Genomic DNA, 72,089 nt, shown 5'->3' with positions numbered 1-72,089 from the left:
TCTTCCTGGGTCCCCTCCTCCATCCCCTTCTCCCATAGTCCACTCTCCTCTCCTATTAGATTCCTTCTTCTCCAGCCCTTGACTTTTCCCACCCACCTGGCTTCACCTATCACTTTGCAGCTAGCCTCCTTCCCCTCCCCTACCTTCTTATTCTGGCATCTTTCCTCTTCCATGCATGGCAGATGCATTTTAATGTGGATAAATGTGAGGTTATCCACTTTGGTGGTAAGAACAGGAGGGCAGATTATTATCTAAATGGAGTCAAGTTAGGAAAAGGGGAAGCACAACGAGATCTAGGTGTTCTTGTACATCAATCACTGAAAGCAAGCATGCAGGTACATCAGGCAGTGAAGAACGCTAATGGCATGCTGGCCTTCATAACAAGGGGAGTTGAGTATAGGAGCAAAGAGGTCCTTCTGCAGCTGTACAGGGCCCTGGTGAGACCACACCTGGAGTACTGTGTGCAGTTTTGGTCTGAGGAAGGACATTCTTGCTATTAAGGGAATGCAGCGTAGGTTCACGAGGTTAATTCCTGGGATGGCGGGACTGTCATATGTTGAAAGATTGGAGCGAATGGGCTTGCATACTCTGGAATTGAGAAGGATGAGAAGGGATCTGATTGAAACATATAAGATCATTAAGGGATTGGACATGCTGGAGGCAGGAAGCATGTTCCCGCTGATGGGTGAGTCCAGAACCAGAGGCCACAGTTTAAGAATAAGGGGTAGACCATTTAGATCATAAGACCATAAGACCATAAGACAAAGGAGCAGAAGTAGGCCATTCGGCCCATCGAGTCTGCTCTGCCATTTTATCATGAGCTGATCCATTTTATCCTATTTAGTCCCACTGCCCTGCCTTCTCACCATAACCTTTGATGCCCTGGCTACTCAGATACCTATCAATCTCTGCCTTAAATACATCCAATGACTTGGCCTCCACTGCTGCCCGTGGCAACAAATTCCATAGATTCACCACCCTCTGACTAAAAAAATTTTTTCGCATTTCTGTTCTGAAAGGGCGTCCTTCAATCCTGAAGTCATGCCCTCTCGTACTAGACTCCCCCATCATGGGAAACAACTTTGCCACATCCATTCTGTCCATGCCTTTTAACATTCAAAATGTTTCTATGAGGTCTCCCCTCATTCTTCTAAACTCCAAGGAATACAGTCCAAGAGCGGACAAACGTTCCTCATATGTTAACCCTCTCATTCACGGAATCATTCTAGTGAATCTTCTCTGTACCCTCTCCAACGTCAGCACATCCTTTCTTAAATAAGGAGACCAAAACTGCCCACAGTACTCCAAGTGAGGTCTCACCAGCGCCTTATAGAGCCTCAACATCACATCCCTGCTCCTGTACTCTATTCCTCTGGAAATGAACGCCAACATTGCATTCGCCTTCTTCACTACCAACTCAACCTGGAGGTTAACTTTAAGGGAATCCTGTACGAGGACTCCCAAGTCCCGTTGCATCTCAGAACTTTGAATTCTTTCCCCATTTAAATAATAGTCTGCCCGTTTACTTTTCCTGCCAAAGTGCATAACCATACACTTTCCAACATTGTACTTCATTTGCCATTTCTCTGCCCATTCTTCCAATCTATCCAAGTCTCTCTGCAGACTCTCCGTTTCCTCAGCACTACCGGCCCCTCCACCTATCTTTGTATCGTCAGCAAACTTAGCCACAAAGCCATATATTCCATAATCCAAATCGTTGATGTACAATGTAAAAAGAAGCGGCCTCAACACAGCCCCCTGTGGAACACCACTGGTAACCGGCAGCCAACCAGAATAGGATCCCTTTATTCCCACTCTCTGTTTCCTGCCAATCAGCCAACGCTCTATCCACGTATGTAACTTTCCCGTAATTCCATGGGCTCTTATCTTGTTAAGTAGCCTCATGTGTGGCACCTTGTCAAAGGCCTTCTGAAAATCCAAATATACAACATCCACTGCATCTCCCTTGTCTAGCCTACTGGTAATTTCCTCAAAAAATTGTAATAGGTTTGTCAGGCAGGATTTTCCTTTAAGGAATCCATGCTGAGTTCTGCCTATCTTGTCATATGCCTCCAGGTACTCTGTAACCTCATCCTTGACAATCGACTCCAACAACTTCCCAACCACCGACGTCAAGCTAACAGGTCTATAATTTCCTTTTTGCTTCCTTGCCCCCTTCTTAAATAGCGGAGTGACATTTGCAATCTTCCAGTCTTCCGGAACCATGCCAGAATCTATCGACTTTTGAAAGGTCATCGCTAATGCCTCCGCAATCTCCACAGCTACTTCCTTCAGAACACGAGGGTGCATTCCGTCCAGGAGATTTATCGACCTTGAGCCTATTCAGCTTCCTGAGTACTTTCTCTGTTGTAATTGTGACTGCACACACTTCTCCTCCCTGCCACCCTTGGGTGTCCGGTATCCTGCTATCTTCCTCAGTGAAGACTGATGCAAAATACTTGTTCAATTCCTCTGCCATCTCCTCATCTCCCATTACAATTTCTCCAGTATCATTTTCTATCGGTCCTATATCTACTCTCACCTGTCTTTTACTCTTTATATACTTGAAAAAGCTTTTAGTATCCTCTTTGATATTATTTGCTAGTTTCCTTTCATAGTTAATCTTTTCTCTCTTAATGACCTTCTTGTTTTCCTTTTGTAAGGTTTTAAAAATTTCCCAATCCTCTGTCTTCCCACTAATTTAGAATGAAGTTGAGGAAAAACTTTTTCACCCAGAGAGTGGTGGATATGTGAAATGCTCTGCCCCAGAAGGCAGTGGAGGCCAAGTCTCTGGATGTTTTCAAGAAAGGGATGGATAGTGCTCTTAAAGATAGCGGAATCAAAGGTTATGGGGATAAGGCAGGAACTGGATACTGATTGTGGATGATCAGCCATGATCACAGTGAATGGGGGTGCTGGCTTGAAGGGCCAAATGGCCTACTCCTGCACCTATTGTCTATTGTCTGTTGTCCATCTCAGTCCTGATGAAGGATCTCAGCCCAAAACGTCGACTGTTTACTCTTTCCCACAGATGCCGCCTGACCTGCTGAGTTCCTCCAGCACTTTGTGTGTGTTGCTTTGGATTTCCAGCATCTGCAGACTTCCTTGTGTTTGAATATTAGGAGAAGCTGATTTCCTCATTTCCATCTGCTTTTAAATCTCATACCCTGTATCCAAAAAGCAAATACACCAGGGCCAGAAATGCACGTAAGAGTTGAGATTTGACCATACCAGCTCAGTTCATTCTGAAATCTCCAATTGTTAGACTGGCCTCCATTGAAAACAATTAGCTGACAGAATGATAAAGGATTATTGGGCAATGGCCAGGAGCTACATAAACAACTGGCCAGCATCATATTCTAGGCAATATACCAAAGAGATCCTACTTAGGAAATATCAGTCATATTTACGTTACAAGTTTCCAACTCTGCCTTTTCTTTCTGGGTTGGAAGCTTAGGTCACTGGCACTTATCCTGCAGAGGAGTGATCTGATCCTGTTTTTTAAAAAACAAGAACTCCAACATCCAAACTGGAAGAGCATTTTCAAATTCCAACATATCCAATTTGGATGACGATCACAACAGACATAAGCAAGTTTATTACAATTTTATTATAAAGCTTTGCATTCAATGTGAAACTCTTCAAGTATTTTGAAAAACTAGGATGTTATAGAAATAAGTGCCGAGCCAATAAACCAAATCTTACATAAACTTTAAGGATCCTTTTCTCACTGTACGTTGATGCTTCGCAAGTCAGCACAGGTACTCAGACCTAGAACAGTCACTTTTGGAGGTGATCTCTGAATCAATGCTGGATCTTGAGCATAGCAATAGTCTTTGCGATTCAGTATCACGATGAGTCCACAGTTTATGCCCTCTCATTTTTGGCTCTGGTTTGAGGGATAGTGTTTCAAACTGTATGTAAGAATCTTTAATTAGCTCATGTTCTGCTGGTTCTTTCTTTTTGCAGTGACTTTTCATGATGACTGAGCACAACGCAAATATTATTCCCACTCCAGAAACACACGCCACGCTAATACCGATAATGATCAGCAAGGATTGATGGCTGTCTATGCTGATTTCTCCTTCTGTTGAGAAAATGGCACATTGTTCTCTCTTAGGCTGGATTCCCTTTGGGCAGACACAAACGGTATATTTTGTATTGGGTGTCAAACCACCTATAGAGATCTTGCTTTTGTTAGGATCCACATGGATTTTCTGCACATCTTTATCACCATACTTTGAGTAGAGTACATTTAATGGTGTACCACTTTCGTAATCGGTAGCTTTCCAGGTGACCAGGACTTTCTGATCCGTCTCACTGATAACACGGAGATTTTTAATCATAAAATTCCGGTTTAATGTTGCTGTTGTATTCATGGATACACTTTCTTTCTTGTTTTCATTGACTTGCTGAGTTTCTTTTTTAGAATTTCCCTCTACTTGCACCTCATTAAGCTTCTTTTCATCCGCCATCGCCTTAGCTTTGTCAACGGGAGTGGCCTTTTTCTTAGCTCCAGTTGTGGTGGGCATGGGTGATAACGTTTCTGTTGACAAGCTTCCCGTTTGTTCTTCCACATTCACTTGAACTGAATTATTTTTCTCTGCCGTCGGTTTGTTTAGAAAACTCCTCCTTAGTGGGCGAGCTGTGGTGACGGTTCCTACAACTGTGAGGGTGATGGATGCTTCTGAAGTTCCTGCCAAATTTTTCGCTCTACATCTGTATTCACCAGCATCCTTAAAGGAAATTCCCATTAAACTTATTATCGACCATCGGATCCCATCTGCCGGTGATTCTTGAATGACTAAAGGAAAAAATGTTTTAAATATAATGAGCAAATTAATTAATACACTGTAATATTACCCAGTACAATAGATTTTAATTGGAAATTTTTCTTCTGCCAATCTTGGTATTTCAGTCATAATTAAATTCAAATGGATCAAAGCGGAAAATAATTCATTAATAAGCCAACATTTAGATTTTCCTGCACCAGAATCATATGATTTCATCTAATTAATTTCCAACTTAAAAACAACTCTAAGCCAATGGTGATAAAACTAAATAATAAAATAAATCAAGGGAGTCTGGTCAAAAATGTTATTTCCTTAACTGGATAAAAGATTAGAAAGGAGCAAGGAGTGAGCAACATATTATTGCTGTGATATTAAATGATTCTCAAAACTTGACCGTTTTGAGAATCACTTAATACCACAGTAAAGATAACTTCAGCCTTGCCGATCAAATCTAGCCTTCTTTCCACTTTTATCCATCCATGGAGCAGTCTCTTCACAAGAATGGTCATCTGACTAAATGTACCCCAATCCTGTACACTAAACTTAGCTGTGGAGAAGTGAATCAGTAATGAGGGCACATTACAGGCATTTTATTCCAGTCTCATTCACCAGATCTGTCTTTGAAGTCTCTCTGCATCTACCTCACAACACACCATTCTTCCTAGCTTTATAAGCTTTGGAACTTCCTCTCAAAACTATTGCTTTCTCTTCTTAAGCACTCTTCCCCTTATGTGGATTGATGTCACATTGCTGTGGAGTACTTTGGAATTGTTACCAAGTGTTCGACACAACAACAAGCAGAAAGTATTACCTTTATTATTAACTGGTAAGCCATCTTCCCTAAACCAGATAAGTAATGGGGTGGGATATCCCGTTGAGTCACACCGGAGTAAAACGTTGCTTCCAAGTGGTGATGTAATTTTGGTTGCTGAAGTCATGACTGATGGTTTGACACACTGGTCCAGCTCAACGCGCTGGAATAGGACACCAGCAATATCACCCGGCCCGCTGCAGGTCACCAGAGGATCCATGAGGATGACTGGCGTTTCTTCCGACTTAGGGAGTTCAATTAACTTCGATATTCTACAATCACAGAACCATGGATTGTCTTGGAAACCTGAAAAAAAAGATATCTTAGGCCATTATGTTAAAGAAATGATTATGCAGATTTTCTCAAATGTACCAAAGGACTTCATTCAAACCAAATCCTGCAAGTTCACACATAAAAATCCTTCAGTAGGGTTGCTTAATCTTTGGCATTACAGATTTATTATTTCCCTTTCCAGAAATTCCATTCTACTAGTTAACCCTTTATTTTCTGTTGCCAAGGCATTACTTACACTTCTGGACGAACTTCAAAAAATTGTGACTGCATTTTGAACATACGGGTGTACCCTGCTTTTTGAACGTTCGCTTTACAAAACCTCACTGTTATGAAAGACCTACATTAGTTCCCTGTTTTCGCTAACAGAAGGTGTTTTCACTGTTACAAAAAAATCAGTGCGCGCCCCGAGCAGCCACTCTCCCCCAGATTTGGAATTGCATTCTCGCCGGCATTGCTTAAACACATGCCTGTGAGCAGCTGTTAGCAAGATGAGTTCTAAGGTATCGGAAAAGCCTAAAAGAGCTCATAAGGGTGTTACACTTAGCATAAAACTAGACAATTAAGCGTTTCGATCGTGGTGAACGAAGTAAGGACAAAGTGAGTTTGGCTTGTGGAAGTTGACGAACATGATGTTGAAGAGGTTTTGGCATCCCATGACCAAGAACTGATAGATGAAGAGCTGATGCAATTGGAAGAGGAAAGGATAACAATCAAAACCTCAGTGTCCCAATACCCTAAACCCCAGGCCGCGGACAGATTGCCAATTGCGTCGCCTCTGATCTGGGCCGACATTTACGTGCCGAGCGGCACCTAATTAATTAGCTTGTTTATTTCGGCTTTTTTCTTAAAGATGTGCTGTGTGCCTCCTGGCTACCACTGTACCCCTGCATGCTTCGCGGATTGGTATCGGTTCGCTGCCCAGAGGGTGGGGACCACTGCACCACCCCAACCTCCGACTCAGCCTAACACACCATCATCAGTGTGCTCAGCGCTGTCCCAATTCCGGTAAGTGATACTACACTGTACATACATTATTTCTACCTTATATAGGCTGTGTATTTTTATGTGTTATTTGGTATGACTTGACAGCTTTATAGCTTAAAGGTTACTGGAGAGAGTGTTTCTGCCGAGAGCGCTTGCGTGAGATTTTCTGCCGACGACGCTTACGTGAGATTTTTGCTACGGAGAACTGTGCAGACAATCGTTGTGGAGAAGTATTTCTAATTTATACAGGCCGTGTATTTATCATATCATTCCTGCTTTTACTATATGTTAATGTTATTTTAGGTTTTATGTGTTATTTGGCATGATTTGGTAGGTTATTTTTGGGTCTGGGAACGCTCACAAATTTTTCCTATATAAATAAATAGTTATTGCTTCTTCGCTTTACGACATTCCGGCTTACGAACTGTTTCATATGAACGCTCTACCTTTGGATGGTGGGGGAAAACTGTATAAGATTGAAGAAAACTAATATTTACTTTTATTACTTTCAAAGTTTTGCAAAAGTCAGCTTGTCACGGCTTGGTTTTTTTGTGGCTGGAAAATAGCTGAAACTACATGATCACTATATTTTTTTAGAAACAAATAAATCATGGTATTAATCATGTCTGTGAGTGTTCTAACTCAGTAACTTTTCACCAAATGTCCCTTGCTGCTATAGATTTCCTTGGTCTAGTCAGGGGGACATGATTGTTCAAGTTCTCAGGGTCTGCTGCAGAAAGAATTAAGTCTGGGATCTGATGCTCAGTGTACAGATAACAAACTTCAAGGTCTGTAGCAGCCAAGATAGAGAACTGGGATCCAAGAAGTGGGAATAGATAGGGGATACAGCCCAAGGAGATAAAAGACAGATATTCAGGAAAATTATGCAATTTTTTTAGCACTGCTTCAGTTTCTATTATTACTTTTTATGGTTTTACCATAAAACCAGGGCGAACCAAAAGGGTCAGACCAGTTACGCTCACAGATCTCCATTTTGCAGATGACATAGTCCTGCTCTCTGACCAGATGGAGGAAGCACAGCAGCTACTGACACAAGTGGAAATTGAGTGTAATAAAGCTGGACTTCACCTAAACACTAAAAAGACAGAGTACATGGCGTTTAACTGCGACGAAGGTACTCTCAAGACAGTAGAGAATGATACCATTAAGAAAGTCTTTGACTACAAGTACCTCGGGTCAAGAATGATGAGTTCGGAGAAGAATATAAAGATACGGAAGATGCTGGCATGGAGGGCTATGAAGGACATGAAGGAAATCTGGAAGTCGAACCTGACCAGAGGGCTTAAAAAAGAGGATTTTCAGAGCAGTCATAGAGTCCATTCTCACATACGGATGCGAGACATGGACACTCACCAAGACTATGTGAAAGTCTCTGGATGGTTGCTATACACGAATACTCCGGTTGGCTCTTGACGTGAGTTGGCATCAGCACATGACGAACGTCGAGCTCTATAACAACCTACCGATGCTCACCACTAGAATCGAGGCGAGAAGACTGCAACTAGCGGGGCACTGTCTATGCCACCCCGAGCTACCTGCCAGCCTAGACATCATATGGGAGCCCAAGCACGGGAGGATGAACCCTGGGCGCCCTCCCAAGACTATGGTCAACATGCTCTTAGAAGACAGTGGCGCGGCTAATGTAGATGAACTGAACACACTGATGAGGGAGAGGGAGAAGTGGAGAGTCCGTCATCGTGCCTGACGCCGGCCCCCTAGGCCTGAGTCGACGTGGTAGTAGTAGTACCTTCAGTTACTGCGTTTAATAAATCTCAAAAGCTTTGTACAGGGCTTCCAATAAAGTCATTCAGAAATTAAATGCTTTATTTATTCCACAGCAGTTACTCAACAACTGGGCACTAAATGGAATTTAATTGGTTTATTATGTAGGTATTTCAAGTAAAACCAAATACAATGGAGATGAAAACTTCCTTTTCAGGGCATTTCAATGCAAATGGTGGAGGCTGCAAATTAGATAAGGACTCACACAGCTCTGCTCTTTGAACTGAATATAATAGATAAGGAGTTAAATTTCTGCATGTGGTCAAGGAGTGTGCAGGATGGGGTCAGAGCCTCCCAATAATTTGAATGCCCACATTCCCAGTCCTTCACTGGTTTTGAGAGGCTTTTGTAGTTGGGGAAACCAGATGGTACATGAAGGAGTATCAGAACAGCAGCAATAAAATCCGTTGCTAATTACTTGTCTTATCTTTTTATGGAACAATGAAATATGGTAGTCAAGGAAAGCCACTTAGCCTCCAATAATTCATCCAACCAAAGGAACCCTCAATTGTTCCAACATTAGATTGGTTTGATTCAACGCTCCATTCAAGATTTTTACCTTCATGATTTGTCCGGAAATCCATTCCAATTACTGATCACACTCTCCATGAAGAAAATCTTCATAACTTTAGAAATGACAAGTCATAAAATGCAGAACAGAACACCATTCACTGCTAAGACGACATTTCATAATGGAATAAAGCTAACAACTTTGCTCACATTTCCCAATGAGTATAACAATATGGTGTCAGAGCAGAGCGAAACATTCAAAACTTAATCAATGAGCTGGGGTTTTGGACAAGATTATTTTTAAATAGATCCCAGGTGAGTTTTAATATTTATGGAAGTCCAAGACATTGACTACGTTCAATAACAGTAGCAATGAGTTTGGGGACAGAAAGCATTGGCAGTCAAAGCCATTCACTTCTGCTGAGAGTGGCACTGAACATCAGACAGACATCCCTGGTAGAAAGCTAAGGGCTGGATGGGAACTGTATCCAGACACTTTCACTGGGATATGACCACTAAATTCTACAGTGGATCCAATAAGCAGCAGATAGGGAGATGCACCAACATTTGACCCCCTTAATGGATATCAGGCTGCAATAATCAGTAATCATACCTAGAATAACTCTCCGGAGTGGAACTTTGTCGAACACTTGGCGTGTTGAAAAAGCTGGCCAGAGATCCAGCAGGTCAGAAGGCAGGGTGGTCAGATTGTTGCTGGAAATGTCAATGTTGGTTATATTTTTGAGATATTGAGCTGCTTTTGCAGGAATACTTGACAGCCTGTTATTGTGCAGGTCAAGGGTTCGAAGGTTTGGCATTTCTTGTAGCGAATCCCAGGGAAAAGTCGATAATACATTTCCATCGAGGCGCAATTCATGGAGTTCTTTTAAATTATAAAAGCTACGAGGATCTATAGTATTAATGGCATTATATGTTAACCAAAGATATCTTAAATCCACAAGGTAATAAAATGCTTCACGTGGAAGTCGGCGGACAATAGTCTTCTCCACTCGAAGTTTAACAGTGTCCACTGGCACATTGACGGGGATTTCAGACATATCTGGGTCGTTGCATAATGTGGACCTGTAAAAACAAAGTTATTTGCTTTACTCCTCTTTATCTGGATATCGTTCATGTTGTTTCACTTTAAAACCCACATAAGCTATTAAAAGGAAAGATTTTAATGTGATGCTGATGTATTTGTCAGCTTCTGCTGTTTTTAACCACAGAATTTTGCCTTCTATTTAATAACAAAGACTTACTGCCTATCTTTTGCCTCCATTTTCTTTAATAATATTTTACTACTACCTTGTATCTTTAAAATATTCTGTTTTTCTATTGTATAACCCTTTAATAGAATTAGTTCATGCAATGTTGAGACTTTATAAAGCACTGATGAGGCCTCACTTGGAGTATTGTGAGCAGTTTTGGGCCCTTTATCTTAGAAAGGATGTGCTGGAACTGGAGAAGGTTCAAAGGAGGTTCACGAAAATGATTCCAGGATAGAATGGCTTGTCGCATGAAGAGTGTTTGATGGCTCTGGTCCTGTATTCACCAGAATTCAGATGAATGAGGGGTGACCTCATTGAAACCTATCAAAAGGTGAAAGGACTCGACAGAGTGGATGTGGAGAGGATGTTTCCTATGTTGGGAGAATCTAAGACCAAAGGACACAGGATCAGAATAGAGGGGTGTCCTTTTAGAACAGAGATGGGGAGGAAGTTCTTTAGCCAGAGATTGGTGAATCGGTGGAATTCCTTGCCACAGGCAGCTGTGGAGGCCAGGTATTTATGTATATTTAAGGCAAAGGTTGATAGATTCTTGATTGGACAAGGCATGAAGTGATACGGGGAGAAGGCAGGAGACTGGGGCTGAAAAATTGGATCAGTCATGGTGAAATGGTGGAGCAGACTTGTTGGGCCAAATAGCCTAATTCTGCTCCTATATCTTATGCTCTTAAGTGCTTCTTTAAGAGCATAAAGCTTTCTTCAGAAATTAAGAAAACTATTTCAAGTGCTATTTACAATAACATAAACAACTTCTTCATTCTATTTCTCCCTTTCTGATGACATGGCCCAGAAAATTGTTTCCTCTCATTTAATATTCTCATTAAAGATCTTTTTGCATAGGCATGTTGGAGTACTGTCTCGTTAGTTACCCTATCTCTATATGATATTTTCAGCATTCTTCTAAGAAACCACATTTCTGTTGCTTCTAAGTTTCTTTGGAGTTCTGGTGTTATAGTCCATGTTTCGGAAGCATACAGCAAGATTGACCAGATGTAACATTTTAATAGCCTAAGCTTTGTTGTCATAGAAAAGTGTCTGTTGGTACAAATGGGTTTCATTTCAGTTAGTCCTGATGAAGGGTCTCGGCCTGAAACACCGACTGTACCTCTTCCTATAGATGCTGCCTGACCTGCTGCGTTCCACCAACATTTTGTGTGTGTTGCTTCATTTTTTGGAAGTTGGTTTTGGCAATGGCAATTCTTCTTTTTATTTCTACTTTACTTCTAGCATTTTGTGATATAATGCTATCAAGGTAATTAAAGCTGGTCTTTTGTTCAATCACTTGGTTACCGATGTACAATTGGCAGTTGGGAGTATCCTGCTGTTTTGATATTACCATACATTTGGTTTTTTTGCAGTTGATGGTTAGACCAAAATCTGCACTTGTTTGTACTACTTTGTCTAGAGGAATTTGTAGGTCTTCTGCAGCACTTGCTATTAGGGTGGTATCGTCTGCATACCTTATATTGTTGATGTTAACACCTCCAATTTTTATCCCATCTAGGTCTTCTATTTCCCTGAGAATCATTTCACTATAGATATTAAATAATTCCAGTGAGGCAACGTATCCCTATCTAACTCCTCTTTGAATTTTAGTCCAACTGCTTATATTATCATCAATTTTTATCGCTGCCATTTGGTTCCAATATAAATTTTGAAGCAGTTGTTGGTCCCTTCCATCAATGTTTAGTTTAGCGAGAATTTGAAATAACTTCTCATGTTGCATTTTGTTGAATGCTTTGGTGAAATCAATAAAACGTAAAAAGACATCATTTTGATATTCAATTGCCCTTTCTGAAAGCATTTGTAGTATGAATATTGCGTTCCTAGTTCCTCTATCCTCAATAAACCCATATTGCAGTTTAGAAGTTTCTAGTCTTAACTTGTTTTTAATTCAGCTCAGAACAATTCTCAACAAAATTGTTACTATGTGACTCATAAAACTGATAGTTGTATAATTTTTGCAGTCAATAGTTCCAGGAATTTTTGGCAGAGTTATAAATACTGATTTCAAAAGGTTGTCAGGCAATACACCAGACTTACATATGCCATTAAACAGTTCAAAAAGAGTATCTATGCCCAGATCTTCTAGGGCTTGTATCATTTCCACTGAAATTTCATCAGGTCCAGTGGCTTTATCATGTTTCATGCTTTTCATTGCTTTAGTTTTTTTTTTCTTTGGTAATAGGTGGGCCAGAATTAGGGTGTTTAATATCTTGGGGTTCCCCTCTATTATCTTCAAAAAGCTGCTCATATACTGAATCCACCTCTCACATACTTTATCTGGATCTGTTAGTATGGATCTGTCTGCTGATCTATTAACTATTTTTTCTACTAACGTGTAAAACAAAATACAAAAATAGTGGCAGGTGAGATTTCTGCACGATTTGGAATCAATTTTATGCTTTAGTTTACAGCATAGACATTTGTTTTACGATTATAAAAATGAGGGTACTCAAATAAATGCACAAACTTCTACCCTTGAACTGTCTGGTCACCCTCCCAACACATAACCCACATTGCCACCAAACATCAGCACACTGGGATACATTTCAATTGACCTTGTCATCCAAATCATTGACTTGCATTATGAACAGCTGAGGCCTCAGCACCAATCTACTTGGCAGGCCACTGATCAGAGTTTCACACTGTGAAAATAATACATTTATTCCTATTCCTTATTTTCTGTCCATTGAACAGACTTCGACCCATACATTATGTCACCCCTGTACCAACTGGGTTTAATAATCTCTTGCACATCACGTATTGAAGACATTCTGAAAGCCCAGAGTACCCATCGAGCGATTTCCCCCTTTATCTATTGTGTGAGTTGCAACCTCAAAAGAAAGAAACATTAAATATGATTTAGTTTTTATTCATCCAAACTGACTCTGCCTAATCCTATTATTTTCCAACTAGCTGTAGCCATTTTCTTAATAACTGATTGCAACAGTTTCCCCAATACTGCTAGTGGGCTGGCTGATGTTTTCACAAATTTCTTTCTCCCTTCTTTCTGAAATAGTAGCTTTTAGCTACACATTTGACTCTTTTAAGAGCTCTCGTAGAATATACAGGATTTCAGCAGATGACAACTATGCATAGGCTGTCTCCATAGTCATTTCCTTGTTTGGACATCATTTCCTAGGAATTAATTATCTTTCAGTCTCATTAATTTCTTCAATACCAGTTTTATTTATTTATTTGTTTATTAACTGGTTTATTTATCTATTTATCATTTATAGGTTTATCTAATTTGTTTGTTTGCTTATTCTAATTTCCCCAAGCTCTAATTTCCACGAGTTTGTTCTGTATCTTCTTCTGTGAAGACTTAAAATATTTGTTTATTTTCTCTTGCCTTACTCTGTGAGAGAGCATCATTAACTTTTATTTTTACTTTCCTTTTTTTCTATCTTTAATACCTCTATTTTTCTTTTGAAGACCCTGACCTGGAGTTACACGCTGACTACAGTTCTTTGCGGGAATGGGACTCGCTCTCGGGGTTCCATAACTGGCCATTGTTCAGCACTCCAAAGGCTAGGCCTAAGAGCCCAACTCGAATACAAAGGCCTAGAATCTCAGGACTCTGGAGACAGTTGGAACAAGAGTCAGTGTCATGACAGGAGACCTGTGTGTTGTCGGGATATCTGCTGTGTGCCTGGAGACCCGGGATCTTCGCGGTCTTCAGGCACAGAGCTCGAAAAAAGTGACGTAACGGGCTTTTAACATCATAAATTAGCGAGTTGTTTGTTATGTCTCCCCGCTTGCAGGAAAAATGGAGACACCTCTTTCTCCCTTATTAGGGAGAGAGAGAACCTGCGATATGTCGAATACCGGGTGAAACGTGAAGTTTTTGGAGTACTGCAAGTCTGTGTCTTTGCTTTTGCTTTGCTCATGCTTGAGTGCTTGGTGGCGGGTGCCGATGCTTTTTTTTGCTGGTGGGGGGAGGGGGGATTGTTGTTCGCTGCCACTTACGCACAGAAGCTGGGGGGACTTTGGGGTTCTAACATTCAACTGTCGTTCATTCTTTGGGGCACTCCTCTGTTTTTGTGGATGGTTGTGAAGAAAAAGAATTTTAGGATGTATATTGTATACATTTCCCTGACATTAAATTGTACCTTTGAACCTTTTTATGTTCAGCAGAATCTCTCACAATTATTTTGTTTTTTTTCCATTAGGTGTTTTACTATACCCATCTTTGCACCTTATGCTTTTATAACTTATTTCCTTCAGATATAAAACACAGAATAAGTAAATGCATTTGTAATTAATCATCATTTTTATTGTCTCATAATTTTATGGTATCAGTAGCAAGTTATGAGCAGAGTTAGGACTTAGAAGAGTACAGCACAGGAACAGAGCAGGTTGTGCGGAACCAGCCAAAAACATAAATCAAAAACACCCAATATTCTTACACGGAATAATGGGACATAAACAAAGTGCATTATAAATCATATTAATCTACCGTATACTATAGAGAGGAGACCATTCACCGGCATTATCCACACCAGTCAGAAAAGTGACGTTTTATGTAAATCCCATAGCCAGTTTTCCATCTGGAATGTTGATATATTTGTTCAGCTACATTTTGATAATTGTGGAAGTTTCTGCCTCAACCACCTTTCAGGAGGCAAATTATGGAAAAAGTCACAATATATTGGGTGAAAAAAAAATCCTTAACTTCCCTTTGATGAAGTGCAAGCCTTCAAATTATTGACCCGCCAAGAGAAGCACAAAATTACTTTTATATCAAAATTGAAATCAGAAAGTACTCAGACAGATCCTCTGGCAAGAAAAACAGAGTTAAAATTTCTCGTCTAAGCTCATATCAGGAAACAATACCACTCGTTTATGTCATCATTTACATTACGTGGCCGGATCTGTCGAGCATTTCCAGCATTGTGCGGTTTTATTTCGTCACTCTGCACGGGCTGGATTTCTTACAGCTGTGTACACCTCAATGCACTTCCATCACAGTCCTCGTTATTGAAAAGAAAACATTATCCTGACCAATCTCACTGTACAACTAAAATTCTCCAGCCTTAGCAATCTTGTTGCAAGTCCTTTCTGTTCCTTACAACTTTCCTGTAGTACAATAAGTAGAACAGGGTGCAACATTATTCCAGCTCAGGGCATGGAGTTCGAAGTTCAATCCCAGCATCCTCCGAAGGAGTTTGTCCGTCCTCCCTGTGGATTGCGTGGGATTTCCCCAGGTGTTCCAGCTTCCTCGTACAGATGAAAGATATTAATCAGTTGTTGTAAATTGTACCATGTTTGGATTAGAGTTAAGTTGGGGTTTTCAGGGGTAGCTGGGCAGCATGGCTTAAAGTGCCTGAAGGGCCTATTCTGTGCACTCTAAATAAATAAATAAATGGACTATACACAATTTACTGACTGCGGCCTAACTAATGTTTCAATCAACTTTACAATGACACTCCCATTTCACCCTCCCCACCCCCCGCCATTCTTGTTTTCTATATCCATATGTACATAATTGCATTGGCTAGTATGGCCAACAACTTTCATTATAACAGGGAAGCTTTTTAACAAAATGCCTTCAAAGTATTAAGCTCAGCCTGAGACACTCGTATTACTCATTTTTGTGGCCAAAACCTAAAGCATGCTTTCAATAGACCTTAGATTCAGGAACATACACTGGGCTTATTGGAATTTTGTTATCAATAACCAACGTTCACAATCAAGCACCTGTTAGAAGATATTCACTGGCACTTCGCTAGCGATGAAGATTAAGTGTAATTTAATGCAATTGTACAGCATTAAGAAAATGTCTTCCATCTAAATCACTGGATTTTTTCAAAAATGGCATTTAACAACTATTACAGGATGGTTTAAAAACACTGAAATCAAAATGTATTGTTCTGCTTTGCATTTCACAGCTCATCATCTAGATATGGGACAATATATTTCTATCTATCTAATTGACTTACCTAATCCCAGTGCCATCACTTCCACCGTGGAAAAGGCAGGTACATTGGGAAGGGCAGAAGGAAGATAATTCTTCACAAATAGTAGCCAACAATAAAAAGACAGTAATCAAATACATAATTCAAAGTCACCAAAACTAGGTACAAAATAAAGCTTTTAGTCCTTATTTCGATGCATCTTCTGTTTCAATATGTGATGGGTTCAGACTGGTAGCAGAGGATTACAAGGGATTAGCTGAGATTTGTAGGTCATGTAACCTTCAGGTATCCTCGGGAAGAGCTCAGTTTTCAGCTCAGCATATCTAGAAGGATATTGTTGCATTGGCCAAGACGAAATAATCTGTGCTTGGAGCTGTTTACAATTATGTTATCTTAGATATATTTCTGTTACACAAATTGCAGCTAATTAGATTTAAATATCATTCTTAAAAGATATTAATTGGCTGTCGAACAATCATAGTTTAGTTGAAATTAGTATATTGTGGAAAAAAGAATTAAATCACGAGAGCTTACGCACAATACAGAATTGCTAAAATGAATGTAACATTTTTATATGTAAAAAAAGCTGAATTAAGATAATACAAATCGTTTAGAATAAATAAGTGACTGTAACGGTGAAGAAATACTGAGAAAGATTATGATGTTGAGATACATCCCAGGATGCATTGGGACACATCATCACTGATGTAACGCAAGATCACATGGTGTTTCAGGTCTTTCAACATAAGACACTCTCGCTCAGGCGGCCCAGCCAGGGTTGATCAGGCCCGGCTTGTGTCCCAGCAGCGTTGGTCCACGGGTCACACCTCTTGATCCACAACCTCCTGGAGGCTCGCTCAGCAGCCTCTGTAATGGTCCTGATGGCCCTTCTCTTTGCAGCTCCTGTAATGCCAAGGAGAGAGTAGCAGTCAGCAAAACCTCCACACCCCACCTCTACAGGCTCACTTCATGCCCTCCACCCCTGTACTTGGCACTGCTCTACTGCTTTTGGCTTCCTTACATTCAAACACCTACCACTTAAGTCAATGCCACTGACGTGATATTTTGAATCACTCTTTTCTTACAAAGCCTTCTTAATTATGGCATGTTACACATGTATTGATGTATCAGAACAGGGAAGATCATTTGGTCCGCTGTTTCCATTCCATCCCACACAGAGCAATCCCATCAGTTCCATGTCCCTTCTCTCGACTTCCCTCTACCCCTGTAACTTATCCTCATGTATAAATGCCTTTGATCCTTCCTTCCCCTAGCTGGAGCAGGGCAATTTACAGTAGCCTATTAGCATACCAGCCAGCAGACCTTTCCATTTAGGGAAGAAACTGCAGAAGAAATCTTTGTGTTCACAGAGATAATTCACAAACGCAGTACTTAAAGGCAGGATTGAACATGCGTCCCTGCAGCTGTAAGGAGCAGCAGTAACAAAGGAACCCTATGCAAAGATTTCATTGTACTTCTAATCAAGATTAAATCAAATGAAGTGCATAATTAATTTCAAAATAAATAAAAAACATCTATCATTTAGCCAGAAAGCCAAAGAATACAGATACTTACAGCAATCTCCAATGCATGCATCTCTCATATGGGATCAACGATGACTGCAAAATGGCATCAAGATCAGTAAAGAATTAGATAAATAAATTCTATTGCTCTTTTCCAGTGCTCCACCCTGTCCTCCTGCAGATGTTGAATTCTGATTGGTGCAATACCAAGCATGTCAAAATGTTTCAGAATTTTCCACGTAGTGAGAGCTCTTCATTTGAGTATTAAATCCACATTGCAATTCCTCCATTTGTGAATCACACCATGATCTCACACAGATTGCTCCCCTCCTCAGCCTTGTAGAAGTGACATGCATTGTATTGACCCAAATGTAACTGAGTTGGATTGAGCAGAAATTGAAAATGGATCTCTGATTTGTGTGACAAATAAACTTAGTGCATTTCCCTTACCATGCTGAGAAATGAAAAGATGTTCTTCAGATTTCACAAAAAAAATCAGTTTTCCTTAGAAAACTTTCAAATTCCTGGGTGTCAAGATCTCTGACGACCTAACCTGGTCCCAACATATCAATACAGTTATAAAAGATGCATGATAGCAACTATACTTTATTAGGAGTTTGAAGAGATTTCTTATGTCAACAAATACACTCAAAAACTTCTATAGATGTACCGTGGAGAGCATTCTGACAGGCTGCCTCACCGTCTGGTATGGGGTGGGAGGGCTACTGCATAGGACTGAAAGAAGCTGCAGAAGGTTGGAAATTTAGTTTGCTCCATCTTGGGTACTAGCCTACAAAGTACCCAGGACATCTTCAGGGAGCGGTGTCTGAGAAAGGCAGTGTCCATTATCAAGGACCTCCAGCACCCAGGGCATGCCCTTTTCTCACAGTTACCATCAGGTAGGAGGTACAGAAGCCTGAAGGCACACACTCAGCGATTCAGGAACAGCTCCTTCCCCTCTGCCATCCGATTCCTAAATAGACATTGAACCCCTGAACACTACCTCACATTTTTAACATATGTGTTTTTGCATGATTTTTAGTCTATTCAATATACGCACATATACTGTAAATGATCCACTTATTATTTTTTTCTTCTATATTATGTATCGCATTGAACTGCTGCTGCTAAGTTAACAAATTTCACGACACGTGCTGGTGATAATAAACCTGATTCTGATTCTGAGAACTAACCAAGGTTATGCTTAGGCCTGTGATCTTGGACACAAGTGTGAACTCTGCAGAATGAAGGTCTGAAAAGTGTGCAACAAACTTTAAGGCTGAACATTTTGCTTGAAACTATGCAATAAATAGTAAAATTCATATTCTTACAAAGGCTAGTTGAGATCAAGTCGGTACACAGCTGATCAGTTAATGCACTTCATCCAATCCAGTCAGTTGAGAGACTGAGTTGTAGAGGGAGAGTAATCAGGCCAGGAATTCATTTATTGGATTGTAGAATGACAGGCGATCCTTTGGAAGTGTGTAAATTCATAACAAGTGCAGATACAATGAATGAACAGAGTCTTTTTTAAAAAAACAGGTCTGGGGAAATCAAGAACTTGGAACTTAGAAGAATGACAAGTGATGTTATAGAGGTGTATAAATCATAAGGGGCATAAATCTGGTGAAAGCACACAGTCTTTTTCTATGTTATGGAATCTGGAACTAAATGACATAAGTTTAGAGTGAGAGAGGAGAGATTTAATAGAAATCTGTGTTTCATCCAGAAGGTGGTCTGTATAATGAAATGAGTTGGCAGAAGAGTTTGAAACAGGTACATTAACATTTTAAAGGTACATGGGCAGGAGATGTTATGGACAAATAGTTAGATGAGAATCTTGGTTAACGTGGACTGTTTGGGGTGGTGGAGCTGTTTCCAAGGTGTGTGACCATGCTGGATTTCACCTTTTCCAACATCAGTTGCTGCCAAACAGACCTGGCTGTTACTTAAACAACTTGAGCACTTCTTGGCATTTATTTCTTTCCTCCACACCAACCCCCCAAAAACAGACTTTCCTCATGATTTAAAAAATAGATAGAGGAAGAAATGGTGCAAAAGGTGACCTTTACATTTGTGATCATTACATTCAGTAGTGCAAACTTTAAAGAAAAAACACAAACATAGCACTTTGCCCCTCATTTGGCTCCTTGAGGTGATAGCCCTTTCATTGTTCAAGGGCCTTTCACCCCTCCATGTAGAAGGAGATTACACTGTGGCCTTTCCCTACAGCACCATAGCATTGTCTGCACCGAGCTTCAGTGCATCCCTCGTCATGAACTCCTGCAACCTGGAGCACACCCATTCTTCAGCATTCCTTTACTGGTATCTCCCTGATTTAGGTGGACCAAATAGCATTCTTCATTGAACTGAGGAACTTTCATCAGTACTTGAAGATTCAGTGCGCTTCCCCAGAACGCCCCAGCGATCAGAGATCAGTTACACAGCTATCAGGGACAAACTGGGTAAATCCACACTCTGCAAAGGTAGTGTACCTTGAGACAATTCACCATTTTTCTTCTCAAAATTCAGTCAAACCATTAGACATGCAAATTAATATTGGAATTGGGGATCTAGGAAATTCAACCAATAGTCCTTCAATGTAACCAGTAATAGCTAAGGAATGAATTGCAAAGCTTTGAAGTACTAGCTTGAAAATCATGTAAAGGATATTCATCATTGAACTACACATAGAACAATGTTTTGTATTAAACTCCCAAACTGAATGAATTACAGGCATCACACAAAATGCTGGAGGAACTCAGCAGGCCAGGCAGCATCTATGGAAAAAAGTATGGTTCACTTTTCGGGCCAAGACCCTTCAGCAGTTCCAGAGGGTGCAGTTCTGCAAAGGGTTTCAGCCCAAAATGTCGACTGTACTTTTTTCCATTAATGCTGCCTGGCCTGCTGAGTTCCTCCAGCATTTTGTGTAGGTTGTTTGGATTTCCAGCATCTGCAGATTTTCTCTTGTGTGTGATTTAAGTATAGGCATACTGTATGAATAAGGAAGTTTTTGTAATATTATTCTCTTTTTTTAAATTACTTACAGAAATTACTTGCAAAATAATTGAAGGGAGATGGGTTGTAGAGAGAAAAGAATTGCAAAGGATCAATTTACTCAATTAAGAAAACCATTTATCTTGCATTCTTAATGCAGCTTGTACAGATAATTATCATTTAATTACAAATAAAAGGAGCCCAATACCCTTTCTGAAGAGAATTTACTGACAAACATCACAATTTTGCTTCCATATATCAGGAGGTTAGCAGTGTGTTTTAGTTTCTGGGAGGCACAGTACAGATCTGTCACAGATCATCCAGCAATTTGGAGTTTTGTAACTATCAGTGTGTTGCTTACTAACCATGAATTGCTGAGCATTTATTTTTAAGCACTATTATGACATGCCTTTAAACTGTCATTATGCTGCCAGGAAATTTGGGTGCAATAGATTGAAAAAAGCTGAATACACATGTATAAAGGAGTCCAGCTTTTTTAAAAATGTAAATGGACAAGGTGAGCTCCCTTACAAGTATACACCCAGAAGAACAGAGTTTATACGTTAAGATTACATGTCATCGCACTGAAAAACAAATCAGCAAAACTTTTGGTATGTTTTATTTTTTAAAAATCAGCTTCCTAATTTGAGTGCATGTTCCTGTTCTGCCCTCTGCTGGTGAAACATGACTTGTATTTGTTGTACATTCAATCATTATGGATCTTTCGCCTTTTCTGCTTTCAATGCATCCCGGAGCACTTTGTACCTGCTGGAGTCTGCTGTTTAAATCCAAGGTTCTTTCAGAAGTCAGGAATGAGGCATAAAATAGGAACGTAACAGTGATTGGGGGGGGGTGGGGGGGGCAAGCCTAGGATAAAAACAGCTACTGTTACACACAGAGGTAAGACAATTCCACAGATAAACACAATCCAATTCAATATATATTCAATACTGCTGTAAAATTAACATTCTCATCAAATTTAATTTAAATTCTCATTAAATTTAATGAGAAAATATTAGCCACAATGCTCAGTTTTCCAAAATTATACTTTGTATAACTATTAAACTGTCATGTATATAAAGGCTACTTAAATATAAGCAGATAATTAATTGGTAAACTGCAAAGAAAATGACAATTAAAATTAAACAGTCCTAATGAGGTACCTATGCGGTAGATAAAATGAGTGCCAACGTACATACAATGCTCACAAAGAGCAACTTGATTATGAAATAATCACCTGGAGCAGGGGTTCCCAACCTGATGTCCACAGACCCCTCCGTCCATGACATAAAAAGGTTGGGAACCCCTACAAGCAGCATCTGTAGGAGGGAAAGGAATTGTTGAAGCTTAGGGTTGAAACCCTGCTTCAGAATTGAGAGGGGAGAGGGAGGAGCCTGAAGTGATTGGTGGACTGAAGAGGGGAGAAGAATAAGAGGCAGGTTGAGCCATGTAGATAGGAAAAGGTGCAGTTGGGAGGTAGAGACAGGTGGGTGGTAAATGTGGGTGGAGGGGGAAAAAAAGAGGCAGATGGAGCAAGGGGCAGGAGGGAGAGTTCAGTTGGAGACAACTGACCACTTTCTTCAAAATAGCATCTTTTATGTTCTCTTGCTTTAACATCACATAGAAAGTTCAGCACTTCTACTAAACGTTTGTGCACTTTTGTGCTTGACAACTGAACCTAACATTTCCAGATTCTGAAGAGGAAGTGTATCATACACAATTAGAGAGAGAGAGACATAAAAGTCCCCCAATATCGAACAATATCACCTCACTATCAGAACTGCCTAATGGGCCACCTCCACCTGCATACTTTGGCTGTGCTCGTCCACGCGTACAAACAGAAGCTGAAACAGGAGGATCCAATACAGAGTTGGTATGATGAAATTGATGAGTTTCTATAATCTATATCAACACACACGAAATGCTGGAGGAACTCAGCAGGTCAGGCAGCATCAATGGGATGGACCTTTCATCAGGCCGAGACCCTTTATCAGGACTGGAAAGAAGGGGAAAGATGCTAGAATAAGAAGGTGGCCGGGAGGGGAAGGAGGACACAGGAGGAGCTTCTACTCAACTTCTTTGAGTTGGTAGTCAGCTCCATTTTCAAACACACAGTTGACAGCTTAGACAAGTATGTCACCATCATCACAGAGTTTATCATGAAGTGTGTTGAGGACAATGTACCAAAGAGAAGAATCCAGGTGTTCCCAAACTGGAAATCATGGATGAACAGGGAGGTCCACTCTCTACTAAAGTCTAGGACTGAAGCTTTCAAATCAGGTGACTTTGACCTGTACAAGAAATCAAGATATGACTGCCATAAAGCTATCAAAGATGCCAAGAGACATAAACAGCCCAAAATTAGATGCCAAACAAGCCATTAGTTGTGGTAGGGCTGATGTGCTACAACAGGCTACAAATCAAGGTTGGGCAGCATCGCCAACACCAGTACCTCCCTTTCTAAAGAGGTTAAAACATCCTTTGCATGCTTGGAACAAGAGAGGATTGGTGTGTCTGCACCCAACCGACAGCCTCCAGTACACCTGAACCCACAGTCACCATTGTGGATGTAAGATTAGGCTCAGATGGTGTTCCTGGCCGTGTCCTTCGATTCTTTGCAGCTCAGCTGGTGGATGTATTTCCAGACATTTTTAAACTCACCCTGCTTCTGAGATTCCCACCTGTGTTAAGAAGACCGCTATTAGATTAGATTAGATTCAACTTTATTGTCATTGTGCCAAGTACAGATACAAAGCCAATGAAATGCAATTAGCATCTGACCAGAAGTGCAAAAGAATAATACTATTTACAAAATAACTGCGAATAAGAAGTGCTACAGCATACAAATATAAAAGTACTGAGACAGAACAATACAGATACATTACTGCTTGGCGCTGTGATGTGAGGTTCAGCAGGGAAGAAGTTCTTCCTGAGCCTGCTGGTGCGGGAGTGGAGGCTCCTGTAGTGCTGACCAGATGGGAGGAGTGTGAAGAGTCCATGGTTAGGGTGAGATGCATCCTTGATAATGCTTTTCACCCTGCCCAGGCAGCATTTATGGTAGATGTTCTCAATGGTGGGCAATTGGGTGCTAATAATCAGCTGGACAGCTTTCACCACACGCTGGAGTGTTTTGCGATCCAATAGGGGACAATTGCCATACCACACTGAGATGCAGTTGGTGAGTATGCTCTCAATGGTACAGCTGTAAAAGTCCGTCAGTAGCCTGGGACAGAGGTGAGCTTTCTTGATGCTCCTGTTGCACCTTTTTGATCAGGATGGAGTTCAGGGACCAGGTGAGATCATCGGAAATGTGGACACCAATGAATCTGAAGCTTGATACACGCTCCACTACAGCTCCATTGATGTAGATGGGGATGTGAGTGTGGCTCCTAGCATGCCTGAAGTCCACAATGACCTCCTTGGTCTTCTGGGTGTTAAGGGCCAGGTTGTTATCAGCACACCACGTGGCCAGATGCTGGACCTCGTCCCTGTAGGCCGTCTCGTTATCCCCTCTGATCAGGCCAACCACCATGGTGTTATCTGCGAACTTGATTATGGAGTTAGAACCGTGTACAGGAACGCAGTCATAGGTGAAAAGGGAGTACAGAAGAGGGCTCAGCACACAGCCTTGAGGCACGCCGGTATTCACCTATTATCCTGGTAGCTAAGGGAAACAAGGTAATATGCCTTAACGACGACTTAATAACCCAGTGTCTCTGACATCCATCCCTATGAAGTGTTTCAAGAATTTGGTCTTAACGAGCACTGTCTCCAGTCTCCCAAACAACTTCAACCCACTGTAATTCAACCACTGTCAAAACAGGTCTAGGGTAGACACCTCCCTGGTTCTACATTTATCTCTGGGGCATCCGAACAGTAAAGGTACCCATGTCACAATATTGTTAATTAACTACATCTCCACCTGCAACATTCATCAATTCATACAAACTCATCATCAGGCTTGAGGCGTGGGAGTCAACACCTCCCTCTACAACTGGATCCCCGACTTCTCGGCCAACAGACCACCATCAGTGAGAGCCTGCAGCAAAGTAAACCACAAGACTTTGGAACAATTAGGCTAATCAGTCATGGCTGATTTAGTTTCCCTCTCAATCCCATTCTCCTGCCTTCTCTCCATAACCGTTGACACCCTTACTAATCAAGAACCTATCAACATCTTCTTTAAATATATGGCTGCCACAGCTGTCTGTGGCAATGAACTTCACCACCCTCTGGCTAAATTCCTCATCTTTTTTCTAAAGGAATGCCTTATGTTCTGAAGCTGGTCCTAGTGTCTCCCACTATTGGAAACATCCTTTCCACGTTAACTCTATCTAAGCCTTTCAATAGTTGGTATTTTTCTGAAACTCTAGTGGTTGCAGGTCCAGAGGCACCAAACACTCTTCATACAGTATGTAAACACTTCATTCCTGGAAACATTTTTGTGAGCCTGCTCTGGACCCTCTCCAATGTCATCATATTCTTTATTAAATATGGAACCCAGAAATGTTCACAATACTCCAAGTGTGGTCTGACCAATGCCTTATGAAGCCCCAGCATTACAGCCTTACATTCTCGTCCTCTTGAAATGAATACTAACACTACATTTGCCTTCCTTAATACCAACTCAACCTTTAGGGAATCTTGTACAAGATTCCAAGGACTACCAAGTTCCTTCACAATTCCAATTTCTGAATTTGATCCTTGCTTAGAAAAGTTAGCCAGCTGGTGGTGTAGTGGCATCAGTGCTGGACTTCAGAACGAAGGATCCCAAGTTCAAATCCAGCCAAGTCCCTTGCACGCTTTCCATCCAGTTGGGTTGAGTGTCGAGCTAGCAATTCGGCCTCATAAAAATAAGAAAGCCTGCTAAAAAAATGCCCTCATGACGGCGTCCCGATGACTCCACCTGGAGTTAAGGGCTTTCTTCGTCTTCTAGAAAATAGTCCACACTTTCATTCCTTCTACCAAAGTGCATGACCATACACTTCCCTACACACACACCTCTGCCACAATTTTTCTCAACGCCTGTGCCTCCTACTCTAATCTCTATACACTCATGACAGCGTAGCCAGATTTTGCTTTAACTCCATCTATAAGTTTGCAGATGATACATTTGAAGAAGCCCCGTCTTGGAGTACAGGAAGGAGATAGAGAGCTTAGTAATATCGTATCACGTCAACAACCTTTCCTAGGATGCGAGCAAGCATAAGAGCTGGTCAGTGACCAGGACGGGGAGAGGTGTACATGCTCCCGTTTCCATTAACGGCAGTGAGGTCAAGGGGGTTGAGGTCTTCAAGTTCCTAAGAATGAACATCATCAATAGCCTGTCCTGGTCTAACCACATACCAGTCAAGAAAACATACCGACTCTACTTGCTCAGTAGGCTAAAGAAATTTGGCATGTTCCTGTCAACCGTTTCCAATTTTTCGCAATGCACTATGGAAAGCATCCTAGTTTGGAATGACAACTGCTCTGCATGCAATCTCAGGAATAGCTCAGCACATCATGGAAACCAGCTTCCTGTCAATAGATTCTGTCTCAGTAAAACAGACAGCATAATCAAAGACCCCCACCAACCCCAGATATTCTCTCTTCTCCCCTCTTCCATTGGCCAGAAGATACAAAAAAGCCTGAAAGCATGTACAACAAAGGCTCAAGGCCGACCTCTAGTTGTAAGCCCATTGAATCGTTCCCTAGTACGATAAGATGGACTCTTGACCACACAATATACCTTGTTATGACCCTGCAACTTATCGTCTGCTTGCTCTGCACTTTCATTGTGGCTCTTGCACTTTATTCTGCATTCTGTTATTGTTTTATCTTGCACTACCCCAGTGCACTGTGTAATGAATTGAACTGCATGATCATTAAACAGGACAAGCTTTTCACCGTACATGTGACAATAATAAACCAATTCCAATTCCCACCCAACCCCTTCACTAATCCTTCCTGAGCACTATGCCTATAGATTAGTCTATCATCGAGACCTGGGTTGCCAGTGGATTAACCGGCTGTTAGTATGCACAATGTAGTAAGTTTGCACTAACATCTGCTCCATCTTCTATTTTAAGCTCAAGTATAAGTAAATCAATAATAAAACAAAACAAAATAAAAACAGCAGGGGTCCCCAACCTTTTTTATGCTGTGGGCCAATACTATTAAGCAAGGGGTCTGTGGTTCCCAGGTTGGGAAATCCTGCTTTAGAGGTTAGGCAGTATCCCGGAAGAGGAAAACAGCGTTGACATTTTGTGCTAATTATTCTTCATTACAACCTGTTGAGTATTTGCAAGGATTGTTGTTTTATTCAGACTCTCCATCATCAGCACTATTTCAGCTATGTAAAAATGCGTGCTCGTGGTTTTGTCTCCAGAAAATCTATAATTTGTCTACATTATTTATGATGTGAAAGGTACTTGAAAGCATTACAGATTCAATGCCTGAAAGTAAAACAATAATGTACTTCATGAGGTGGATGTAATGTGTCATGATGAAAGCTTTCAAAGTAACTAGGCAGTTCCACCCCTGTTCCTGTAAAGATGTGAGATCACGATTTCTCTTGGGTCAATTTGATGCATTGTTAAAGGCCACCCGTGTCTTCTGTGATTTGTTTATGATTGTTCTTAATAACTATAATTGACATTTTAAATTTAGTGCAATACAATTCCCAATAAAATAATAAACAATTGGATTACTGAACACCTTGCTCCACACAGTTTGATCTCCTGATCATTAAAAGAATATTATTTTTTTCTTAATGATAATATCTTTTGTGCATTATACTCAGAGTGTAAATTCATATTTTAGTATGCCTTAACAACCTGATTGGATACTGCAGCCTTTCTTCCCCTTTCACTGGTAACTGGCAGCCACCAGGCCCAATTCCAATCAACAAGTGGAGTCCATCCATGGATCTCTTTCCAAAAGAGCATCCATGTTCCTGATACCCTTCATATGATTTGCCATGCAGCAAGTATAGCAAATATTTTCCTGCATAAGATGAAAAAAAAATACTTACAAAGTTAGTTCTTTCCTTCATGCATTGCACCTATTTTAATGTACTCCCTCACATAAGGCCAGTCCCACATCTTGGATCGGAGGTGCGACCTAGTTTCCAACAGATGGGCTCGTGACCATGACCAACACATCTTTTTGATACGCACTCAGTGATCCTCTGACACAGTTCAACAATGCTGAGGAAAGTTATGGCCAAAGACAATAAAGTTACGAAGAAGAAGATGCGGATATTTTGACACATTGAAGGAAGGAGCAGGATGATGAAATCTATGGCGTTGGAATCAGTTGTTTTTATATCCTTTTTGTAAGCTATTAATTGGATTAATGAAAGACTAAAATTGTAGTTTTAATCATAGGTTTTACTGCCATAATTTGCATTTTTAACAAACTCATGTATTTTTCACAGTATGTGATTCGTCCCCACTTACTAGCAGAAGACAGTATAGCAGTTACAAATACCTTTGCAGTTGTTAATCCGTTAAATACTAGCAGATTACACACATTATAATTGTTTTAATTATATAACCTTTCGATTGGATTCTGTTATCTAAGGAATTTTCTGTTATCTGGATTATAAAGGTGATAGATTTTTCAAAGGTGCCATCAACATCAGTAAGACAAAGGAGAAGGTGATGGACTTTAGGAAGACCAAGCCTGTATTGCTCCCTGTTACTATTGATGATGAGGATGTGGATGTGGTGAGGACCTACAAGTACCTGGGGGTGCACCTGGATGACAGACTTAAATGGAGCACCAACACAGAGGCTGTGTGCAAGAACAGCCAGAGTTGCCTGTACTTCCTGAGGAGACTGAGGTCCTTTGGAGTATGCAGGCCTCTCCTTCACATGTTCTACCATTCTGTTGTCACCAGTACAATCTTCTATGTGGTGGCGTGCTGGGGCAATGGCATCAACAATGGGTGATGCCAACAGGCTCAATAAATTGATCAGAAAGGTTGGCTCTGCTATAGGAATCAAACTGGACATATTGGAGGCTGTGGTAGAACAAAGGACCCTATGGAAAATCCTGGCAATTCCGGACAATGTTTCTCACCCTCTACATGCCACCTTGGCTGAACAGTGGAGCACTTCTAGTAATAGACTAAGACAACTGCACTGTTCCAAGAGTGCAATATGAGGTCATTCTTACCCTCGGCCATTAGATTCTATAATGAGTCAACCTGTAGTTGGAAAAGTGAGGAAACCTCTCCTGTTAAAATGTTTGAGGTAACTTTTTTTTTTATTCTTTCTTACTTCTCCTCTAATATTTGTATACCTGTGCACTTGTAATGCTACTGTGGCACTGTAATTTCCTTTGGGATAAATAAAGTATCTATTTCTCCCTCCCTTTCTTTTCATTGAGTCTCTTTAATCTCTGCTTTGCTTCTCAGCTCCTCACTGAGCTTCAAAACTCTGCATCTTTCTTTAAATTTTAAAATAAACAATTGTGAAGAATCAATGAATCAAAGTTTCTTGCTCATTCCCATACTCCTAAAAAAAATCCAGGGGTTGAAAATTACAGAGATCTGATAATGGGCAGGTGGAAAGGATAAGAAAGGAAGCTACACAAGTTGTCGTCATAAAGAAATAACAAATGAAATACTTTTAAATATATTAGAATACAGTAACTGATGCAAAGGTTTTGGACCTCAAAAATTTTTATAGTTAAGAGTAATGGAGAACAAAGAAATCAACCAAATGCTGCAATGATATTTCTAAGGAAAAATGGTGAAAAGTGACAAAATTGAAACTATGATCCAAAAATGATGATTAACTCCCTTTTCAGCTTTAGGCATTACAGGGAATATATAGCAAACAGATAAATTCACTTGAAATAACTTAGAGGGGTCTGTATTGCACAAAAGCTTTAGGGGAGTGCATCATGTAGCAAAACTTTCTACACCATCTTATAAACAGCACATGAAGATGGAAGGCATTAAATAAAGGGATGCACAGAAATTCCATCCTGTAATGTTTTTGCAATATACTGAAATCCAGTTGAAAATAAAAAGTAACATTGACATCACTAGAAGATAAAATAGAAGTTTAACTGATGAGGATGATGATAGGTGACACTTATCACAGAGCACAATAATGCAGACTTTGAAGAGTTTCAATCTGTTAAAGGAGTCTGGGAGATGGTCATTGGTAAAGTGTGGGTGATAGTTAAATCCTGTTGAGTCTGACAGCGTATCATTGCAAAGATGGCTCTTCGAAATCTGGAAAGAAGAAAAACACACCGATACATTTTGGAAAATGCTACACATGAATGCCTCTATCCGCAAACAAATATTAGACCCTTACTTCTTATTTGCAATGACATAAATGCAGGGATTGTAGAAAGTCGAAGATTTGGCAAAAAGTGGAGCAATAATTGCCATTGCAGGTGGGATGAGTTTTGGATCCCCAAAGGATGACCATAAGCAGACAACAGAGTAAGGAGACCAAGCCACAAGGAACATCACAATCATCACAACAGACATCTAGAAGATAAGAACATAGTTATATTTATATCATTTAAATTCATATTTTTTTCTTTTGTCACTGTGGAATCCCAGAATATAAACTGGTTTGATAAAAAGTAGAAACGTGGCCAGACTAAGTAGCACTTGTAACAGGGAGAACTTCTGGTTATATACTGAGATGGGACACCAAAAACCTGAACTAAGTGAAGGTAGGACCAGACAAGAGGATTGCAGAGGAAAAACAGTGAAGGGGAATGCAGTGGGCTCATCAAGCTGAGTATCTCAAAGAACACAAGACAGCATATATGGCTGAAATTATACCAGGGTTTTGTACTGCACATGATAAATTCTCAATCATGCTATTGGGAAAACGATGAAGGTAGAATGAAGGATATGATCACAGAAGACTGGAAAGTGACAAGAATATAACTAAACAAAATACTTAAGTCTTATTTTGTTCCTCTAGGATATTGTAACTACATTGTGGAAGATTAAGTTTCTTACCTTTGTAACATCTAGTTGCTCAGACCAATCCAAGGTTATATTTTCCAGACCACTGTGCTGTGCAAATTGCCTCATAGTTTTTGACACATTGTAGTAACAAAAGAACATAATTGATAGTGGCACCACAAAATTAGCCGCAAATACAGTCATTGTATAGGAAACAAATAGCCTAGAAATAAAAGTGGACAATAAATTAAATCAATTCACGACGATTGGCTAAGTTGCAATCATATCCCAAATAATTTATTTGTAATCAGTTATGCCTCATTTTGTAAACTAAATAATGCAAACTCCATAACAACAAGTTAGTTTGGGTCCACTCAATCCAATTGGATTGGAGAATAGATCAACTCAAGTGTGAAGAGAAAGACAACGCCAGAAATAAACATGAAGTATCACACACATAGTTACACCCCAACCTTCACATACATGTATTCCCTTTTCCCAAGAAAAAGAATCTGAAATGTAACAATTTCTGCATGTATGATTGACTTCAACTGTGACTAAAAAGTCTCCATATCAAGCAGAATGGGTAACATTTATAGCTTACTATCTACTTGTATTCTAAACAAGATATGTGATATGTTGCAGTTCCATACAATCATAAGGGGAAATTATCATTAAATTTAACTCTACAGTTCAAATTGTTGAAGTTAGATAGCTTAAAAGCATAATTCAAGCCGGTAGGTGACAGTTACTTTGTATTTTTCAATCCTAGCTGGGCCTAGCATAAAATCTATCTGAGTTCCATTTGGAACCCGCCCAATCACCCAAATTAAAATAGTAATGGAATAGTAACAGTAAGATGAGAAAGTAAATGAGTATGCTTACATGAAAGTTTTCTGCTATTTTAATGGCAGTCTTTAACATGGTGGTGAACATTGGGAGCTCAGGTTGAAGCACTTGATGTGGTGTTCGCTGAGCTTGGCAATTAGCTTGTAGACATTTTATCAACAGTCGAGGCGACATCCTCAGCCCGCAGTTGTTGGCGTATCTCTCTGAGAGTTCTCACGTTTATATAGGCTCTCATTCACCTGACTCAATCCTGATTATCTAGCCTTTCAGTTGTCCTTTGAATTCTATTGGCATGAGTTTCTTTGGCTCTTAGGGGTTCAAAGATGGCATACATTTCTCCATAAACACATCAAAACGGTCACCATCTACGAATGGGGGCCTACAAAAACGGAAGCACTTCCAGGGAGAAACACCAACAGCTGCACACTGAGGACATCACCTTGCTAATTGCCAAGCTCGGAGAACACTACAACATCAAAGTCTTTAACATTTTATAGCTGACAGTTTCAATCTTATGTAGAACAGGCTTACAATATCATGGCCAGGTTTTTCCTAATTCTGGAGTGATTCAAAATTAAACAAGAAAGAATGAACCAATAGAATCACATTTTGCCATGAAGCTATAAAAAGAAAGGTGATGCAGGTAGAAATCTGGAAATACTTTGCATTGAAATAAGAAGGAAAACAGTAAATAAATTAATTTAAGTACAAATAGAATTAATTGAAAACATTGCCCTTTGACAACATTGCCACAAAATATTTTAATGTGCTTATTTTCAAAGTCAGAAACTGGAAATGTCTTTCTGAGAAAAGAATACGCAAAATAATTATAGAGAAAACATACGAGTCATTGTTCCTCCAGTTAATGGTACAAGTGGCTCCTGTTGGATCAGGTGCATAGCTTGCCCATCCAAGTACTGGCATGAGAGCCCAGAACAGACCGTTCACCCAGGCAACTAGAATGAGAGCCGAGTAGGTAGCAGCAGTCATCTTCCTTCCTGGTGACAATATTAGTTGGTAAATGAGCCACAATAGATTCACACAGCAATGCAAAATTCAATGTATCCACAAAACACTGCAAGTAATAACGAACCCCAGTTAATTACAAGGGTGTGCTACAGATGCAAGTTACTTGAAAATTAATATATTGTATGATACAAATATGCATTACATAGAAACATAGAAACATAGAAAATAGGTGCAGGAGTAGGCCATTTGGCCCTTCGAGCCTGCACCGCCATTTATTATGATCATGGCTGATCATCCAACTCAGAACCCTGCACCAGCCTTCCCTCCATACCCCCTGACCCCCGTAGCCACAAGGGCCATATCTAACTCCCTCTTAAATATAGCCAATGAACTGGCCTCAACTGTTTCCTGTGGCAGAGAATTCCACAGATTCACCACTCTCTGTGTGAAGAAGTTTTTCCTAATCTCGGTCCTAAAAGGCTTCCCCTCTATCCTCAAACTGTGGCCCCTCGTTCTGGACTTCCCCAACATCGGGAACAATCTTCCTGCATCTAGCCTGTCCAATCCCTTTAGGATCTTATACGTTTCAATCAGATCCCCCCTCAATCTTCTAAATTCCAACGAGTACAAGCCCAGTTCATCCAGTCTTTCTTCATATGAAAGTCCTGCCATCCCAGGAATCAATCTGGTGAACCTTCTTTGTACTCCCTCTATGGCAAGGATGTCTTTCCTCAGATTAGGGGACCAAAACTGCACACAATACTCCAGGTGTGGTCTCACCAAGGCCTTGTACAACTGCAGTAGTACCTCCCTGCTCCTGTACTCGAATCCTCTCGCTATAAATGCCAGCATACCATTCACCTTTTTCACCGCCTGCTGTACCTGCATGCCCACTTTCAATGACTGGTGTATAATGACACCCAGGTCTCGTTGCACCTCCCCTTTTCCTAATCGGCCACCATTCAGATAATAATCTGTTTTCCTATTTTTGCCACCAAAGTGGATAGCTTCACATTTATCCACATTAAATTGCATCTGCCATGAATTTGCCCACTCACCCAACCTATCCAAGACACCCTGCATCCTCTTAGCATCCTCCTCACAGCTAACACTGCCACCCAGCTTCATGTCATCCGCAAACTTGGAGATGCTGCATTTAATTCCCTCATGCAAGTCATTAATATATATTGTAAACAACTGGGGTCCCAGCACTGAGCCTTGCGGTACCCCACTAGTCACCGCCTGCCATTCTGAAAAGGTCTCGTTTATTCCCACTCTTTGCTTCCTGTCTGCTAACCAATTCTCCACCCACACCAATACCTTACCCCCAATACCGTGTGCTTTAAGTTTGCACTCTAATCTCCTGTGTGGGACCTGTCAAAAGCCTTTTGAAAATCCAAATATACCACATCCACTGGTTCTCCCCTATCCACTCTACTAGTTACATCCTCAAAAAATTCTATGAGATTCGTCAGACATGATTTTCCTTTCACAAATCCATGCTGACTGTGGACTAGAGATACTCAACATGCTTATGAAGGGCAGATTTTACTGCACTCGGCTCACCAAAGAATTCTTGCCCATGTTTTAGTTTGCATTGTACTGAAAAAATGAATATTAGTGTGGTATGTCTCTGTGATTGCATAGTTACTTTACTTTATTGTCACCAAACAATTGATACTAGAGCGTACAATCATCACAGCAATATTTGATCCTGCGCTTCGCACTCCCTGGAATACAAATCGATAGTAAATAGAAAAAATTTAAATTATAAATCATAAATAGAAAATAGAAATTAATAGTTATTAACCAAAGGGTTGGGAGAATAATGATGACCCAATGTAAGATAATGTTGATGCGCTATTAGAAAATGACATGTCTATTAGAGATGTTGAGACTGCAGCCTACACGATTACAAAAGTACACACAGCAAATACCTTGCAGTAATTCTTTGCTAATGTTATCTTTTATATTTCATTGTGATGAAGAACAAGCATGTAGTACCACTTTGAGGAATAGAATTAGCTGAAATCCAGCAAGTTTTGTAAAGAGCAATGTCCTATTACAATCCTATTTGTATTCAGCTGCTCTGAGCTGCAATATACCAGTGCCTAGGATTTTGTTACATGGCATTTCTCATCACAGCTATGAGTTCTGAGGAAAACACTTCGAAGTGAATGAGTAGATCTTCACAGGAAATGACAGAAAAATGATATAACTGTTCTGTCTGGGCCACTCTCACAAAGCACAGAATGTGTACTGACAGGTCTTGGCAGGTTTCCTAGCCACAATGCAGCACAAGGTGCAGTTGTTTGACCAGAAGATACAAGGAGAGAAAAGAAATTGGTACCAGTAGATGGAGAACCAAACAACACCCAAGGCTCCATTCACAGTTTGCATTGTACCTTCTATGTTTAAATGGTGACCTTGGCCATTCATAATTTCATCTACATGAATTGAGTTGTATTTTGCCTTCATAACTATGGAAGTTAAGATAATGTTCAATTCAGAGCAATATAACTCTGAGATGAGAATAATATTCAAAACAATACAATGCAATCTTAATTATTCCATAATGAACTTACGACTATTGGCTTTACCTAGTTCAGGCTTACTAATGGTCAGGTACCGGTCAATTGCAACCACTGTAAGCAGTCCAATGCTTGCCATCCCAAAAAAGATATTTAGAGCTGCATATGCCTGAAAGAAACCAACACAATTGAAACAGAAAATGGAACAGTATCCAATCTAGTGGAAACAATTAATTGCTTTAATACTGCATGGGGTAGGGTGCTGTCCTTCAGATACCTCCTCTCCGGCTGTTTTGCTTGGTGTCTGGTGGAAATTAATGCATCACCTTTCAAAAAGCAGGGAGATCTGTATTACATATGAAACGTTTTGTGCTGAGAGATGATGTCATGTTGCTGAATTGAATGGTGTACATTTCATTGTTCCCAACTCAAACAAGCTGATTTGGGCTGTTCAATACAAGTATTTTCACTGGTATACTAAATTTAAGCATAGTTAGTATGAAAAAGATTATTCTTTGTCCTTCCTATACCATAAACAAAAACAAATATTTCTAAAACTTGTATTATTATATACACCCTTCTGTTACAGACTGGACTGTAAGCATTTTTGTTTCAATGAACTGGGATGCCTTATTTTGGATTAGTGATAACAAATGTATTTTTCCTGGTACATCATGGTAAAGAAAACATACAAACTTAGAGGATAGAGGAAGAAAAGTGGAATTGAATTGCCAGTAGTTTTTCATTGATTCTGTTCTAAACTGAATTCCTGCAATTTCAGGGTAGCATGTGCAGACATATACATACTTCTATAATAAATTTACTTTGCACTTTTGAACATAATTTTTCAGTGAAGAAAGTATTGCTCATATTTCCTCCAAACATTAACAATAGAATATCCACAAACTGACCTGACATCCTGAATAACCAAATTTCCAGCTACCATGCAGATCCGAAGCAGCAGACATGGGGTAGCCAATGGCACTCACCCCAATGTCAGTGAAAGCCAGGTTTGCAATTACTGCATTAGTTGCTGTGCGGAACTCCTTGAACTTAACAAACATAATTAATACCACTATGTTGCTGAGTAGACTTAATATTCCTGTAAGAAAGCACAATGACAAGTTTCTTATATTTAAATATGTCTATTTAAACATTTTAAGACCTACACTATTGTTCTTTGCTAACACTAGCAAGCATTAAATTATAAAAATTGTATGAAACTTAGACATAGGAGGAAGACGTGGCCCATATCCATACTCTCAAAACCAGTCCAATCACATCTTCCAGTATTAGTATCTGTAATTTTGAACGGCATAGCCTTCAAAGACTCATCTAATATTGTTTCATTGTGATTGGGTGGGGGAGGTACTTCATTTATCACCCATTCAGCTGGGTGAAAAATATCTTCTGTAACTTTGCTTGCGTTCTAGCACTAACTTCTGTAAATCTATACTGTATCCCCAATTGCAAATATGAAATAGACAAACAATATTGACATTCTGCCAAAAATTTCAACTTACTAGCTCAATTGTGAGTTCAACATTTCATAAATCTGTGTCTCCTATGCTGCAACATGATCTAATTCCATTGTAGGAATTAGTTTGACTAATAAAATATTCTTACTGGTCCAAAGAAAATTAGTGTTCTTTTCTAACCACAAGCATGGAATATATTTTAATCCACTGTCTTGTTTACTATCCATCACTATTTTTAAACAAAATCACATACCTGCCATTATCAAATATGCTGCAACAATATTATGCTCCATCTGAGAAAAGACAGATTTGGGTTCCATTTCAGTGGATTCTGTGGAGAAGTTGAAAAAATTTTCCAGAGGATCTTCCATTACAGCAGTAGAAAGCCCTCAGCATTCAAAAAGAATCTGGAAGATGTTGTTTGTATCTAGTCAAATGCAAACTTGGAGGCAACGACTTGCTTTCACACCACAATAGCCCATCATCACCATGCTTGCTGAAGGGTTAAATGGATCAACCAGTGAAAGGAATTAAAATCTGGAAAGCAAACTCATTCGTTACTTGAACAAAGAGTACCACAGATCTGGTACTTCATGGTGCCAGAATTACTCAAAAAAAGGTTTATACGAAGTCACATGTTGTTCCCCCCCCCCACTAATTCACAATAAATAAATTGTACTTTAAGCACCATGCTGATACACACTGATTTCAGCTACGTGCATTCCAAACTAGCAACTGCTTACACTGTACTATACTGTATGTAAAACTGACAAACCTAGATTACAGTATAGTTCATTATCAGCACTCTAAATATCTTTCTGCATGTTGTGTCCCTATCTGCGTTCAAAGAGACAAACACATTCTGAAAGTTTAAGTAACCTTCTCTACAAAACGACTAGGATTCTTTGTGGAAAATAATGAAGAGGTTGGAGTTCATTGAACAAGAGTAAGTAGTTTATTAGATGTGAACCCACCTCCAAGCTCCACATGATGATGGCTCAAGCTAACAGAGAAACTTACATCAGGGTCGAAAAAGGTACAAAACTGCAAATTATCCAGCAAATAATAATGCTGCTCATTTGCGACATTAGCTTTTGCAGGATTGGCCACGATCACAAAACCCAATGAAGAGTATTTGACCAGAAATATGGTCAATATATTATTGACCAAAATATATTTTTCATTTTTGAAAAAAATATGAATTTGGCATACCTTCCTGTTCCTCTCTACTGGTGCATTAATATCAAAAATAAACTAAGTTAAAGACATTTTCACATATTGTTGGAATTTAAGTTATTCATTATTAGTAACTATAGCATAATCAACAAAAACTTTGGAGTTTCAATTTACAGCAGCTGCAGGCTGTAAATCAAAGTAATTCCATCTTAAAGGAACAGTTACCACGTGATTTAGTCATACGCCACCCAAACCTACAATTTAATTTGGAATGCCATTTATTAAAGATCCAGAAAATCCCGCTAATACTTTTGTGGGTCAAAAGCCTTTGTTCATCGAAATAGGAAGTGAGTAGGTTAGTGTGAGAAGGACCTGGATCAATTCCCAAGAAACATTGGATTAATTAGTCTTTCAGAAAAGAATACAGGAATAAAGGACAAAAATTTACAAATATTTTAAGAATTGTATTTTGCTTCTAGTTGGCAGGAATATCGGCTTACTATTGCATAGCATAAGGCTACTTATATTCTTGTTGACTTTCATAGAACATTTTTTTTAAACTTAATTTCTGCCAATGATGTTCAACTAATTTAGAGGCCTAAAGGGTAATGATACACATCTAGCTGCCAAAGAACTTGCCCAATAGGGTAAGCAGCTTTCTGTCTCAGGCATAATACCCAAAGTTTATTGGACTTTGGACTTCAAAGCAAAGATGTAGAAAATTAAATGGGGGATTGAAACTCATCCAGGAGAGCGAGGAATTACAAGAGTGTATCAGTGGAAAACAAAGTCACTTCTGGTTCTAGTTTTGTTTTAAATCTCCATCAACTACCTAAATTTTAAAATTGATTAACCATTACAAGGAGAGATATTCTGATTTCGCCTAAATTCAAAGGCTATTGAAAATCATCCAGGCATAGCTCCTGCCAATCAGAAAAAGCAAATTCTTCTTTGGTCATTTAAATCCATTCACAGCATTGAGAGAAATTTTAAATTTCGGACCAATTACAATGCCAATATGCAATTTTTTTTCCAGAACACATTTTGTAATATTTCCACTTGTGTGGCTGAAAATTCATTTTGAAAAGATCTTTAACTATCAGTATGGTGTCAGAGATTCTCCCTGTTCCCCTGGATTAAAACAGTTGAAAATTCACCGACCAATGGCAGGGTGAACCTATCTATCACATAGCATTTACAGTGAAGGAGGCAGTCAGCCCATTACATATGTTCTAGCTCAGAGCAATACCTCCAACTGCTTTCAATGCATCCTATTCTCGTGATATCCCAAATTCGGCCACTAACCAACACAATTAAGGGCAATTTACAGTGGCAACATAACCTGCCAAACTGCATGGGTCTGGAATAGGAGGAAACCAGAGTACCCCAGGGAAAACTCCACAAAGACAGCAATGGATGCCAGAACTGAGTCAAAGTTGTTAGAGTTATGAGGAGGCAGCTTCACCAGACGAACTGTTACCTTACACAAGTGCTGTACCAATGATTATTTGCATGCTGGAATTACTTTGAACATGGTCTCAGTCAGTACACCCCTCGAGGAAAAATCTACACAAAAATCTTGGTAGTAACATTTATTTTAAAACAAATTTTGCTGAACCAATATCATGATACTTTGTAAATCAAGTACTTTTACATCTGTAGAACATTATAAAATTTAATTCAAACCATTGACTACATTTGTACTTTTTTTTTACACACAAACAGGTTCAGAACTTGTTGAACTAGAATAGAAATTACATACAAAGGACCATCAAATACATCCAAATTAATTAGTACTATGCAAATACAAAAATTGATGCTAGTCTTAAAATATACTTCAGTTTGATACAGTCCATAAATGCAAACGCATGACTTGCACAAAGAACAAAGAATATGTTTGGAAGTTGCGGAGTGCTTGCTGCCAGAATCTTAAATATCCACCTTCACCTTCCTCCACGACCTAATAGGGAGGATAAAAGGATACAGATTAAAAGTTCAATTGGTCAACAAGCAACGCATGATATAAAGCTACAAATATACACTTGTACACAGATTTAGGCTTGGCTGAAAATCTGGTAAAATTTAGCCCATATGGTTCAAGAGACACCATGGAATTGGGCGAAAGCATGAACTGCTGGATCTTAAAATGACTTTAATAGCCTACTTCATTTTTGCCATCTTCACTTTTATTCGCAACATACATAAACAAAGGTTACCATTGCAAGGACGATAAAAAGTGGGTGACCATATACAACTACACATCCGAATAATATCACCCCTTCGCAATGTAGTTACTTAACAAAGAAAGCTTGATACCAAAGTACACAGGAAGATACTTAGATGTTTAATCAAAATGAAAGGTGTTAATGAGTATATTAAAGAGAGACAAAGATGCAGAGGGGAAAGAATTCCGAAGCTTCAAAACTTGCTAGCTGAAACATGGCTGCCAACACTGAAACAGTCCATCACAGGTAAAGCCATCTCCACCATTCAGCACATCGACAAAGTGTTGTTGCAGAAATGCAGCTTGCTCAAGGACCCCCCCTCACCCCACCAACCACCACCATCCAGGCCATGCTCTCTTCTCACTGCTGCAATCAGGAAGGAGGTGCTGGAGCCTCAGGACCCACACTACCGGTTTCAGGAACAGTAATTTCCCCTCAACCATCAGGCTGCTGAACCAGAGGGGATAACCTTACTCACCCCATCGCTGAACTGTTCCCAAAGCCAATGGACTCACTTTCAAGGACTCATCTCAAGTTCTTGATATTTAGTGCTTACTTAATTATTACTATTATTTTCTTTTGGTATCTGCACAGTTTGTTGTCTTTTGCACACTGGTTGATCCCCCCGTCTTGTTGGTGTGTTGTCTCATTGATTCCATTGTAGTTACCACAACTGCCCACAAGAAAGTGGATCTCAGGGTTGTATATAGTGATATATATGTACTTCGATAATAAATTTACTTTGAACAATTAAGACTGGGGAATTTCAAGGGGTCAGAACTAGAGGACTGCAGCAATGGCAGAGGGCAATAGGGTTCAAAGTACCAACTGAAACACAAAACAGCAAGTTAGATTAAAGCTATTTCAAAATTGGCGGGAATTTCTAAATCAAGATACTGCTGAAAGGTACCAAGACCAGTGAGTGCAGGAAGATAGATGGATGTGGTGGTGAAGATTTGGACAAATAACCAGATTTCAGGAAAAATTCAAATAAAGTTAGATATACAGAAAATCTGAAATGAGCAAGGGGTACACTGGGATAACTGTGACACAATCACGGTTCTGGCAGCCAATGGATTGCACCTGGTTACACTTGGGCAATTTTACAAGAACAGCTTTTTGCAGTTTTGAAGCATTCAGCAGGTCCAGCAGCACTAACAGGGAGAGAAGTAATGTCATGCATCGAACTGGAGAAGGGAGAATAATATATGCATGTTTTAAATTGCAGAAATGGGTGTAGGGGTGAAAAGCACAGAAAGAATATCTATACTAAGGGTGAGACCAATAATGTCAAGGTAATAATTACTTTAAAAACCGAACAAAAAAATTGAGAGAAAGGAACAGATACAATGAAAATAAGGAGTATCAAGAATCGTTGGGCTGTAATATACCCAGATGTTCCTCAAGCTTACATTAGGCATCATTGGAACAGTGCCAAATTAGAGTAAAATGGAGAATCACAATTAAAAGCCACTGGAAACTCAGTATCACTAAAATTCCACACCACCAGGGCAGACTAGGAGAGGTTGTACAAAGCAGTCAGCAGCAGGAAGCTCAGTACCTTTGGAATGCTGAAAGGGCAGGGGAGAGTGGAATCAAGCTAGGAGATAGAATTCCATTGGAGATGGCAGAAATCACAGAGGGTGACCAATGAATGTAGAGGGCGTAAGACAAGAACAAGAGGAACACTTCACTTGCTCTGTCTAGGAATGGGTGAGAGTGGAAGCATGAGAAATAGGGAAACATGGTTGAAATCACACCAACAATGGTAGAAAGTCACAGTACAAAACATTGTGAGTATTAAGTCTGACCACCAAACCAGATATGATGGTGACTGAAAACCTGGTAAAATGGAATAGTCCTAGAGGATGTAGGCAGGGATGAACATATAAACAAGTGCATTTCTTGTAAGTCCAAATTTTAAATTTAACTTGTCTAGAAAACACATAAAATGACTGAGGTAATGAAGAATAATTCAAACTTTATAACTTACCTCTAAAGCCACGACCTCCTCCGCCTCCTCTGCCTCCTCTGAAACCTCCACCTCTGCCTCCTCTGAAAGAACCTGGACAAAAATCAAAAATATAAAGATATATTTTAAAATATTTTACTCACTATCAATACTACCAGATGCAGATATGCAACAATACGGTTTTAAATTTTTTTATTGGTTACGATATTTCAATAATGGTACCATTTAAATTTTACAAAAACAAATGAACTTTAAGTAAAACTCCTTCCAACCTATCATTTTAAATTGTGGCAGAAGCATAACTTTACATACAAACCTTCACCTGACAACATTGTTGAAGATACTTGAGTTTCAAATGTTCGGATTTTGCATTATCACTGACCTCTCAGTCAACTTCTAATCAATACTATTTGAAACCAAATAGTTATCTGAAAGTTATGACTATGCTTTCCCTATTCCCTTTTGCTCATGAACACTTAAATCCATATACAATGAGGAAGTAATCCCATTAAAACCTATTTTCAAAGAACTGTACATTGAATCACTGAACATAATGCTTATCTTTGTGATGGAACTTCATCAGTAAATGTCTAGTACCAGAGGGCATGCACTGAAGGTGATGGGGGGTGGGGGGGGGTGTCAGTTCAAGGAGGATGTGAGGGGTGAGTTTTTTTACTCGGAGAGTGATGGATGCCTGGAATGTGCTGCCTGGTACAGTGGTAGAGGCAAATACATTAGGGGCTTTTAAAAGATGTTTAAATAGGCACATGGATGTGAGGAAGATGGAGGGATTTGGACATTGTGTAGATAGGACGGATTAGTTTTTTTAATTTTTTAGCTGGTTCGACACAACACCGTGGGCGGAAAGGCCTGTTCCTGTGTGTTTCTCTTCTATGTTAATACTAAATAAAATTTAATTATATCACCAAATTCAACAATCAAGGCATGGCACATAAAATAACACACTTCAAATTTACATCCCTGTTAGCTGTTGAAATAGACCCGCCAAAGAAGTTAAAGATACGTTTCCTGGTTTAATGCAAGGTGCCCTATTTGTGAAACATAGCCTAATCACCTAAGCTTCGGCTAGTCTGCTGCTAAGACCCTGTTTCTTAGCACTTATCTTTGGAATTCACAAATTCATTACTTCAACCTCCCTAGCCCTGAGGTAATTCAAAACCCCACTGCTCATGCCTTCATGTACATTATCCCATTCACCTACCAGTCCTATGCTGCTGGCCACTACTGGCTTCTGGGCAAGGAAAGTCCACATCCTAGTTTTGAACTCACTCCTCTGCTTCACCTTCATTCTCCCCAGCCGATACAATTTCTCTCAGCTCCAACAACAACACTAAATTACAAGGGAAGGACTTTAGCAATGCCTTTGGCAAAGTCCCTGATGCTGGGTTGGCTTGGAAGGCTAAATCACATGGGATCCGGGGGAAGACAGTGGATTGGATTTGAAATTGGACCAGTTGCAGAAAGTAGAGAGTGATGGTCAAGAGCTGTTTTAAACTGGAGGACTTGGTCTAATACTGTGCCAGAAGCGTCAGTGCTGCTAACTTTATTGTTTGTAATTTATATTAAATGATTTAGATATGGATGCTTACTAAGTCTGTGCATAAAACTGGTGGATTTGTAGACAGTGTAAAAATTATGAAAAATTAGAGATTAATCTTGATCAGCTAGGCATGTAGCCAAGGATCAGCAAATGGCTTCCAACATAGATAAATGTGAGGTTTTGCACTTTTGCAAATTAAACCAGTGCAGGACTTACCCAAAGTGATGGAAGGGACCTTGGATGCAAGTGCAAGTTCACTGAAAGCGGTGTCACTGCTAGATAGGGTGGGAAAGACGTTTGGCACATGGACTTCATCAGTCAAGGGAGTGAGTGTAGAAGTTAGAGGTTACGTTGCAATTATACAAGACATTTATAAGGCTGCACTTGAAGCAATGTGTGCAGTTTTGGTCACCCTGTTGTAAGAAAGATATTATTTAACTAGAAAGAACGCAGACAAGATTTACCAATGATATTGCCCGGGGGGGGGGGGGGGGGGGGTGCCTGAACTACAATGAGAGGCTTTGCATACTAGGACTTTACTCCCTGAAACATAGGTTTAGGCGTGACTTCAGAGGTATTAAGATTATAAAGGGCACGGAAGGGTGAAAGCACATAGTAGCCTCTCCCTGGGGAAAAATACTTAAAACAGAAAGTCATAGGTTTCAGATGAGAGGCAAGGGATTTAAGAGGGACATCAAGTGCAGCTTCTTCATGCAAAGTCTGGTGTATTTGTAATGAGCTGCCAGAATTAGAGGTTAAGGCAGGCATGTTAGCAACATTCGAAAGCCATCTAGACATGTGCATGGACAGGAGAGGTTTAGAGGGCTATGGGGCAAATAGGACCAACTCACTGGGCAATGCAGTCAGCATCGATACATTGGGCCAAAGGGCCAGTTTCCAAGCTGTATGATTCTACCTTGGCACTCATCCATTTCTAGCCTCTTATCCCTTATTTTAGTCAATTAGGGGACATGCCTTCTGCTTTGCAGGTATTAATCTCTGAAATTCACTCCCTGGGTCTCTCCGTCTTCCTACTCTTCTCTTTTTTATGACATTCATTATAACCTACTTCTATGGCCATCAAATATTGTTTGCCAACACCGCTGTGAAGTGCCATGTTGTATACACAACACTAAAAAAAGAGGGCTTGCATAGATACAGTGCTGATCCTATTCAATCAATGGAATAGTTCTTACCACCTCTGCTGCCGCCGCCACCACCCCGGAAACCACGTCCACCTCGCCCTCCACCACGAGCTCCCCTCGCCTGACCTCTTGCACCAGGTGGTCGTGGCAAAAATCGCTGAAGCGGGAGTAGTTTTGCTGGATCAATGTAAAACTGGAAGGGGGAAAGAAAAGGAAATAAACCCAAGCATACTCAAGTCAGTTAGCTTCACATAAGAAAGTTATTCATTGTGCTCCAAGAAAAAGATGGATTAACAACCATGTGGCTACTCTTACATGCATGACTGTAAAATGTATGAACTGAGTTAGGTGCTTGCATGCTACTGTGTGACTTTCTCAAAAGAGGGATTTTGTCTCCAAGCCATGCCTGTCAAATAGTCCATATCCAATCCAGGACATTGCACTCATTGGTAGAGAAGTTTGAAAAAGATAAGTGTCTCTCCACTAAGAACAACCTTTCCCTCAATGGCCTCAAAACAAGAGAACTGGTCATTGACTTCAGGAAGGGGAGGGGCTGGTGGGAGGGCAGTACATGCCCTGTCTACGTCAAGAGTGTTGAGATTGAGGGGGTTGAAAGCTTCAAGTTCCTAGGAGTGAACATCACCAATAGCCTACCCTGGTCTAATCAGGTTGACTTCACCATGTCACAGCTATGAAAACTCACCAGTGCCTCTACTTCCTCAGAAGGCTGAAGAAATCTGGCAGGTCCCAGCAACCCTTATTCATTTTTATCAATGCGCCACAGGAAGCATTCTGCATGGATGCATAATGGGTAAGAACCAGCAGAGAGTTGTGGACACGACTCAGCACATCACAGAAACCAGCCTCCCTATGGACTTTATATTTCTCGCTGCCTTAATAAAATAGCCAACATAACACAAGCTACCCTGTTATGATCTAGTACTTTATTGTATATCTGCTTTGCACTTATTCTGCATTTAGTTTTTCCTCAGTGCACTGTGATGAATTGAACGGTATGATCAGTATGCAAGACAAGATTTTCATAGGTACGGGTGAGAATTATAAACCAATACCACGTTCTTTTTCTTCTTGACAAAATTCACCACTTCCTTTTGACATCCAAGCTCCCTTATCTGGTCATCCTTGTCCTTCCTTTTTACTAGAACTTAGCTGTCTTGCACTCTGCACAGTTTATCTTTAACCTCCTCCACACGTCAGATCAAATTTGCCCAAAAACTGTTCGTTCCAATAACTCTTCCTAGCTCCAGCCTATCATCTTGTGATTTGCCCTGCACAACGTAATACTCTCCAGCAAGGTCCACACTCATCCTTATCTACAGCCATCTTAAAACATATGGAGCTGTGGTCGCTGCTCCACAAATGTTCTCCCACTGAAGGGTGAGTCACCTGGCCAGGCTCATTTCTAAACACTCGGTCCAGTATGAATCCTACATACTAATTCACACTAATTTAAGAAACTCCTGGATGCACCAAACAAATTCTGCTCCAATTAAACCTCTTGCACTAAGGAGGTCCCTGTCAATATTGGAGAGGTTGAAGACAACCATGACAACAACCCTGTTCTTTGTACACTTTTTTCTAATCTGCCTGCATATCTGTTCTTCAATGTCCTGGTGGCTGGGGAGGGGTGGAGTTCCACAGAGTTAGCCCACAGGATGCCCATTTTTCAAATGCTTAGAAGTCTTCACTGCAGGCACAGCAATTTAGCACATGGCAGCAGTTTGGAGAGTTTGAACATTACATAATATAAATTTCTATTTGATGTTATAAACTGACAAAAGTTTAATTAATAATTTTGTGGTTAAAGGGCTTCAAGGAAGAAAATAATCATAACATGACCAATTTTACAAAACTAAGAGTTATTTTGTTTGATCAAAAACCAGATTTGTAAATCTAAACAAATTGTGAAAGCACAAGACACAAAGTAGTTCCAATACACAAATAAAGGACATAAAAAGGTGGGACAATGGAGATGGAATGGCCAACAACAAATATATGTATAAGACATATAAAGCACAACATCGAAAATGAAAGGTGCTCCAACCACAGCTAACAAGAAATGTAAAGGCTGATGCTAAAGATACATAATTTTGCCAAAACGAAGAGAAAACTTAGGAATGCAAAAATATAAATTAAGCAAAGGACCAAAAGCATTGGTATGGCCAGGGAAGTACAATAAGAGAAATCAAATGGGAAAAAAATGTCAATAGCTTCCATATAAGTGAAAAAAATTTAGAAGTTAATTTGAGTCCTTTATAGGCCAAGGAGAAATTATACTGCAGATCACCAAGTACACATTTTATAGTTTTTTTGCAGCAAGTAAAAGGTAGTGCCCGTCAATAAAGAGGCGGAGAAAGAATAAAACCCCAGAAATTAATTAATAGCTGATAAATCTCTATAACCTGATGATGAGCATCAAAGATTTTAGAACTATTCACACAGATTGGAAGGTAGAAAATATAACCCTGCTATTTGAAGAGAGGAAGGAGAGAATAAACTGGAATGCAGTTTTATGACATTTATAAAAGGGAAAATTTTGCAATTTATGAAGAAACTATGAACAGGGTGCTTGGAATGAACATGGATCTTGAGAGGGAATTCATATTTCACTTATTTCTTTAAGGAATATTACTGGCTATGACTTGCAGAATAACTACAAAGGATGAGGTACATTTAGACTTTGAGGGTCTTTGATGAAGGAAAGGAAAGGAAATTGCCTTTTAAGCTCATGAGAGAGCATAGGCCATCAATTTTCTGTTGTTGATGTTTCTGTAGCAGGCAATTTCTTTTTTTACGACGTCGAGTTGCTAGCTTGACGCTCAACCTAGCACGGATGGAAAGTGTGCCTGGGGAGCCAGCTGGGTTTGAACTCGGGAGACTTCGCTCCAAAGTCTGGCGCTGATGCCACTATGCCACCAGCCAGCTTTGATGAAGGTACCATGCAAAAAAAAACAAACAAAATTTGAAAACATAGATTGGAGGAGTCAATAGTGTCACAAAACATGGAAATAGGGCCTTCAGCTCAATGAGACCACGGACCATCGAGCAAATTTGCTGATGACACAAAGATTGGGGATGTTGTGGATAGTGTGGAGGTTCTGTCAGAGGCTACAGTGGGACATTGATAGGATGCAAAACTAGGCTAAGAAGTGGCAGATGGAATTCAACTCAGTTAAGTGTGAGGTGGTTCATATTGGTAGGTCAAATATGATGGCAGAATATTTTCGCCAAAGGAGGGCGGGAGGAGAGGGAGCAGTGCGCCGCGCGTGCACGGCCCTCCGGTGAAAAATGATATCGTACCCGTTAAATAGGGGCCGTGGACAATTCTGATTTGATGGAGATGGACGTGAAAGCACAGAGGAACATCTGGAAAAATTTCTGAAACGGCAGTCGTTACTGCATGATTGGGAATCTTTCGGAGGGAAGGCCTCAAAATCTCCAGCTTTGCCTGCTGTTGGCGACTGAGATGGAGGTCGAATCGTTTGGATAGAGATGGTGCTCAGTACTCAGTGTCGGAGAGCTGATCAGAGCTCAAAGTTTTCGGACGACTCAAGACTCGGACCGTGGTCAGGTATGGCAGGGAGAGTTTTTCTTCCTTCTCCTGTCTGCGTGAGATGTGGGACATTTGAGAGACTTTGAACTTTCTACTGTGCTCATGGACTTCTTCATCAAGTTATGGTATTGTTGCACTGTTGTAACTATATGTTATAATTATGTGGTTTAGTTAGTTTTTTTCAGTCTTGGTCTGTCCTGTGTTTTGTGATATCACACCGGAGGAAATATTGTATTATTTCTTAATGCATGCATAACTAAATGACAATAAAAGAGGACTGTATGTCTTCATAATCTAATGTAGTATTAATGGTAAGACCCTTAGCAGTGTGTCGGATCAGAGGGATCTTGGGGTCCGAGTCCATAGGACACTCAAAGCTGCTACGCAGGTTGACTCTGGTTAAGAAAGTATATGGTGCATTGGCCTTCATCAATTGTGGAATTAAGTTTAGGAGCCGAGAGGTAATGTTGCAGCTGTATAGGACCCTGGTCAGACCCTACTTAGAGTACTGTGCTCAGTTCTGGTCACCTCACTACAGGAAGGATGTGAAAACCATAGAAAGGGTGCAGAGGAGAGTTACAAGGATGTTGCCTGGATTGGAGAGCACGCCTTATGAGAATAGCCTTTTCTCCTTGGAGCGACCGAGGGTGAGAGGTGACCTGATAGAGGCGTATAAGATGATGAGAGGCATTGATCATGTGGATAGTCAGAGGCTTTTACCCAGGGCTGTAATGGCTAGCATGAGAGGGCAAAGTTTTAAGGTGCTTGGAAGTAGGTACAGAGGTGGTGTCAGGAGTAGCTTGTTGTTTGTTTGTCTTTTTTATGCAGAGAGTGGTGAATGCATGGAATGGGCTGCCGGCGACAGTGGTGGAGATGGATACAATAGGATCTTTTAAGAGACTTCTGGATAGGTACATGGAGCTTAGAAAAATAGAGGGCTATGGGTAAACCTAGGTGATTTCTAAGGTAAGAACATGCTCAGCACAGTTGTGTGGGTTGAAGGGCCTGTATTGTGCTATAGGTTTTCTAAGTTTCTATACAGATCACAGTTCTTTCCAGCAAGTACAAGGGTGTGCCAATCTGTACAATCCACAAATATGACCTAGTACCTAAATATCATTTGCTGTAATAACAATTGAACATGATGCTAATCTAAATGGCAGAACACATTTAACTAGAACTGAGAAACACGAATTTTAGGCAGGATATAAATAAGGTTGAAAGAGTGCAGAGAAGGTTTACAAGGATGTTGCCGGGACTTGAGAAACTCAGTTACAGAGAAAGGTTGAATAGGTTAGGACTTTATTCCCTGGAGCGTAGAAGAGTGAGGGGAGATTTGATAGAGGTATATAAAATTATGATGGGTATAGATAAAGTGAATGCAAGCATGCTTTTTCCACTGAGGCAAGGGAAGAAAAAAAAGAGGACATGGGTTAAGGGTGAGGGGGGGAAAGTTTAAAGGGAACATTAGGGGAGGCTTCTTTGGGAGTATGGAATGAGCTGCCAGACGAGGTGGTAAATGCGGGTTCTTTTTTAACATTTAAGAATAAACTGGACAGATACATGGATGGGAGATGTATGGAGGGATATGGTCCATGTGCAGGTCTGTGGGACCAGGCAGAAGATGGTTCGGCACAGCCAAGAAGGGCCAAAAGGCCTGTTTCTGTGCTGTAGTTTCTATGGTTTCAGAGAATTAACATTTTCACAATGAAACTTGCCTTCTGCGGTCGCTTAAAGGAACTGGCACTCATGTTCTCTGATAATTTAACTGAAAAATACTGAAATCATTTCAGTTAAGGAAAAATTAGCTGATATTTATTAACCATTTTACACAAAAACAGGATGCGTTTACCATGGAAATGTAATTTTAAAATAAATATAGTTCACGTTATTTTGATTGTGATCAGTGGAATTGCATAGATGTTTAATTTTCACTCAGTACCAAAATGTAATCAAGCCCAAAGCTATAAATTCCCCCATAATGCTGTCCTTCCGAGGAAAAGAAGGTACTGATATGTCTAATTAAATAAAATTGTAAGTGAGCATGTCAAAGTTATAAAGATCACAACTTTGTGAAAATACAAGAAAGCAACAATATAACTTTGACTTGCACTTCAATGCCAAGTAATATTAAAGAAACTCAAATTTCAGATTTTCTTGTGAACAATTAACAATCATTCAATTTCCCACTGCCTTGAAAAGCACAGCACCTCATTGTACATAATGTGCACAGCTGGAATGACTGTTAAATCCCATCTTTCACAGCATTTGTCTTCTTCATACATTAGAATAAAAGGCTGAACAGTGTCATTCTTGATAGTGCAATGCCGCCTAGCCTTAAACTAACACTATTTTGACCTCCCTCCCACAGGTGGAATATTCTGAGTAAAAGTTAGTGGCTGTGGATTTGGATTGGATGAACGAGGAAGAGTCTAAGACATGGATGCGGCTTTTCGGCACATTCGTAATCGCACTCTGAACAGAGTGCACAAATGAAAGGAAAAATCAAAGGCTGCTTTGCAAAAAGCTGTGTTCAGTGCAGTTGTTCAGTAAGAACTTGCTGTGAACTGCAGAATATGAAGCATACTTTGGAATTTCTCATCTGTAATTAATTGTATATTTTCATAAGGATCTATACCCACATCCCAGCTACTATGTAGCCAGGTGCCTCGGTGTTTTCATACCGTGGGTACACCTGAAAGCAAGACAAGTTATCAAAAGAACATGTTGGTTAGTATACTGAGTTCAAGAATCTCCTCCTAGTTCAGGCACCTCCCAACAGTAACTCAAAAAAGGATACAAAATTTCTAAGCTGTCCGAATATTTCATCAACCTTGCCGATTTGTTCTTTGTTTTCCAAGTACACTGGCGCATTGAAATAAGGGACTTTATTTTCTTCTGAGGTGCACTTGCAAATAATGTCGTCTTCACACGGATGCATGAAATGTCCCAGTTCTAGACAAAGATAGCAAAAGAGTTAAAAATGGGCATCACCACATTTAATCTGCACATCAAAAATCAATAACCATATCCGGAAATGCTCTCTCTGCATCGTGTTAATTTTCCATTTGAATCTCAGTCCAAGGGATGAAAGCCAGCTGAATAACTACACCACACAGATCTCCCAACTACATCTGTTGATTTTTGAAAGGATTTTTAAACAACTTAAAATACAGGAAATCCAAACTAGGTCTAACACTTCAGAAAGACATCACGGATTAATGTGATTAAAAGGGTTGGAATCAATCCAAATTTAATCATCCGATAAAATACAAAATATTTTCAATCTCATATGTATAAGCAGGCTATTCCACCAAGGTCTACACGAGCAATAAGATACTCGCAGTGTTTATCCTTCTGCAGTACGTTACTATTGTTAGCAAAAGCTGTGACTAAAAAAAAGCAGTATCCCTGCTGTAACCAAGAACAGAATACATGCACAATGACCGTTAGATATATGAGATTCCGCAGATGCTGGAAATCTTGATCAATACACACTAACTGCTGGAGGAACTCAAGCAGCATCTATAAGGGAAATGCGCAGTCGACAGTTCAGGCCGAAAACATTCACCCAGGACTGAATAGGGAGGGGGTCAAACGTTAGAATAAAAGGGTGGGAGGAAGGGGTGGAGCACACGCTAGGAGGTGACAGGTGAGGGGGAAGGTAGGGAAATGAGAAGCCTGGAGATGATAGGAGGAAAAAGAAAAAGGCTAATTAGTAATCTAATGCAGTGGTCCCCAACCACCACGCCGCAAAGCATGTGCTACTGGGCTGCGAGGAAATGATATGATTTGGCGATATGAAATGATGAGTCAGCTGCACCTTTCCTCATTCCCTGTTTGTCATGCACTGTTAAACTTGACCACCCCCCGCCCAGAGAAAGACAAGAAAAAACACTAAACATGCAAACAATAAAAGCAAATTAAGTCCAGACACCAGAATCCCAGAGCAGCTGGAATAGGTCCATAGCCAGTCTCAGTTCATCATGCAGGGGGGCAAGTCGCCACGAAGTGTGTAGCAGCCAGAGCAATCTTTCAGCCTCAGCGTCGCGGACAGAGGAGTGAACAGGTCATCAGGTTTTAGATTACTGAGACGGAATAGGAGGTGCTGCTCCTCCCACCTGCCTTTCACCTCATCGTGGCAGAAGCGGAGGCCATGGAAAGATATCAGTGTGTGAATGGCAAGTATTATTGAAATGGACGGCCACTGGGAGATCCTGGCTTGTTTGACAATGGAGTGATGGAGCTCAACAAAGCAGCCCCCAATTTGCATTGGCTCTTACCGACGTAGCGGAGGCCACACTGGGAGCAATTAGCGCAATAAATGTCCCGATAGACTCACAGGGAAAGTGCTGCCTCACCTGGAAGGATTGTTTAGAGCCCTGAATGGTGTTAAGATAGGAGGAATAGGGGCAACACGGAGATGAATAGGGAAGGATGACTGGACAAGGGAGTTGCTGAGGGAGCAACCCCTGTGGGAAGGTAGGGGTGTGGAGGGAAATATGAGCCAAGTGATGGGATCCCGTTGGAGACAGGAGAAATTGCAGAGACTCATGGACTGTGGGTGTGGACAAGGGGAACCCTATCCCTGTTAGTTTCATTGTATGCATTCCTCCCTGTTATGCAGCATTTATGTTATTTCAGTAACAATCACCGATCAGTTGTCAACATCTTTAGCCAGCCAGCTCCCGACAGTGAAGCTCTTTTCTTTGAAAGTGGACAAATAACATAGCTGCTGAGGTAGTTGAAATATTTATCTGAATGACAGTTACAATGAGCTCTTGTTTTAGGACAATGTGGCTTTAAACAAATCCATTCTTTCTTACATACCTACTACTCTCTCAGGTGGCCCCTGATCAAATGTTCTATTGAAGCTTCCTCGCCCACCTCCTCGGTACCCACCACCACCGCCACGTCCTCTTCCTCCACCAAAGCCACCACCTCTTCCACCGCCTCTACCCCCACGAAAAGACATTTCAATTCAAATCTCTGAAAAATACATTAAATTAGTGAATACAAATTGGTTCTCCTCACTGAAACACACACACACACACACACACACACACACACACACACACACACACAATGCTGAAGGAGCTCAGCAGGTGAGGCTAAAAAGAGTGACGTCACCGTTTCAGGTCGAGACCACTCATCAGGACTGGAAATGCAAAGGAGGAATCTATAAAGCATACAATATTACATCTGGGATTTATAATTCACCATCACTGAAACATAGTGAGATCTTGCACCACCAAATTTAGTTTATTTTCCACTGCTTGATCGGTAAGAAACAAGCAAATTCACCAAATTCTGTCTTTCCAAATAACAGAATTATTATTCATCAAAGAGATGATCCCTCCGCCACAGGACCATGAGAAAACGTAATTAGAATAATACAGTACAAAGGTGCTGGATGTTTCTGACCATCTAAAACAGGGGTTCCCAACCTTTTTTATGCCATGGACCAATATCATTAAGCAAAGGGTCTGTGGACCCCAAGTTGGGAACCCCTGATCTAAAATGACTAGGTCCTGTATAGCATCAAACAGCAACACATTAAGGGTCACATTCAGATTTCATGAAGTATTGCAATAAATAGTAATGGAAAATAGATGCAACCTCTAAGTCAATACCTTCACTTGAATCCAGACATCAAATGTAAGGTGTTTATGAATTTATAACAAAAATTTTAGAAGGTGTCTCTAGCCTTCTTTCCTCTGCCTCTCAGCAGTAGGGACCCACTTGGATCCAACTTCTGCTCAACACAGAAAATAGAAGAGCACAAGGAGAGAGGTGTTATTGGAGACCAGCTAGTCCACCAAGTCTGCCCAGCCAGGGTGTGATGCTGGCTAATTGGCCTCAGTTCTCTGCTCTTCTTCTAATAGTTCCACATGGCCCACGATTCCCTAATCTTTCAGGAATTTAGCTACAGTAAAAGTTCAAAAGAAAAATAAATAAATCAGGAATCAGTTTGTTCAGGAAAAGCTGGCTCACTCATTAGCATACCACGATTCTATATCTCAGAGCCTTACTATCTACAGGTTGGCATTTTGCAAGTTTCACTTGGACAATACGTAGGCATGGGACAGGACTCTGGAACACCGTGTATCACAATATAGGGATAGCTTTGGAGCCCGAGCCGGGAGCTGGAATTTGGCCCGTGGCCCTGGTGTGCAGCCCACGACAGGGTCCAGAGTGCTTATCTTTTCAGAATCAGCTTTATTATCATGGACATATGATGTGAATTTGTTGCTTTTGCAGCAGCAGTACAGACGCCCCCTCGTCACCATCTGAGATTCTGCCAACTAAAGGACCATCAATGGCAAATTTATAGATGGCATTCAAGCTGTGCTTAGCTACACAGCCATGAGAGGAGAGAAAGTGTGGCTGTGGGCTAAGCATCCATCCTGTTGATAATCAGCGAGATCACGAGGGGTCACTGGGAAAAATATACCAGTGTATTTAATGTATCAAAAAGAAAACTCTGCAGCAACAGGAGCAACATCCAGACGGCTGGAAATTGTGCAAATTTGGCAAAAAAAACTGTGGGTGTCGGATCAGTTTCACTGAACTCTCTCTTTACATACACTCAACCCTTCAGAGTAGAAAATTCTAAAGATTCACCACTCTCTGGGAGAAGAGAATATAGACAGTTCAACTTAAAATTTCGACAACCCTTGTTCAAGACGCTTTTGGTGAAGTCAGCTCTTCGGTGTCAACCCGCTGACTATTACGCTTTAAGTGCTATTGTCACTAATTTTCCTGAAAACCTAAAGTATACAAACTAACACATTTCAGCCATTCGTGCCAGGACAAACTTCTCAGCCCATTTTATGCCAATTCGCGAAAACATCCTATCAATGGGAAATAAATATTCCATTTATTTCGCTGTAACCCATTCTCTCTCACATGCCCAGCAACAACAACTAGTTCTTGCACCCACTGTAACCAACAGCAGTCGATCAATGGAACATACCCATCAATTCCCTAATACTTGGTGATTATATCCCCAGAATGCCCCCCAGGGCAGAAGGTAAAGGGGTAGGCACTGTGCCAGACCCTCTCCCCCAGGGCAGAAGGTAAAGGGATGGAAGACAACCCCCCCGTCAAACCCGGGCCAGAAGGGGGTAGACACTATGCCAGACTCCACCACCCTGGGGCAGAAGGTAAAGGGGTAGATACTGAGCCAGACTCCACCCCCCCCCCCACACCCAGGCAGAGGTAAGAGGGTAGAGACTGTGCCAGACTCTCCCCCCCCAAGGGCAGAAGGGGGTAAACACTGAGTCAGACTCCCCCCCGGGAGGGGCATAAGGTAAGAGGGTAGAGCCTGTGCCAGACTCCACCCCCGCTACCCGGAGTAGACACTGAGCGAGACTTCCCCCCCCCCCCCACCCCAGGGCAGAAGGTAAGGGGGTTTAGGTAAGGGGGTTTAACACTGTGCTAGACTCCCCCCGGGGCAGAAGGTAAGGAGGTAAGCACTATGCTAGACTCCCCCAGGGGCAGAGGGTAAGGGGTTTTACACTGTGCTAGACTCCCCCAGGGGCAGAGGGTAAGGAGGTAAGCACTATGCTAGACTCCCCCAGGGGCAGAGGGTAAGGGGGTTTAACGATGTGCTAGACTCCCCCAGGGGCAGAGGGTAAGGGGGTTTAACACTGTGCTAGACTCCCCCAGGGGCAGAGGGTAAGGGGGTTTAACACTGTGCTAGACTCCCCCAGGGGCAGAGGGTAAGGGGGTTTAACACTGTGCTAGACTCCCCCCGGGGCAGAAGGTAAGGAGGTTTAACACTGTGCTAGACTCCCCCAGGGGCAGAGGGTAAGGGGGTTTAACGATGTGCTAGACTCCCCCAGGGGCAGAGGGTAAGGGGGTTTAACACTGTGCTAGACTCCCCCAGGGGCAGAGGGTAAGGGGGTTTAACACTGTGCTAGACTCCCCCCGGGGCAGAAGGTAAGGAGGTAAGCACTATGCTACACTCCCCCCGGGGCAGAAGGTAAGGGGGTTTAACGATGTGCTAGACTCCCCCCGGGGCAGAAGACTACCAGGCAAACCCCACCACCCTCCCCCAGCCCTGGGTCACTGCCCTCCCGACACGCCCGGTCACGATGATCAGCAGTATAAAACATATCCACTTACTGCTGCTGTCGGAACTAGGAGCAGATCAGTTGATTTGGAAAATAAAAGTTTAATTCCAAACCTCTCCCCCTCAGGTTGTCAAACCGGGACTCGGCCACCGCGTTGCTTTTCGCGACTTGCCGTGCCGCACACTCACGTGGTGCACCTTCCGCTACAGGCCGATAGCAGCTAGTTTAGGTGGACACCCTGCAGTGGTAGGCCCTTCCTCGGCTGCTGCTCAGAATGCAGGCCCGTCCCGTTCGCTTCCACCTCACAACCGGCTGTTCCACTCGCAGGCTGTACCACTCGGCTGTGGGTGCTTCACGGGGTAGGCCATGTGCACAGTACTTCAGCTCCCAGTGTGCAATGCGCGGGTTTCACCCGGAAACGGAAACGACCACTGTGTCTTGTTGCGCGGATGCAGTGCTTGAGCAGTGGTTCAATAATGAAATGTTTCGCAGTTGCTACGCGGGGAGTGAATGAAAACAGTGCGCGACTGAGAAAGAGTGAGCACTTACTGAGTACGAAAGCTCGGAGAGAAGTTCCAATCACAAACACAAGAAATTCTGTAGATGCTGGAAATCCGAGCAACGCACACAAAATGCTGGAGGAACTCAGCAGCATCTGTGGAAAAATATACAGTGGACGTTTCGGGCCGAGACCCTTCAGCAGGACTGGAGAAAATGATCAGAAGTCAGAGTAAGAAGGTGGGGGTGGAGAAGGGAGGAAGAAACAAGGTGACAGGTGAAACCTGGACGGCGGGGGTGGGGGGGGGCGGTGAAGGAAAGAGCTAGGAAGTTGATTGGTGAAAGAGAAGGGGGAGAGGATAGAAGACCATGGAAGAAGCACCAGAGGGAGGCGATGGGTAGGCAAGAGATAGGTGAGAAAGGGAAAAGAGTCTGGGGAATGGTGGAGGATATGGGGGGTATAACTGAAAGTTCAGGAAATCGATGTTCACGCCATCAGGTTGGAGGCTACCCAGACAGAATACAAGGTGTTGTTTCTCCATTCTAAGTGTGGCCTCATTGTGACAGTAGAGACCGTGAATTGACATATCGGGATGGGAATTAGAAGTAAAATGGGTGGCCACTGGGAGATGCCCCTTTTTCTGGCAGACAGAGTGTAGATGCTTGGTGAAGCAGTCTCCCAATCTACATCAGGTCTCACTGATATACAGGAGGCCACACTGGGAGCGCTGGACACAGTATATGACCCCAACAAACTCACAGGTGAAGTGTCACCGCATCTGGTTGGGGGCAGGTGTGGCACTTGTTCCACTTGCAAGGATAAGTTGCAGGAGGGAGATTAGTGGGGAGGGATAAATGGGCAAGGGAGTCGTATAGGGAGTGATCACTGTGGAAAACAGAAAGTGGAGGAGAGGGAAAGATGTGCTTAGTGGTGGGATCCCATTGGAGGTTGCAGAGAATTGTGTGCTGGACGTGGAGGCTGGTAGAGTGGTGAGAATAAGAGGAACCCTATCCCTGGTAGGGTTGCAGGAGGATGGGGTAAGAGCAGACATGTGCGTAATGGAAGAGATGCGATTGAGGGCAGCGTTGATGGTGGAGGGAGGGAAGCCCCTTTCTTTGAAGAAGGAGGATATCTCCTTAGTTCTCCCTCCCCTCCCCCCACCTTTTAACTCTACTCCTTATCTTTTTTTTTTCAGTCCTGCTGAAGGGTTTCAGCCTGAAATGACGACTGTACTCTTTTTCATAAATACTACCTGGTTTGCTGAGTTTCTTCAGCGTTTTGTGTGTGTTGCTCAGAGAAGTTTGCCAATAAAGTGAGAGATCATGTTGTTCCTGAAGTTCTCCTGATTCACCAAGAGAACTCTAGGTGAGAGGCATGGATAACTTAGGTCTTCCCGCACCATGCAGTTTACTAGCAATCTAACTGATAACTGGAAATGCTTCAACTATTCAGTATATATTTAGCCACCAGCAGGGGTGGGGGAACCAATGAAAAATTGAAAATGTCTATTTTTCTACGTGTAATTAGTGAAGATGCTTTGGACATCTGTAGCAGCTTTCAAACTGATGAGACTACTTTGACATTGGACACTCTGATGATAAAATTTGTGGAGTATTTTGTCCCAAGTAAAAACAAACCATCTGAGCGATACATGTCTTTTTCCAGTGACCAGAAATGAGGTGTTGGCTTCAACCGATAGTTAGCGGAGCTTCACGTGCTGAGTAAGTCCTGTGAATTTGGAGATTTGAGAAACTCACTAGTTAGAGACAAAATAGTTTGCAGAATTCTAGATGATGGACTCAGAGAAAGATTGCTGCATGAGAAAGACTTGAAGCTGGTAAAGGCTGTGAATATGTGTAGGGCAACAGAGACCACTCAAGCGCAAGGTGTTTTCCAAAGCAACAGCAGAGCAAAGAGGAAGGTTCAAACAGAAATGTGGAGGTAGGCACATTCCAAAGGCATGTCTTGCTTATGGAAAGTCCTGCAATCACTGCGGGAAGAAGAACCATTTTGCAAAGTGTTGCAAAGCTGGGGCTACCAAGTGAAAGGTGCAGACAGTTGATGAGGAAAAGGAGGAAGTCTTTCTAGATTCTCGACAGACTGCTGGTGCTGGTAAAACAGAATGGATTGTTCCAGAGACTGTGAATGAGACAGTAATTCCATTCAAGCTTGATGCCGGAGCCCAGGTGAATCTGTTTTCCATGGATGATGACAGGACTCTCAAAGTAAAGTGCAAGATTTACTCAGTGAAGTTAGAAGTGACAGGCTATACTGGAGAGAATGTTCCAGTAAAAGGGGGCTGCTGTATAGTGACCTTCAAACACAAGGGGTAGCACCTAAAGGCACAGCTACTGATTGTAGAAAAGAGAGTACAGCCAGTACTAGGTCTGAGTGATTGTGAAAGGCTCAACCTTGAGAGGCTTTGTAGTGGCTTCACCAAAGATGACCACACTTCACTCATGGAAGAGTACACAGAAGTCTCTGAGGGGTTTGGATGCTAACCTAGTGTACACAAAATTCATGCAGATGAGACAATTTGTCTATGCATGCAGAAAGGTTCCATTTCCACTTAGAGACAACCGTAAACAAGAACTAGCACGCATGGAACAGAATGAGTGGATTCTCACAAGCAAGAAGAGTATTATTCCCAGATGTTGAAAGGAGTAATAGCTGAAGAACCCATGCTGCAGTTTTATGATCTGGAGAAGTGTACTAGGATCTCAGCTGATACTTTCCGGTCCAGCCTTGTAGCAGTACAGGTTTCCCCCGCCATCCGAAGGTAGAGCGTTCCTATGAAACAGTTCGTAAGCGGGAATGTCGTAAAGCGAAGAAACAATTACAGGTGTCCCCCCGCTTTTTGAACGTTCGCTTTACGAAACCTCACTGTTACGAAAGAGCTACATTAGTGCCCTGTTTTCACTTTCAGAAGGTGTTTTCACTGTTACGAAAAAAAAGCAGCACGTGATAAAGGCAGCGCGCACCTTGAGCAGCCGTTCTCCCCCGGATTCTCACCGGCATTGCTTAAACACGTGCCTGTGAGCAGCCGTTTGCAAGATGAGTACTATGGTATTGGAAAAGCCTGAAAGAGCTCATAAGGGTGTTACACTTAGTGTAAAACTGGACATAATTAAGCATTTCGATCGTGATGAACGAAGTAAGGACAAAGTGAGTTTGGCTTGTGGAAGCTGATGAACATGATGTTGAAGAGGTTTTGGCATCCCATGACCAAGAACTGACAGATGAAGAGCTGATGCAATTGGAAGAAAAAAGGATAACAATCAAAACCGAATGAGTAATGATAAAGTACGACTTTAATTTTGAAAGGGTACGTCAGTTTAGGGGATGGTTTGAATCCTTACAAAGAACTGTGTGATAGAAAAATGCGCGAGGGTCAGCAGTCAAGCAAGCCTGCCACAGCAGACGACAAATCTCGACCTTCGACATCGAGGCGGGCAGAGATAGAAGATGACCTGCCTGCCCTAAAGGAAACAGACGACGACGAGATGACACCCCAGTGTCCCACCACCCCAACCCCCAGGCCACAGACGTACTGATTCGTGGAGAATGTAACGGTAGCTGGGAGACACACAGCACATCCTTAAGAAAAAAAGCGGAAATAGACATGTTAATTAATTAAATAAATAAATGGTAATTGCTTCTTCGCTTTATGACATTTCGGCTTACGAACTGTTTCATAATAACGCTCTACCTTCGGATGGCGGGTTAAACCTGTACCATTTATTTATATGGGAAAATTTTGTGAGCGTTCGCAGACCCTAAAATAACCTACCAAATCATGCGAAATAACACATAAAACCTAAAGTAACAGTAACATATAGTAAAAGCAGGAATGATATGATAAATACACAGCCCATATAAAGTAGAAATACTTTTCCACAACCATTGCCTGAACTGTTCTCCGTAGCGAAAATCTCACGCAAGCGCTGTTGGCAGAAACATGGCACAAGCGCTCTCCAGTAACCTTTAAGCTATGAAGCTCCCAAATCATACTAAATACCACGTAAAAATACACAGCGGATATAAAGTAGGAATAATATATGTACAGTGTAGTATCACTTACCGGAATTGGGAAAGTGTGGAGCGCACTGATGATGGTGTGTTAGGCTGAATCGTCGCAGGTTGGGTGGTGCAATGGCCCCACCCTCCAGGCCGCCTAGCGATACATTGCCGCGAAGCATGCAGTCGTACTGTGGTAGCCGGGACGCATCCAGCACATCTTTAAGAAAAAAGCCGAAATAAACATGCTAATTAATTAGGTGCCGCCTGGCACATAATTGTCGGCTCAGATCAGTGCCGATTGCCGATTGTGTCGCCTCTGATCTGGGCCAACAATTACGTGTGAGACTGCTGCATTCTCTGCGAATCGGTATCTGTCGGCGGCCTGGGTGTTGGGGTGGTGGGACACTGGGGTGTCATCTCGTCGTCTGTTTCCATTAGAGCAGGCAGCTCATCTTCTTCTATGACTGCCCGCCTCCATGTCGAAGGTCGAGGTTCGTCGTCTGCTGTAGTTGATGTGGAAGGCTTGCTTGACTGCTGAGCCTTGCGCATTCTTAGATCATACAGTTCTTTGTAAGCACTCAAACCATCCTGCAAATATCCCCTAAACCGATGTACCCTTTCAAAGTTATAGTTGTACTTTATCATTACCCATTCAGTTTGGATTGTTATCCTTTCCTCTTCCAATTGCATCAGCTCTTCATCTATCAGTTCTTGGTCATGGGATGCCAAAACCTCTTCAACATCATCTTCGTCAGCTTCCACAAGCCAAACTCACTTAGTAACACACATCAAAGTTGCTGGTGAACGCAGCAGGCCAGGCAGCATCTCTAGGAAGAGGTACAGTCGATGTTTCGGGCCGAAATCCTTCGTCAGGACTAACTGAAAGAAGAGCTAGTAAGAGATTTGAGAGGGGGAGGGGGAGATCCAAAATGATAGGAGAAAACAGGAGGGGGAGGGTTGGAGCCAAGAGCTGGACAGTTGATTGGCAAAAGGGATATGAGAGGATCATGGGACAGGAGGCCCAGGGAGAAGGAAAAGGGGGAGGGGGGAAAACCCAGAGGATGGGCATGGGGTATAGTCAGAGGGACAGAGGGAGAAAAAGGAGAGAGGGAGAAAGAATGTGTGAATATAAATAAATAACAGATGGGGTACGAGGGGGAGGTGGGGCATTAGCGGAAGTTAGAGAAGTCAATGTTCATGCCATCAGGTTGGAGGCTACCCAGACAGAATATAAGGTGTTGTTCCTCCAACCTGAGCGTGGTTTCATCTTTACAGTAGAGGAGGCCGTGGATAGACATGTCAGAATGGGAATGGGATGTGGAATTAAAATGTGTGGCCAGCAAAACGATCTCCCAGTCTGCGTTGGGTCTTGCCAATATATAGAAGGCCAGATTGGGAGCACCGGACGCAGTATATCACCCCAGCCGACTCACAGGTGAAGTGTCTGGAAGGACTGTCTGGGGCCCTGAATGGTGGGAAGGGAGGAAGTAGGATCTCCCAGTAGATCATCTTGCTGAACACCTACACTCTGTCCGCCAGAGAAAGCAGGATCTCCCAGTGACCACACATTTTAATTCCACATCCCATTTCCATTCTGATTTTCAAGCTTTGAATTTGAGTCCTTTACCAATGATGGGGGGTTTCAGCATATAGGTTCAAGCTCATATCGCCAAAATCAAACAGCCCGCAGACCATTCAGTCAAAGTAGTAAAGGGCCTCAGGAAGAAAGCGCAAGATGGATGAGAAGACTTTCACGAAAATCTGATGATTTACAGAAGTGCGCCACTGCAGAGTGACCTTTCACCAGCCCAATGCCGATGGGTCGACGCACACACACTAACCTTCCGGTGCATTAAAACCTATTGGCACCTAAAGGAGCACACAAGGTCAAACTGGCTGGTGAAGTTGATAGGAAACCAAACAGTATCATGACAAGACTGCAAAAAGTCTACCAGTCCTGAAGCCTGGAGATCAAGTGTGAATCCGAGATCATGATTCTGGCACATGGTCCATGTAAGGATATGTGCAAGAGGAAGTAGCTCCACATTCTCACCAGATCCAGACAGAGTGAGGACCACCTCTGAGAAGAGACCAGGTAGATCTATGATCATAATCTCCAACCCATAGCTGTCACATGTCAGTACACCAAAGGGGCCAGCATATGTAAAAAATGAACATATTGACCAGAGTTCTCAGAAAGACACAAATGCAAGGGTATATACCTGTGGAAACCAATAGCAGACCAAAAAGGACCATTAAACCACCTCAGAGACTGATTGAAAGTTATTGAGTGGATAAGGGACTGCAGTTGCTCATTAAAATTGAAGTTCAAGCGCTGAACAGTTGAACAGCTCCCACTACTCATTAAATGCTCCCAATGCTGTGTGCCTCAAATAGTCTCTGACCACAAGGTCAAGCTCCTGATCTTCACGTGTGGCTTAGCTACTACGCCCGGCGGAATCGTTTCTACTGACAGGAGAATGGACAGAGGCAGGTAACTGGCATCTTAAAACTAGTTGCTTCAGGGAGATGGGGCTTGTCAGCCAGTTGGCAGTTCATTTAGGAGAATGAAAACTGTTTCAAACCTCTGCTGCCTTGTGGCTATACCCATTCCTACAGAAAGCTTCAGGAGTAAACACCGAGGGAAAAATCCGGAGCAGAGGTTCCGAAGGCAGTCCATCGAGTTTAATGTTGACTGGCAACGCTGCTGGTGCCAAGCTGTATTTAGCTCTGCTGCTCCTTTAGGTTCATTAGAAGCATAGCGAGGGAGGGCTTGCTCTCCATATTGTGCGGCCCAGGCTTGCATATCTAACCAGCTAGAATGCCACATCCATGCTCGACCCTGACCGACGGAGGCCGCAGTTAATTATGCTGTTGCATTCTGTCAAGTCAGGTCAGGAGCTTGGCAATAACCTTCATTCAAGGTTTTGGAATTAAGATTTGTCCTACAATTCAGTAATGTTTTTCAAAATCTGAGATCAGTTTGTTAGCAGAGAGCAAAGACTAATGGAAAACTTTAGTGCCCTTTTGAAGGGTTACGTGTAAGATACCGTGCTTTGGGTAGTAATTTCAGCTGGAAAAGTAGTGAGAATAGTGAAGTAGCAGTTAGGGAGCACTTTGATGGAAAAGATTATGACGAGTCCGCAGGCTGGGATACTAAAGTAGAGCAGGACTACTTCTGAGGAAATTAGACAGGATCTAGTGAAGGTTGATTGGCAGAAGCTGTTTGAAAGAGAAGAAGCAAATGGCAAGTGAGAGATTTGTGAGACCGAGATATCAAGGGATCAGGTGGACTATGTTCCTTGTTAGAGTTAAAGATGAGCCTGGCAAGTTTACGAAATCCTGGCTGACGAGAGATATTAAGATCTGATCGAGAAAAAGAAGCATGCACTGGGTGTAGGAAGTTGTGGATGAGTGCATCCCTTGATGACTATATATAAAAAAAAGAATATTTTTAAGTGGAAAATCAGGAGGCCAGAAAAGGCCTGAGATGGATCTGGTAGGCAAGGTTAAGGAAACCCTCAAGAGGTGTATAGCTTAAGTGTAAACGGTTGGCTTGAGGGAACAGCAGGCCTGTCTATATCTTGCAGAGCAGGAGATGGGTGGGATTTTTAATGAAACTCGAGGCCCTGAAATAGTATGTCCTCGGACTTTGAGATAGACTAGAAAAGAGAATACAGAGGTCCTTGTAGAGATACTTCATCGTTAGCCCACAGTGAAGTTCCAAAATACTGGAAGACACCTAATGTTGTTCTGTTGTTTCAAAAAACTAGCAACCACAGGCCAGTCAGCCTGACATTAGTAGTGGGGATGTTACTGGAGGGAATTCTGAGGGCCAGGATCTAACAGCATTTGGATAGACAGAGTCTTCTGGAGTGTGTGGAAATCCATACTTGATGAAGAGATAACCAAAATGTAGATGAGGGTGGGGCAGGCAATGCTCTCTGCACTAGAAGGTTAGGTCCCATGGAATAAAGGGAGAGCTAGTGAGATGAATTCAAACTTAGCTCAGATGTAGGAAGCAGAAGGTAGTAGTTGGGGATTATTTCTCAGAATGGAGGCCAGTGACTTGTGGTGTGCTGCAGCTTTTGGTGTTATTTGTTATTTATATTAATGCTTCTGATGAAAAAGCACAAGGCTTGATCAGTAAGCTTGCTGGTGGCACAAAATTAGGAAGTTAATGGTGGAGAAGGTTATCATAGATTACAAGGGATCTTGATCAGTTAGTGAAGGGGCTGATGAGTGGCAAATCAATTTCAGTACAGGTAAGAACAGTATAAGGTGATTCAGGTTGGAAAATCAATTTCTACTGTGAATAGTTGACCACTAGGGAGTGCAATGGAACAGAGAAACCTAGCGATACAAGTGCAGAGTTTATTGAAAACAGCATCACAGGTAGAAATGGTGATGAAAAGGGCATTTAGCATGCTGGCCTTCTTCACTCAAGGTATTGAGTACAGCTGATGTTGGTGAAACTTTATACTTTATTGTTGCCAAACAATTGGTACTGGAACATACAATCATCACAGTGATATTTGATTCTGCGCTTCCCACTCCCTGGATTACAAATATTAAATATTAAAAATAGTAAAAATTAGTAAATATTAAAAATTTAAATTATAAATCATAAATAGAAAATAGAAAAATGGAAAGTAAGATAGTGCAAAAAATCCGAGAGGCAGGTCCGGATATTTGGAGGGTATGGCCCAGATCCGGGTCAGGATCCATTCAGCAGTCTTATCACAGTTGGAAAGAAGTTGTTCCCAAATCTGGCCGTATGAGTCTTCAAGCTCCTGAGCCTTCTCCTGGAGGGAAGAGGGACGAAAAGTCTGTTGGCTGGGTGAGTCGTGTCCTTGATTATCCTGGCAGCACTGCTCCGACAGCGTGCGGTGTAAAGTGAGTCCACGGACGGAAGATTGGTTTGTGTGATGTGCTGTGCCGTGTTCACGATCTTCTGCAGCTTCTTTCGGTCTTGGACAGGACAACTTCCATACCAGGTTGTGATGCACCCTAGAAGAATGCTTTCTACGCTACATCTATAAAAATTAGTGAGGGCTTTAGGGGACAGGCCAAATTTCTTTAGTTTTCTCAGGAAGTAAAGGCGCTGGTGGGCCTTCTTGGCAGTGAACTCTGCTTGGTTGGACCAAGTCAGGTCATTTGTGATATTGACCCCGAGGAACTTAAAGCTTTTGACCTGTTCCACTTGCGCACCACCGATGTAAATTGGGTCGTGTGGTCCGCTACTCCTTCTGAAGTCAACAACCAATTCCTTCGTCTTGCTGACATTGAGGGATAGGTTATTGTCTTCACTCCATGCCACCAGGTTCTTAATTTCCTCTCTGTACTCAAACTCATCATTACCCGAGATACGGCCTACAATTGTTGTGTCATCAGCAAACTTATATATTGAGTTTGATGGAAACTTGTCTACGCAATCACAGGTGTACAGTGAGCGCAGCAGAGGGCTGAGTACACAGCCTTGTGGGGCACCGGTGCTCAGAGTGATTGTAGAGGAGAGCTTGTCCCCTATTTTTACAGCCTGGGTCCTGTCTGTGAGGAAGTTGAAGATCCAACTGCAGATCTGAGTGCTAAGGCCCAGGTTCCGGCGCTTAGGAATCAGTTTATTTGGAATGATGGTATTAAAGGCAGAGCTGTAGTCAATGACAGTACAGTTCGAGTACTGTGTACAGTTTTCGTCACCTTGTTATAGGAAAGACATGATTAAATTGGAAAGAGGGAGACAAAATCTACAAGGATGTTGCCAGGACTATAGGGCCTGAGTTATAGGGACAGGTTGGCCAAAGTTCAAAGTGAATTTACTATCAAAGTACATATATGTCACCATATAGTACCCTGGGATTCATTTTCTTGTGGGCATTCTCAGTACAAAGAAACATAATGGAATTAATGAAAAACTACACACAAGCAAATAGAGACCAACAACCAATGTGCAAAAAGAAATATAAAGTAATAATAATAGATAAATGAGTAATAAATAATAATGAGAACATGTGGAGTCCTTGAAAGTGAGTCCATAGGTTGTGGAATCAGTTCAGTGTTGGGGTGCCTGAAGTTATCAATTCTAACCCTGTTGGACATTGGTAATGTAGAGTACTGCACGCCCAGTTCACTGGTCCGTTGGCATGACCAACAGTGGGGGAGCTGATTGGCCTTGGTTATGGCGCCGGCCAAGCCCTTGTGCCACATGTTGCATATTGCAGCCTCCAGGGAAGGAGATGCCAGGTGGTGTGGATGAGAGCTGGAGTCCATGCTGGGTTGGGGGCTGGCCTTTTCCATTTGTCATCCTCTCCAGAGTTTGCCTGGTGGAAGTCAAGTTCGATTGTACTTGTCTGTGGCTGTACTAGCAAGTGTTGAGGTACTGCTGTGTATATGTTCTGTGGGAAATGTGACTCCAAAACAACATCCCATGCACCATCAATCTACAGGCCATAACACTCAGGGACTTGAGCTAGATATTTTTTGTGACTGTATGTTTTTCTGCCATCGTAACTATATATGCACGTTCGCCCTGGGGGAACACTTTAATTTGGCTGTATACTTGTGACAATTAAACTTGAACTTGCTTCAGGAGCCTGATGGTTGAGGGGTAATAACTATTCTTGAATCTGGTAGTGTGGGACCTAAGGCTTCTGTACCTCCTTTCTGATGGCAGCAGCAAGAAGAGAGCATGTCCTGTATCTCCAGTCCCCTCTACTAAGAGAGAGTGAAAATCCTTCTCTGATCACCACTCACTCTGCTCACCAAAGCATGGTGCTCATCTAAGCTGGCACTTTGACCTCAACAGCACCAATTCCACATAACAGACTCTCAAAATGGCTACTCCCAAGGTAACTGCTCCCACTCTACTTGAAGCTCCTTTCAAAACTCACTGTCAATTACCCTGCAAGTGCCACCAGTCCCCCTGATGTCTCTAGGACGTACACTCTCATTGTCACATGCACGCTGTAGCTTTGAAGCCTAACCTGAAGCATGTGACCAAAGTAGAAGCAGCAGTGTGTAATAATGTAAGTGACACCACAGTGCAGAGGGGATTGGAGATCCAGAATAGTGAGGCTAGACCCTGGTTGGCTCCTTCTGCAGGATTAGGAAGATCACCTGATACAGTATTATACAATACTGTATCTGTTTGATTGTAGGGAACTGCAGATGGTTTATAGTAGAGGGAGATTTTAACTTCCCAGTATTGACTGAGAGTGTAAGGGGCTTAGATGGGACAGAATTGGTTAAGTTTTTCCAATGTTATTTTTTGAGATAATGTGTAAATAATCCTATCAGAGTAAGGACTATACTTGGCCTCACCTCCTCCAAGAGGGCCATAACCTTGTCTTTAGTTTTGGAGGCTTGCATGCCTCAGTGACCTGGAGAGCTATGCTGGCTGGAGTCAGGGCTTTATGCTTTGGCTCTTTGTAGGGTCACCCATGCCAGACAGGTCAAAGAGTAGAGGACAGACCAAGAGTGGTCCGCCAATCCTCCAGTTTCAGGGGTTCAGCTCAGGATTAACAATGCTGAATGGTAAAACAAAACCGTTACAGAAACAGCAATGAAGATTCCTTCTACATCTGAGTGCCACGGTATTCCTGAGTCTCCACCCAGAACTTGCATGACTAACAGTAGTAAAAACAAAGGAAAAGCTACTGACACGATGAAGGAAGCCTTGAACACCGCCAGAGATGGAGGACCTTCATTGCTGCCCTAAACTCCAGCGGTGTAATGGGCAGTAAGTATGTGGGCCTCACTTGTTGCAGACATTCACAGTGGGACAAAGAAATACAATACAATAGGTGAAAAACTACACAGAAATACTAACAAAATGACCAATATGCCAAAGGCAAACTTTGCAAATACAAAACGCCCCCCCACCAATAAATAAATAAATAAGTAAATAATGAGGACATGAATTATACCATACGTTGTGGAGTTTGTGTAATTTTATGTTGTTCTTATGAAAGTTGTTTACATTTTACTTGTGATTCTGCCTCAAATAAAGTCCATCATGTATTTGTACATGTGGTAAGAAACTCATTTGCACAAGTACAGGCGCTCCACAGCTCTCAACAGCCCAACTAATGTACCGATGAGCAAGTGTTTGGGAGACCAGTAGGATGGATTTTCCAGCTGTTCAGATGCTTCCGTTTATTATCAGTCAATGTATACAGTATACAACCTGAAATACTTGCCTTTACAAACATCCACAAGAAATGAAAACCCTGAAAGAATAAGCAACAGAAAAACATTAGAACCCCAAAGTCCCCCCAACCCCCTGCCTCTTTCAGCAAAAAGTGTCAGTGTCCACCACCCACCAAGCAACAGTAAAAAGAGACCATGATCAGCAGTCAACTAGAACTGCTGTTATCCTACAGTTCAACATGCCATAGGCTCTCTCTCTCATTAAAGGGAGAGAGAGATCACCCATTTCCACAGCAAAAGGGGAGACTGACAGTTGCTGTTGTGATATTACAGTCTGCTGCGTCACTTTTCCATACATCTGCCACAGCGAAATCCTGATGTTCCATCTCCCACGACACTGGCCTGAAATCAGTCATCCACGGGGCTGCACTTCTTCAAAAAACCCGATAAGATTGGATAGACATGACCTACCATGCACGAACCCATGCGGACTATCCTTAATCAGTCCATGTCTGTCTAAAGATATATCCAGTCCCTTAGAACACCTTCCAATAACTTTCTCACAACTGATGTCAGACTCATCAGCCTTTAATAAAGGTTAGGGTTAACTTTTAACCCAAACTCTCACCCTTAATTTCCTGGTTTCTGTTCAGAGCTTTTTTAAACAACAGAACAACATTGTCTATCCTTCAATACTCTGGTACTTCTCTTGTACTAAGGATGTTTAAACAGCTCTGCTAGGGCCCCGGCTATTTCAGTAGTTGCCTCCCGTAGGGTATGAGGGAATGCCTTGTCAGGCCCTGGGGATTTATCCACTCTGATTTGCCTCAGGGTAGCAAACACCTCACCCTCTGTAATCTGTACAGGGTCCATGAGGCTGATGCCACTTTGCCCTACTTCTACAGACGTTGTATCCATCTCCGGAGTAAATACAGATGCACAGAATGCATTTTAAATCTTCCCCATCTGTTTTGGCTCCACATATGGATTACCTTTGGTTTTCCAGAGGACAATTTTGTACCGAGTAATTCATTTGCTCTTGACATACCTGTAGCATCCCTTAGGATTCTCCTTCACCTTGTCTGCTAGAGCAACTTTATGCCCTCTTTTAGCCTTCCTGGTTTCTTTCATAAGTCATCTCTTGTATTTCTTGTACTACATAAGCACTTCATTTGTTCCTACTTGCCTAGGCCTGCTATGCACCCCCTTTTTCTCTTAACCAAGGCCTCAATATCTCTTGAAAACCTAGGTTCCCTACACTTGTTATCGTTACCTTTCATTCTGACAGTCACCTACAGGCTTTGAACTCCGTAAATTTTGTTTTTGAAGGCCTTCCACTAAGTCCTTCTTTGCCAGAAGACAGCCTGTCCCAATCCACACTTGCCAGGTCATTCCTGACACCATCAAAATTGGTCTTTCTCCAATTTAGAATCTCAACCCCTGGACCAGACCTATCTCTTTGCATATTTACTTTGAACTAATGGCATTGTGGTCACGAGTCGCAAAGTGTTCCCCTACACGAACTTCTGTCACTTGCCCTGTCTCATTCCCTAATAGCAGGTCCAGTATTGCACGCTCTCTTATTGGGTCTTCCACATACTGATGAAGAGGGCTTTCCTGAACACATTTGACAAACTCTATCCCATCTCGTCCTTTTACGGTATGGGATTCCCAGTCAATATTTGGAAAGTTAAAATCACCAGCTATCACAACCTTATGCTTTTTGCAATAGTCTCTTTACAAATTTGATCTTCTAAACCCTGAGGAATGTTGGGTGGTCTGTAATACAGCCCCATTAATGTGGCTATACCTTTCTTATTTCTCAGTTCCACCCATAACGCCTCACTAATTGAGTTCTCCAGTCAGACCTGACAGAGCACTGCAAGATTGTTGCTGCAACACGACTCAGCTAGCTGATATAGCTCACTCTTGTATGCCCTCTTGTCACATTTTCTAATGTTATTCTTCTGAATGCTGCTTATCTGACACTATATTCCTGTGATGCTGCTTTAAGTACGTTTTCTTTGCATTTGTGTGGGTGGCAGTAAATTTGACTTGACTTTTAAGTGGCTTCTTGCTGTGAAACTGTCAGCTTATGATGTCTGATTACTATGGGGAGTTGCATGTGAGCTATTTTTTTTGAAGAATGGTTCTTGTTTGAGTTTATAATATCTGTTGAAGCTTGTTTGTAACTGGGGGAGGGCCTCTTGAATTCTGATGTCTTTGTTTGCTGTAGTGTCACTCACTACCTTTCAGTGGTGAATTTTCTGTTTCTGTCTTGGAAATGTCCTTTAAGAAGCAATGTGATAGAATTTCCATGCAGCCTTTGCAGTCCTCTGCTGTAGTCTCAGCAAAAAAAAATAGCAAATACCCAAGAGAAAAGCAATGTAGGCATTGGGCATAAGTTTTAAACTCCATGCAGTGGGTGAGCTATTATTGTTCATGTGAAGAGGAACATTACCATGAGCTGCCACAGAATGGCTGCACGAAATTGTTTGTTTAATGCTACAAGAATGGATTTTGCCCCTGCACTTTTCATAGATTCATTGAAACTTACAGCACAGAGGGCTGTCATTTGGCTCATTATGACCATCTGCCAAAAATTGACACTAAATTAATCCCACTTCCCAGCTCTTGGTCTGTAGCCCTGCAGTGAGGACTTCTTGTAAAGATTTCTAATGATATTAAATGATATCATTCAGATCCATGCTAATTTCCAGGATCAATCCTATTATTCCTCTTCCCAGACTCTTGTTTTCCCTGCAAATCCTTCTCACTCACACATACTCATCAACTTGTTTTGATTCATTTTTTGCCACTTAGGGGTAGTTAACGGAACCAAATACACTAACAATGTATTTAGGAAACTAGAGTTATCCAATGGAAATCTATGTAGACTCTGAGAGGATACAAAACTGTTCACATAGCATGCAGGTCTGGAGCAAGTTGTACACCTTCATCACCAAGTGAATGAAATATTGATTTTTCTCTGATCCTTCAATGAGCTTAAC

At 41.6% G+C, this 72,089-nt stretch overlaps 3 protein-coding genes across 6 annotated transcripts; all 3 read right to left on the bottom strand.

Moving 5' to 3' along the window:
- Positions 1–3,752: 3,752 nt before the first annotated feature.
- LOC140196005 (leucine-rich repeat, immunoglobulin-like domain and transmembrane domain-containing protein 3) lies at positions 3,753–16,546 on the bottom strand. Its single transcript, XM_072254691.1, has 4 exons — positions 16,430–16,546; positions 9,809–10,278; positions 5,605–5,910; positions 3,753–4,804 (listed from the first exon to the last, which is right to left on the bottom strand). Exons 1-4 carry the CDS (start codon positions 16,543–16,545, stop codon positions 3,753–3,755), a joined length of 1,944 nt encoding a protein of 647 aa, XP_072110792.1. The 5' UTR covers position 16,546.
- Positions 16,547–30,051: 13,505 nt separating this feature from the next.
- On the bottom strand, positions 30,052–37,012 carry rrh (retinal pigment epithelium-derived rhodopsin homolog). The gene is made up of 7 exons (XM_072254690.1): positions 36,934–37,012; positions 36,114–36,304; positions 35,272–35,371; positions 32,547–32,700; positions 30,908–31,076; positions 30,243–30,421; positions 30,052–30,157 (listed from the first exon to the last, which is right to left on the bottom strand). Exons 1-7 carry the CDS (start codon positions 36,998–37,000, stop codon positions 30,052–30,054), a joined length of 966 nt encoding a protein of 321 aa, XP_072110791.1. The 5' UTR covers positions 37,001–37,012.
- A 2,437-nt stretch (positions 37,013–39,449) lies between these two features.
- On the bottom strand, positions 39,450–56,812 carry gar1 (GAR1 homolog, ribonucleoprotein). Of its 4 annotated transcripts, none has more exons than XM_072255951.1 (7): positions 56,464–56,812; positions 53,164–53,322; positions 51,134–51,288; positions 50,052–50,111; positions 44,814–44,952; positions 42,075–42,146; positions 39,450–39,816 (listed from the first exon to the last, which is right to left on the bottom strand). In XM_072255951.1, the coding sequence occupies exons 2-7, from the start codon at positions 53,306–53,308 to the stop codon at positions 39,800–39,802; spliced, it is 588 nt and encodes a 195-aa protein (XP_072112052.1). In that variant the 5' UTR covers positions 53,309–53,322; positions 56,464–56,812; the 3' UTR covers positions 39,450–39,799. The 4 variants fall into 4 exon arrangements, with proteins under 4 accessions (XP_072112052.1, XP_072112050.1, XP_072112051.1 ...); XM_072255949.1 differs by having other exon boundaries at positions 44,811–44,952; positions 56,525–56,812; XM_072255950.1 differs by having other exon boundaries at positions 44,811–44,952; positions 56,600–56,812.
- Between the last annotated feature and the right edge of the window lie 15,277 nt (positions 56,813–72,089).

The sequence above is a fragment of the Mobula birostris genome, chromosome 4 (genome assembly GCF_030028105.1).
Source record: "Mobula birostris isolate sMobBir1 chromosome 4, sMobBir1.hap1, whole genome shotgun sequence".
NCBI classification, from domain to species: domain Eukaryota; kingdom Metazoa; phylum Chordata; class Chondrichthyes; order Myliobatiformes; family Myliobatidae; genus Mobula; species Mobula birostris.
The sequence above is the reverse complement of the archived record's forward strand: the minus strand, read 5'-3'. Positions and strand labels throughout refer to the sequence as shown.

Coding starts and splice junctions, on each gene's coding strand:
- LOC140196005 (XM_072254691.1), bottom strand. CDS start 16,545: ATGTATTTGATTACTGTCTTTTTATTGTTGGCTACTATTTGTGAAGAA. Junction 10,279..16,429: donor AGTGATGGCACTGGGATTAG/GTAAGTCAATTA, acceptor TTGTTTTTACAG/GTCCACATTATGCAACGACC. Junction 4,805..5,604: donor CTTACCAGTTAATAATAAAG/GTAATACTTTCT, acceptor TTTTTCCTTTAG/TCATTCAAGAATCACCGGCA.
- rrh (XM_072254690.1), bottom strand. CDS start 37,000: ATGGAACCCAAATCTGTCTTTTCTCAGATGGAGCATAATATTGTTGCA. Junction 32,701..35,271: donor CATTAGTAAGCCTGAACTAG/GTAAAGCCAATA, acceptor TATTGTCACCAG/GAAGGAAGATGACTGCTGCT. Junction 30,158..30,242: donor TATGTCATTGCAAATAAGAA/GTAAGGGTCTAA, acceptor TCTTCTTTCCAG/ATTTCGAAGAGCCATCTTTG.
- gar1 (XM_072255949.1), bottom strand. CDS start 53,308: ATGTCTTTTCGTGGGGGTAGAGGCGGTGGAAGAGGTGGTGGCTTTGGT. Junction 51,289..53,163: donor GCCACCTGAGAGAGTAGTAG/GTATGTAAGAAA, acceptor ATCTTTGTCTAG/AACTGGGACATTTCATGCAT. Junction 42,147..44,810: donor TGGCGGCGGCAGCAGAGGTG/GTAAGAACTATT, acceptor ATTTTTGTCCAG/GTTCTTTCAGAGGAGGCAGA.